This window comes from Salvelinus namaycush, chromosome 24 (assembly GCF_016432855.1).
Source record: "Salvelinus namaycush isolate Seneca chromosome 24, SaNama_1.0, whole genome shotgun sequence".
Lineage (NCBI taxonomy): Eukaryota > Metazoa > Chordata > Actinopteri > Salmoniformes > Salmonidae > Salvelinus > Salvelinus namaycush.
In genome coordinates this window covers 14,196,871-14,268,959 of record NC_052330.1, presented here as the reverse complement: position 1 = coordinate 14,268,959, position 72,089 = coordinate 14,196,871, and the positions used below count along the sequence as shown (strand labels likewise).

Sequence of the window (72,089 nt, the reverse complement as noted above, 5' to 3'; positions counted from 1 at the left end):
GGAAGGAAACTGCTCAGGGATTTCACCATGAGGCCAATGGTGATTTTAAAATAGTGAAAGGATAAAACTGAGGATGGATCAACAACATTGTATTTACTCCACAGTACTAACCTAATTGACTGAGTGAAAAGAAGGAAGCCTACACCGAATAAAAATATTCCAAAACATGCATCCTGTTTGCAACAACGCACTTAAGTAATACTGCAAAAAATGTGGCAAAGAAATTAACCTTTTGTCCTGAATACAAAGCGTTATATTTGTGGCAAATCCAACACAACACATCACTGAGTACCACTGTTCATATTTCAAACATGGACGTGGCTGCATCATGTTATGGGTATGCTTGTCATCGGCAAAGACTAGGGAGTTTTTTGGGGGGGTATTAAAAAAAATGGAATACAGCTAAGCACAGGCAAAATCCTAGAGGAAAACCTGGTTCAGTCTTCTTTCCAACAGACACTGAGGAGACACATTCACCTTTCAGCAGGACAATAACCTAAAACAGAAGGCCAAAAGTACACTAAAGTTTCTTACCAAGACGACATTGAATGTTCCTGGGTGGCCTAGTTAAAGTTTTGACTTAAATCGGTTTGAAAATCTATGGCAAGACTTGAAAATGCATTCCAGCAATGATCAACAACCAACTTGACAGAGCTTTAAGATGAAAAAAAAAGAATAATGGGCAAATATTGTACAATCCAGGTATGCAAAGCTCTTAGACTTACCCAGAAAGAATCACAGCTGTAATCACTGCCAAAGGTGTTTCTAACATGAATTCTTTCAGGGGGGTGAATACTTATCTAATCAAGATATATTAGTGTTTTATTTTTCATAAATGTTTCATGTTAAAAAATTTCTTCCACTTTGACACTAGAGTATTTTGTGTAGATCGTTGACCAAAAATTACAATTAAATCCATTTTAATCCCACTTTGTAACACAAAAAAATGTGGAAAAAGTAAAGGGGTGTGAATACGTTCTGAAGGCACTCTATAGTGTTGAAACATCTGCATACATAGACACACAGGCTTTGTTTAAGGCCAGTGGTAGATCATTAATGAGGAAACAGTAAAGGGCCAAGATAGCTCCCTTTTGGAATACCACGCTTGACATGTTTTACGTCAGAGAAGCTCCCATTAAAGAAAACCCTCTGTGTTCTAATAGATAGATAGCTCTCTATCCAAGATATGGCAGATGTTGTAAAGCCATAACACATGTGTTTTTCCAATAACAAATGACAGTCAATAATATCAAAGGCTGCACTGAAATCTACAATAAAGCTCCCACAGTCTTATTATTACCAATGTCTTTCAGCCAGTCATCAGTCATTTGTGTCAGTGCAGTACATGTTTCACCTGATGTGAACATAGACTTTATTTCTTTACTTACTACTTTTATGATCCCTTTTAATTGTTTTTAGTATATCGCGGCAACTTAACATATTCAAAATACAACAAATAGTTTACATCACACTTTACAATTTTGGGAAACAAAGGTTAACAAGGTTTTGTTTGCCATCAGTATTTTCTAGAACTCGTAATAAATGGTGATGTTTCAAAAACAAGTAAAGTACACAAAATATTGTATGTTATAGGTAATTTTTGAGCTTTAACTTTATAAATCATGAAGGGAGATACATTTGTAAAATAAAGAAATAAATAAGACCAAGAAAGTTAATCAAATGTGTTTGTCCCAAAAGCATTTGACAGAGATGTAGCCTACTTGATCCATCATACATGTTAATTGACAGGGGCAGTATTGACGCAATGGGAGTCCAGTATAGTGTTAGTCCTTACTGTTCTGTGCTGCCCTCTGCTGCTGAGCAAAGGAACTTCTAAAGAGATTACAGTATGACCCTGAAGCAAAGTGGTCCATAAAATAGTTACCTACATTTATATTATGAAACACAAATCAAAGTGACACTGAATATATTAAATCGTGATATTTTATTATAATTTTCAATGTCAATGCTACAGTACTTACATTTTCTGTTGTCATTCAGAATGTTATGTTACAAAGAGTAAATAGACAGGCCTACATTCTCACTTCAAGTACCCAAACAAACCTCAAGGTTAACTTTAAGGCCCACCCCCATTCCCTAACAGAAATATGAGAACATTTCCAATTTCCATGATTTAAGAAAAAACATTGACATTTCAAAGACAGAGACAAAGTAGATGAAGTCAATAGTGCAGTGAAGTACTGAACATTGTTGAACAGAAAGTAGACCTAGAGGTTGAATGAGGAATTGCAGCCTAGATGGCACAGCACTGGATATCTTAAAAATCCTTCTTTAACCTGTCTCAAAGGATAGGGGTGCCCTTTGATATTTTAAGTAGAAATTGTGCACAAATATTGCATTTTAAAACCTGTTATATTAAAATAAGTGCCCTTAAATATAGACCACATAGAGAATTCCATAAATCAGAATTATCTAAATAGGCGTGCCAAATTTCAGCATTGTAACATCTCCCTTTGTCTCAGGTCAGTGTGACAGCCATCTGCACTGATCTGACGTGAGATAATGATGGACATGTCAAAATGCTGATATATAGAATTATGTTATTTGTTAAAAAAATATATAATACAAATAATATAAATAAATACAATTTAATTTGACCGACACACAGACACAGGTCACTGACAGACAGGCAAAAGAATCACATATGACTTAACAATCCTTCTCCTGATGTGGTTTGAGGTGCATTGTGTGCATGTGGTTGGCACTGTCTGACTTACCCGCCTAATGTATTCTGCTTTCTTCATCGCCGTTATCATCTCACTCAACCCTTGGGAGTGAGAGAATGCATCAAATGTAAGGATGCTTTCCATCACATGGAACCAATTTAATAATAATAAACATAGCATATCTGAGAAGACTTGTTATACTACAAGCCTAGCTATTTCAGAAAGACGTGAATATCTCTTACCATCCCCAAGGAGGTGCTGGATGCTGGAGAGGTACTGTTGTTGCACATCCGGAGGGGCCAAAGGTATCTGGTGGAGCACAGACCACAGATATGGCATGCATACACCACCCCACATTGCACATTTAGGGGCGGTTTTCTGGACACAGCTTAAACTAATCCCTGAAATAAAAGCATTTTCAATAGAGATTCTCCATTGAGTTTGCTTTCTAGTCCAGGACTAGGCTTAATATGTAACTAGGAATTGAAGCTGCCCCATAGGGTACAAGACATTAAAGCTTAATGGCTTACCATTCAATTCTTGCTGACAGAATTGTCCATGTATAAGTAGCCACCAATGATATTGAGCTGAACACGGTATAAAACAATCAACATACAGGTACTGTACACAGCCACGACACTTCGGGTGAAACCTGGGGGAATGGGAAAAGAGGAGTGATTGCCATATGACAGATAGCAGTACATCAAGTGATTAAATCACTTTAGTTATTGATTCAAATGAATTCATGTTGAAGAATAATAACACTGATAATCTTCAGGTCCTCCCATATTTCAAGTTTATTTGCTGGTCTAGAAGAGAAACAGGTGATGTCATTAATAAACTAATAATTTTGCTGAGCTATCAAGTCATGACCACGTACTTGTACTTCAGCAGTGCTGTGAGGCTGAGTTCAGATGATGTAAAATGGCTTCTCTTAAGGTAGCGAGCATTGACAACACTGTAAATAAAAACATCAACAGGGTTTCAAACTGCACAAATATGAATATGAATCATCAACACAGCAGTATCGCAATCATTTGACATAACGAGTGTTGCAGGAGATTTCAGGGACTGTTACTGTTAATAGACTAAAGGTGAGATGACTATCTGTAGCCTACCTGTCATGTTGCACGTTCTCTGGTTACTCTCGAAGAGGAACTGACGTCGGGTTTGAGCGATATACTCTGTTGCCTCACGCTCCTGTATATTTACCAAGGAAGTACACACCTGGAACAGGTAGGCAGGATGTAGCTAGCTAGAATGACTGCACCAACATTTGCTAACGTTACGGTCATCAGCTAGTTAGATTTATTCGGATTATATTTCATGCAATTTATTTTATAACTATTTAGATATAACTTAGCTTCATAAATGCATAATAGTCATAGTTGACATAAAATACATCTGATCAAACCCAGACCCACAGGTAAACATTCCTGGCTAGCAGATGGCTAACAGTTAATTAAAACTAGTTAACGTTAGCTTAAATCCGACAAAAGTCCCTTCGAAAATCAATTTCATTTTGTGGCGTTTCAGGAAATTCCAATTAGACGAAAACATTCTTGAGACGATTGCAGATTTATAAAATACAATAAATAAAGCACCCAAGTGTGTTATTTTCCACAGCGCACATGACACGAAATTGATGGATAGGTGTGACTGGGAGAGGCATACTGTATGGTCTATGTGGACACGCCTGGTGCCCAAATTGGTGACGTGTTTCGCTCAGCGAGTCTAGTGGAGACGAACGGATCAGTCAGTTGTCTTGATGAGCCCTTCTCAGCTAGCTACTGTACTTACATATATATTTTTTAGCTAGTGTAATTTGTGTTTGTGGCTAGAAACTTCATCTACAATTTGAAACTTGTCTGCCAAAGTTGGAACTTGGGAGATTTTCAGAATCATTCAGTCATCTTCAGTCATCATACAAAAAATATAGACGTGAATGCCGCAGTAGTAGACCTACATTTTAAACTGAATAATAAATACATAAAAATGACTGGTCAATTGTGTGTCAGGGCGGTGCCCAAGAGGCAAAAAATAGTATAAAATAAATAATAAAAATTATCCACCCACAGGAGCCCGCTCTAAATGTTCAAAATACACCAGAGAGCATAATTTAGCCATAGAGGATCAACAGGTTATAAAAAATAAATGTGGATTACGTTATCACAAGCACATACAGGTAGGCTATCTGTCAAAATTAAGGAAACACCAACATAAAGTGTTTTAGGGTGCTGCGCCACCACGAGCAGTCAGAACAGATTCAATGCACCTTGGCATAGATTCTACAAGTGGATTTAAACCATTGCATCAAAATGCACCCTACACCATAACATATACTTTGTATCACTTGTTTACTCAAGTGTTTTCTTTATTTTGGCAGTTATCGGTATGCATACAGTCGGGGATGCCGCAGTACAGTTTGTTGCTTTGTGGCCATAGATATAATCCGATTATAAACTATATCGATTATATATATATATATATGGTTGGTTGCGCTGTCAATTTGCCTTTTGCAGATTTCAAAATACAATCGCTGGAAGAATGCACGGTTTGGAAAGAGAAGACTAATCTGTCTGTTGAACCAGTATATAAAAACATTCCTCAACAACTCCCAATTTGTTGCTAACAGTAGCACTGTTTATTTACCAAGCCACGACTAGTGCATCGGCCATCACCTTGAGTAGCCTATGGCTTCATCGTTTGGTGAGTCAGTGTGCCAATGGAAATTGTATTTAGTAGCCTACTTTGTAGCCTATAATATACTGTTTATATATTTCGTGTTTATATTGCACAATATGTGTGTCGCTTCATTGGCACGGCTTGTTTGTTTGAATTCAAGACCAGATCTACATTTGTTAGTAGCCACTCATTTCGGTCATTTGTGTGCCATTAAAAAAGTATCAGCTAATGTATTCTGTCATACAAATTACGTAGAATTGAATGAAATGCGTTTTTAAAAGGCTGGGTGCCTATGATTTCTTAATCCGGTCCCTGCCAACAATGCAAAGAGAAATAATAACACGAGGAATAAATACACAATGAGTAACGATCATTTGGCAATATACACGTGGTACCAGTACCGAGGCAAAGTGCAGGGGTACGGGGTAATTGAGGTAGATATGTACAAGTAAGTGGTGACCAATTACAAGTTTTCTCCCTCGCCCATCAAAATGAACATCACTTTATTTGTTGTTGCCGACTGACTGAACCGAATACATTCGTCTCCTCACTACTCTTTAAAAAATAATAAACAATGTTGTAATTGTATTATTATTATTAACAACAAATCAACACAAGTACATGGGGGAACACAAGTGTATATATATACACAAACGACAATTGGGCTAGGGGGTACAATATCACATTACACAAGTGTAACGGATGTGAAATGGCTAGCTAGTTAGCGGGTACGCGCTAGTAGCGTTTCAATCAGTTACGTCACTTAGCTCTGAAACCTAGATGTAGTGTTGCCCCTTGCTCTGCAAGGGCCGCGGCCTTTGTGGCGCGATGGGTAACGATGCTTCGTGGGCGACCGTTGTTGATGTGTGCAGAAGGTCCCTGGTTCGAGCCCGGGTCGGGGCGAGGGGATGGTCTAAAGTTATACTGTTACTTTGATGCTGTTGACCCGGATCACTGGTTGCTGCGGGGGAAAAAAGGAAGAGGTTGAAAGGGGGGTGAGTGTAACGGATGTGAAATGGCTAGCTAGTTAGCGGGTACGCGCTAGTAGCGTTTCAATCAGTTATGTCACTTAGCTCTGAAACCTAGATGTAGTGTTGCCCCTTGCTCTGCAAGGGCCGCGGCTTTTGTGGAGCGATGGGTAACGACGCTTCGTGGGTGTCAGTTGTTGATGTGTGCAGAGGGTCCCTGGTTCGCGCCCGGGTCGGGGCGAGGGGACGTACTAAAGTTATACTGTTACACAAGGTCCTTATGGGACATACACACATTATAATTCTAACAGCTTTTTTGTTGGTAGAGTATTTAATTGTCTTAAAATAGTTCAATTTATTTTTTGTTTTGTTTGTACATTTACATTTGTGAATATGAAATTTGACCAAAAGAATAATGAAATTAATTTCATCAAATTATTTCTTTCATAAGTAAAGAATCCAAGCAGCACATCTCTCCATAATAGTGTAAAATCTTCATAAATGTGTTCAATTATAAATCTACTGATGTCTTGCCACAAATTCCTTACATGAATACAATGCCAAAAAAAGGTGCAACACTGTTTCTGGGTGGTCATTACAAAAGCTACAATTTTGAATTTGTTTTTTTAAACTTCTTCATATAGTGGTTGGCAGTATAATATTTATGAATAATTTAAAAAGAAACTTCCTTAATTGTGTTAAGTAGGTATGTGGCAACATCCAAACATTTTTCCAACAGATATTATCAATAAAACCATTCCAGTAAGTTTCCTGTTCAAACAAGGCTCGTATAGCTCTATTGTTGTTGAATGGACTAAAACAAAAACACATTTTTCCTACTGATGAGTCAACAGGGTTAATTGTAGGTATGTTCAGAGGGTCAGGGCCCTCTTTCAGAAAGCGGGTTTTGTGAAAACTCAGAGTTAGTTGACTCAGAGTTGAAGGAAACTCTGGGTTTTCGGTTTCACAAAGCCAGTTCAGTTTAACTCTGAGTCAGTTACTATGGCAACATACTCTGTGAAGCTAACCTGCTTGCTGGCAGGTTTTCAACTAGCCCTGAGTTTCTCCTCTTTAGCTGAAGCCTGCAGATTTAAGAAGGTGTCAGACATGGCGTGTCCTTTTCTTGAAGAGCCAGTTGAAATTGAAGCACAAATACTCCACAGAAATCTCAGTTGGGAGAGGGTGATCAGACCCCACTTGGATGTTTTATCATTCCCTGATTATGTTTGTGCAGAAAAACAGAAATGTTCAATCGATCATTCATCTGAACAATATTCTCAGCCCTCATATCGTTCATATGACACATCATGGACATGCTCTGTCTGGAATAAATTAATTTGTTGCACTTCGTTTTTTTGCCAACGGGAGTTTTCTATAACATTGGTAACGATGAGCATATTTCCAAGGCAACCGTCTGTTGGGCCGTCAGAAATGTGACTTGCACTGAAACGTTTACTGTACACTTTTGTGGCGTTCCCAAGTCACAGACTCACAAGAATGCCACAGAATTACAGGTATCATACTAAGCAATAATTAATGTATTTAGTATGAAGCACTAAATCAGTTAATTTGATATATTTAGGGTTTCCAGGTGTGATTGGCTGCATAGATGGCACTCGTATTCCTATCACAGCGCCTTCAGTAAATGAAGGAGATTATGTGAATAGGAAGTCTTTCCACAGCATTAATGTGCAGGTAGGCCTAAATAGTAGCCTTTAGCATTCCAAATAAAAGATACTTCACAATACAGCCTCAGCTAATTACTGTTCTGCACTGTGAAGATCATATGTGATGCAGCCCACATCAGCAACGTCAAAGCAAAGTGGCCTGGGTCTGTGCATGACTCATTAATTTTTCATGAGTGTACACTGTGCTCTAGATTTGCCCGTGGGGAGTTTATACAGTTGAAGTCAGAAGCTTACATACACATAGGTTGGCGTCATTAAAACTCATTTTTCAACCACTCCACAAATTTCTTGTTAACAAACTATAGTTTTGGCAAGTTGTTTAGGACATCTACTTGGTGCATGACACAAGTCATTTTCCCAACAATTGTTTACAGACAGATTATTTCACAATTCCCATGGGTCAGAAGTTTACATACACTAAGTTGACTGTGCCTTTAAACAGCGTGGAAAATTGTCATGCTTTAGAAGCTTCTGATAGGCTAATTGACATAATTTGAGTCAATTGGAGGTGTACCTGTGGATGTATTTCAAGGCCTACCTTCAAACTCTGCCTCTTTGCTTGACATCATGGGAAAAATCAAAAGAAATCAGCCAAGACCTCAGATGTTTTTTTTTTGAGACCTCCACAAGTCTGGTTCATCCTTGGGAGCAATTTCCAAATGCCTGACGGTACCATGTTCATCTGTACAAACAATAGTACACAAGTATAAAAACCATGGGACCACGCATTACCGCTCAGGAAGGAGACACATTCTGTCTCCTAGAGATTAATGTACTTTGGGGCTAAAAGTGCAACTCAATCCCAGAAAAACAGCAAAGGACCTTGTGAAGATGCTGGAGGTAACAGGTACAAAGGTATCTATATCCACAGTAAAACAAGTCCTATATCGACATAACCTGAAAGGCCGCTCAGCAAGGAAGAAGCCACTGCTCCAAAACTGCCATAAAAAAGCCAGACTACGGTTTGCAACTGCACATGAGAACAAAGATCGTACTTTTTGGAGAAATGTCCTCTGGTCTGGTGAAACAAAACTAGAACTGTTTGGTCATCGTTATGTTTGGAGGAAAAAGGGGGAGGCTTGCAAGTCGAAGAACACCATCCCAACCGTGAAGCACGGAGGTGGCAGCATCATGTTGTGGGGGTGTTTTGCTGCAGGAGGGACTGGTGCACTTCACAAAATAGATGGTACCATGGGGAAGGAAAGTTGTGGGTATATTGAAGCAACATCTCAAGACATCAGTCAGGAAGTTAACGCTTAGTCGCAAATGGGTCTTCCAACTGGACAATGACCCCAAGCATACTTCCAAAGTGGTGGCAAAATAGCTTAAGGACAACAAAGTCAAGGTATTGGAGGGGCCATCACAAAGCCCGGACCCCTCTATCCTATAGAAAATTTGTGGGCAGAACTGAAAAAACGTGTGCAAGCAAGGAGGCCTACAAACCTGACTCCGTTATACCAGCTCTGTCAGGAGGAATGAGCCAAAATTCACCCAACATATTGTGGGAAGCTTGTGTGGAAGGCTACCCAAAACATCTGACCCAAGTTAAACAATACTACCAAATACTAATTGAGTGTATGTAAACATCCAACTTCAATTGTACATACATATAGCTATATCCTATTATAATCAATATTTTGTTTTCTCCTATTGCAGCTGAACATTTAAACTGTAGCCTCGTATTATAGGAGAGTTCAATGGTAACCTGCTCGGTGACAAAGGGTACCCCTCCCAGCCCCATTTGCTGACCCCTTACCCTGATCCTGGGCACGGCCCGCAGCAACGTTATAACTTGGCTCACTGCAGGACACGATCCAGGGTAGAGATGACCATTGGGATGCTCAAGGTCCAGTTCCAGTGCCTTCGTAGGCTCAGGGTCACCCCAGAAATGGCATGTGTGATTCTCCACAACATTGCCACAATTAGAGGAGAACAATGTCCTACTCAACCAGTGAACGATCATGACATCACCCCGCTGACGCACAAGATGGAAGAGGAGTCAGACACAATATGCTACCATCATTTCTGATTGACCCATCACCTCCCCAGTGTTAAATAAAGACAATATGCCTTTATTTTTATGAAGTCTTCTTTATTTCCTGCAAGTACAAATGCAGTGCAGTAGTTTAATACTTATGTTGTTCAAACAAGTAAAATCATCCACCTGTGGGCACCTCACCCACCTTTAACTGATGTTCCAGCAGTTGTATTTCTATCTTTTGCATCTGCAGCCTTGTGGTCAATTTCTAAATTACATTTTTCAATTTGGTTCTTTAAGTACACATTGTACAGCTTTTTCACAGGGAGCTATAGGAACACTAAAAATGACATTGAATTTCACTGCCAGGTCAACTTAGTTTCATTGTATGTAATGGGCCAATGTTGAACAGAATCTTACTGAGGTAAGTTGTGCTGTGTAGGTGTAATTTCCAGCATTGCTGTTAGAGAAAAAGGTGCAAGTTTTATTATGGTACAACACTATCATCAACTGTTAAATGTTATTTTTAAGGTGTGAACCTCAATAGGCCTCTCTGTATCTTCCCTCTCTGTGGCAGCTGACAAGGTGTCTTCATCATCATCCTCCTGTAATGAAAAGTAACAATTTGTGTTCTACTCTAACCCATTATGAAAAATCAGTGGAGTATTAAGAGTACTTACAACTGCATGGAGGTCTGTTATGGCAGAAGGCTCCAGACAGATTCTACCATCAGTAACTGGTAGAATATTAAGATTAGACAGTTCAATTATAACTTTACCCAGAAAAGTGCCCCACATAATTTGAATTTTGGTTTTACAACAGTGTGTAGGCCACATTACAATTTTTTCAAATATATAATTTTGAGTCACCTTAAAATAGATCTGAAGGACAACTAAGAATCTGAAAAAGTAACATAAGTCAATTACAAATAATTGTACAAAGTTGTGTCTAAGATGGATGGGTGGGCATCACTGAGGAAACACTGGCAAAAGGATGAATGTACATATCATTAATGTGAATAACTAAACTCTTATGTAGGCCCTTGTGTCCTGGGGGGTGGCTGGGTCAGATGAGCTCCTCCAAAGATACCTTCATCAATAGGTCACCCACTGTTTTGACTGAGGGTCATCTCTTCAGCCTCTGTGAGTGGTGGTGGACCCTCACCTGTTTTTCAGCCCTCAGCCTTTTTCTATTGGTTATAATTGTAAGCACAAATTCAGAGACATGTACAAAGGAATTTAGGTGTAACTTTCAAATACGGGCAGTGTTGGGATGGCTGAAAAACACTTTTTTGCTTAGAAAATGTCACTAACTACTTAAATATATTATAGGTTGAATGTAGCCACTGAATGCTGTTTAATTAGGTAGGGTAGGCTAAACAACATCACAATTGCTTGTAATGAAATTATATCTTACCTGTTTAAAGTATATTTTTATATTTCATCTTCAGTGGCTGCCAAGTAGGTTTTGTGCCTGTTGGGTTGGACATGCATTAATATTAAACACGCGCACGCATGCACACACACATTTATATTATATAAAATGTTGAATAAGTGGAACACTCGAGATAACTTCTTTAAATTAATACTCAAGCATTGACTCGGTCAGCAATTTTCTGCCACGCCAACTCACGTTCTTTTGCTGCTGCTACTGCATTGCTTTTTTTCTTAAATATATGCTCATATTCTGCATACGCATTCATTAATATGTCTAACTCCACTGGACAAGTAGGAGGTTCGAGCCCTTTTCTCCCGTTGCCATGATGAATCATGTTATCTGCGTTCCATTGATGAGGGCTTTTTATCTCCTCATGCACGTGTTTAACTCAGGGTTAACTTAACCAAGAGTTGATTGAACTAATTGTTATCACCTGCTCTGAAACCGAAAACTCTTGAGTTTGACAGCTCAGAGTTAGTCAACCCAGAGTTCAGGTTTAAACTCAGTTTGTTAAACCTGCTTTCTGAAACAGGGCCCGGGTCTTGACACGTTCCTCAATAATCAAGCAACACCTGAGGGAATGGCATCTAAAACAATTGCAAAATTCCACACTTGACACTCAGCTGCGCGATATACTTACACACGTAATCAATTTGGGCACCAGGTGTGTCCGTATAGCCAAAGACAGAAGGTCTTAACACCGCGAAACTTCCCGGGATCTTACTTATTCATTTTCTCGAAATCTAAAGGAACAACCTAGATTTGAGCCAATGTCGTATGTAGTTGAACTTGTTATGACTCCAACCCTGTGAGAGTCACAAACTGACACGTTTTCATTTTCGTCAAAAACAAGTTTATATAGAAGGAGTGCCTCTGAGTTGACGACCGGCATATGCGCAGTACGGCGCGAGACGACCCGATAACGTGTTTCTACGTATGAGTTTTGCTAGCCAACGTCGCTTACAAGTAATTTATTTATTTAAATTTTTGGGGATGTTGTTATTTGTCTTTTTTAAATTTATTTTTATTAACAACAAATCAATACAGCAAGTACATAAGGGAACACAAGTATATATAGATTATATATAATGGGCAATCGAGCTAGGGGGTACAATATCACATTACAATTACACAAGGACCTTAAGGGACATACATACACTTACAATTCTAACAGCTTTTTTGTTAGTAGAGTATTTAATAGTCTTAAAATACAGTTCAATTTATTTTTGTAGGGTAAGAAAATGTTTTTTTGTTAGTAAATTTACATTTGTGTATATGAAATTTGGCCAAAAGAATAATGAAATTAATTACATAAAAATGTTTCAGCTTATTTTTATCTTATGTAAAGAATCCAAGCAGTACATCTCTCCACAATAGTGTAAAATCTTCATAAATGTGTTCAATTATAAATCTACTGATGTCTTGCCACAGTTTTCTTACATGTATACAATGCCAAAAAAAGATGCAACACTGTTTCTGGGTGGTCATTACAAAAGGAGCAATTTGAGTTCATGTTTTCCTTAAACTTCTTCATATAGTGGTTGGCAGGATAATATTTATGAATAATTTTAACGGAAACCTCCTTAATTTTGTTAACAAGTAGGTATGTGTGTGGCAACATCCAAACTTTTCCCCAACAGATATTATCAATAAATCCATTAAAATAAGGCATGACATAAGGTATAGATACAACATCTTGCTGAAACAAGGTTCGTATCGCTCTGTTGTTGAATGGGCCAAAAGAGAAACAAATCTTTCCTACTGATGAGTCAACAGGGTCAATAGAAGGTAGGCTCTGAGGGTCAGGTCTTCAAATCAAATCAAGTTTATTTTATATAGCCCTTCGTACATCAGCTAATATCTCGAAGTGCTATACAGAAACCCAGCCTAAAACCCCAAACAGCAAGCAATGCAGGTGTAGAAGCACGGTGGCTAGGAAAAACTTGACACGTTCCTGAATAACAGAGCAACACCTGAGGGAATGGCGTCTAAAACAATTGCAAAATCTTTAGGTGTTACAGGGACCTTGTAAAGAGATAAGAATTCCTTATAACTGAGTAAAAGACCCTCTGCATTTACCAGTTGGCTCACCAATAGGATATTATTTCGGAACCAATATTCTAAAAACAAAGAAGTATTTTTATACAATATATCCCGATTATTCCATATATAATATCTGTGTGGAGAAAAATTGTGTTTATAAATTAAGGACCATGACAAGAAAACCTGACGATGAAAAGCAGAAAGTTTCACTGGAATTTTGTCAATATTATAATTGCACAACAACATGAAGTTAAGGCCACCAAAAGTAGAGAAGACATGATGAGGAATAAAATTCCAGATAGATAGATAGACGTCGCTTACAAGTGTGCCCGGGGATCTTCATAATGTACTGTCTTTGGTATAGCCTCTTCCTGGCTAGGTGGCTGGCTAGCTGCTAGCTGTCAAACACGCAGGTGCGAAGCAGAACACTAAGCAAAGCGACAACGATTCATCGGTGTTTCTGCGATCATCTGTAAATGACTGAGTGGTCCGTTCAATATTATCTTCCCCCTCAATGCACCCAAGCGCCATAAATGAGTTCCAGGCAGCGATGGTGTTAAGGCTGTCGCTTGAGCATTCTGGTAGTTCGTGTGTGTTTGTGGCATCTTCTAATTGATGTAGTTTCTCAGACTGTACATCTAACATGGGGATAGAGAATGTGGAAAAGTATGTCGTTTCTAGAAAATACTTTCAGCCATGTGCCTTTGACTTACAGAGATTGATGGCCAGTGTCTTTGACATGCTAAGTTTGACATAGGCATAGGGGCAGGACATTGCGCCGTTTGTGGTAGCTGTTTCGTTCCTCATATTTAGCGTTAACTTTTAGAGAAACAAAACAAACAAAAAATCTTTTGCGTTTTCACTACGAAGAAGTAAAACAAACGGAACGAAACAGTGACGACTAAAGGCGCATTGTGGCTAGGCAGGACAGGACAGTCCCACCAGTAAATTACTACAACAACAAACTACTCGTAATGGTCTGCTAATAATAATCTCCACCTCTTTACAGGTAAAAAAAAAAGCTTTGGATAATGGTTTGTTTAACTTTGCAATCATTGTTTTTTGTTTGACATAGATGCGAGTTTGGGAAACCCTGCTCTATGTGACTGGAGCCATGCGCCAGGTGTGCAGGAGCTCTTCGCCTGATCAGTATCCTTGACCTCATCAACCAGTAAACTTGAGTTTACCCATTGCGGTTTACCGTAGCATTTGTGTATGTTCATTGTGAGAGTTATTACATTTACATTACATTTACATTTAAGTCATTTAGCAGACGCTCTTATCCAGAGCGACTTACAAATTATTACCTTGAGAATTCCTCTATAGTACATGTCTGAGTATAGGTCATTATCTGTTTTGCCTTAACAGTGAGACAGACATTCCTCTGATGGTGTATGGGTGTTATAATGGCAGGTTTGGTGACTGGATCTGTTCTAGACATAACTCTGCTAATCTACCCCACACTGGGTCATCATTAAAAGTACAGTCTAGTGTTTACAGCATTTTGTAGAAATGCATCCCGTGTTCAAATACATCCTCATCAATGCAGCAGCCTTGATTTGAATAGTTGAATAGGATCATTCATATACTTTATTCATATATATACTCCTTCATTTTCAGTGTTTCTCATGTTTTCAGAGCAGAAGAAGCAGTGGAAATGCTGAAGACCTTTTTATAAACAGGAGAACCCAAATGGTAAGATCTGCAACTGTTATCTTGTAACATGGGTATCTTAAATATTTCCACCTACAGTATGCCTGCAACTTGGATTTTCCCCCTTCTCTTTCAGCCCCCAAGCCCAAGACAAGGAAGGAGTGAGATACTGTTGATGTCCAGCAGGGGGCAATATTCGTTAAGTAATGAGGTGAGGAGCAGAGAACGATCATGAGACAAAGGGAGTAGCTAACAAAGGGTTCTCCTGAAACAGACTTGGAACACAACCATGGTTCCTATGGATTTGTTTGTCTGTCAAAGAAATCAAATGTACTTTTTCATCTTTTCACTTATTCGCTCAGCCTTTTTCATCAGCACTAATTTTTATTTTCATATTATTGATAGTGTTTTATACCCTTACAGCATAGTTTGGATGGACAGTGGACACTATCCATGGCCTGTAAAGTGCCTTGCTGCTATAACAGCCTCTACTCTTCTGGGAAGGCTAGATGTTGGAACATTTCTGTGGGGACTTCCATTCAGCCACAAGAGCATTAGTGAGTTCGCCCACTGTAGTTGGGCGATTAGGCCTGGCTCGCAGTCGGCGTTCCAATTCATCCCAAAGGTGTTCGATGGGGTTGAGGTCAGGGCTCTGTGCAGGCCAGTCAAGTTCCTCCACACCGATTTCGACAAACCATTTGTGTATGGACCTCGCTTTGTGCACAGGGTAATTGTCATGCTGAAACAGGAAAGGGCCTTCCCCAAACTGTTACCATAAAGTTGGAAGCACAGAATCGTCTAGAATGTCATTGTATGCTGTAGCGTTAAGATTTCCCTTCACTGGAACTAGGGCCTAGCCCCAACCATGAAAAACAGCCCCAGACCATTATTCCTCCTCCACCAAACGTTTTATAGTTGGCACTGCATTGGGGCACGTAGTGTTCTGGCATTCGCCAAACCCAGATTCATCCCTATATGCTGTCTTGTCATTGTTGGTGATCAGGCCTGTCACTGTTGTGTCATTGGCAAAGGTAATGATGGTGTTGTGCCTGGCAGTGCCTCCACACTGCCTGGTGAAAGGGCAGTGTGGAGTGCAATAGAGATTGCATCATCTGTGGATCTGTTGGGGCGGTATGCACATTGGAGTGGGTCTAGGGTTTCTGGGATAATGGTGTTGATGTGAGCCATGACCAGCCTTTTCGAAGCACTTCATGGCTACAGACGTGAGTGCTACGGGTCGGTAGTCATTTAGGCAGGTTACCTTAGTGTTCTTGGGCACAGGGACTATGGTGGTCTGTTTGAAACATGTAGGTATTACACTCAGACAGGGAGAGGTTGAAAATGTGAATGACGACAATTGCCAGTTGGTCAGCGCATGCTTGGAGTACACGTCCTGGTAATCCGTCTGGCCCTGCGGTCTTGTGAATGTTGACCTGTTTAAAGGTCTTACTCACATCGGCTGCGGACAGCGTGATCACACAGTCGTCTGGAACAGCTGATGCTCTCGTGCATGTTTCAGTGTTACTTGCATAGAAGTAATTTAGCTCGTCTGGTAGGCTCGTGTCACTGGGCAGTTCTCGGCTGTGCTTCCCTTTGTAGTCTACTAGTTTGCAAGCCCTGCCACATCCGATGAGCTTCAGGGCCAGTGAAGTACGATTCGATCTTAGTCCTGTATTGACGCTTTGCCTGTTTGATGGTTCGTCGGAGGGCATAGTGGGATTTCTTATAAGCTTCCGGGTTAGAGTCCCGCTCCTGGAAAGCGGCAGCTCTACCCTTTAGCTCAGTGCGGATGTTGCCTGTAATCCATGGCTTCTGGTTGGGGTATGTACGTACAGTCACTGTGGGGACGATGTCATCAATGCACTTATTGATGAAGCCAGTGACTGATGTGGTGTACTCCTCAATGCTATTGGATGAATCCCGGAACATATTCCAGTCTGTGCTAGCAAAACAGTCCTGTAGCTTAGCATCTGCTTCATATGACCACTTTTTTTTTATTGACCGAGTCACTGTGTATGAATTTGAGAGTGCTTTCATTTCTCCAGCTCCATCCCTCAGGTTTTTAGATAATTTGTCTTTGAGTTTATTCTACAAACAGTGATTAGGCCCTTACATGCTGTCATGTTATTGATCTTAATCACGTAATAATAACCTCTCTCCAGTTCCCTCTGGTTTTGTGTGTTATGGTTCATTCCTTCATAAAGGTTTTAAATGTTTGATGCTTGCAGTAGTGGCGGGTTAGATGAGAGATGTCATGCCCGTGGCTACATTCTGACCATACAACCCCCCCTGAAGGTCACTCATGTAGAGCTCTGCTGCTACGGCCAAAGAACCACTCAGGATCCCTGCCTAAGACTGGCACAGTACACATGCTCAGCCGCCTGCACCCACACATCCGGTAGAGAAACACACACACACACACCTTGCCAAAGGATCTGTACTTCGTATTTTCTGTGCTTGGAGGGTGCAGGGGTTGAGTGCCATCACAGTGAGTACTTGGAGCCACTATGCAGGGCTATATTTGGGCCTCCATCTTGTGCCCGCTGAATGAGCTGCTTGGTGTCACTCTATGATTTTCCACCCACTGGAGCCTGGAGAACAGAAAGGCTGCATTTAAACTGCTTTTACTTCCACTAATGTCAGTACGCGTTGAGCGGTAATGTTATTTGTGCTCAGACTCTCTGGCATTTCCGCCTGCAAGTTTGTAGTTATCATACTTTTGATTGGCTGTGACTAAGCCTTGCATGTTGCTCAAGCTTCTCCTGCTTACCAAACACCGTTTACTTCCCAATTACTATGCTAATGTATGCCAGCAAAAAATCCTTCAAAATGCATTCAATTTGTCACCTCCACATGGGGGACCGGCAGTGTTAATGAGAAGACTATGAAGTGTCGTTCTCTCGTTATCAAGCTGACAGAGAGCCTGCGACGGTGCACACACTCCACCATGACAAAAATGTATACAAACAACTTACCCGGCAAAGATGTCATTATCTATCAGGATGAAAAACCACAGTTGTCAAGAGCACCTATTTCTGTTTCACTACAAACGACTGTTTGCAGAGGAATGGATGAGAAGAGTTGAATTTTTCCATCTAATTGAGCTGACGGCTACTATTACGGGAGCTGACTGGTGGCAAACTTTTAGAGGTTTTGTTTTCTAAGAAGTGGGGATAGCTAGAGAGGAGATGCAGTATAGTACACGGTTGTGTTTTGGCTCTACGTTTAAACATGTTATAGGGTTGTAATACAATGACAGCCTGTTTAAAAATGATAAACAGCAGCTGAGATCATATCACTGTCAAAACAAACTTACAGCCACTCATAAAGAATTTATCCCATTTATCTATTATGCTACTGTGGTATACTGTCATTTATAGGCTAACATATTATTTCTTGAGACCTTCTGAGGTCTGTCTCCCAGAGTTACTAGCGCCTTGGAGTAGCTGTGATGTGAATAAAAAGGCATATTATGGGTACATTTCTTTTGTATTGAGCTTCTGGTTATTTAGTCTGTCGAGCTAACCCATTTTCTTATGGACTGGAATGTGTGTTTCTCGTTAAGAGCTTGTCCAGCACTGCACAAAGGAATTGTTATGTTAGGACAGAGTCTGCGTCTAAAAAAGCCAGACAGAAATGCCAGAGAAAATATAGGCCAAACATTAAATCACAAGTGTGGTGATTTTTCTTTTTAATTTAAGAGAAGAGCTGTAGTGAGACTCTGACTGACACACACACACACTCACGACACATCTGACTCGCTCTAAATAACTTAACACCTTTTTATTGAAAGACCATACACACTTCAAGAGTCAAATGCTGTCATCCCTTTTTTACAAAAACATAAAAACAAGAAAGGGTAATTTTGAACAGTGGAGCTCACAAGTCTGGCTGTCCTAGAAAATAACATTCTATGTTACAGCTGTTAGACACTACACAACCAGGAAAAGGCTGTCATTCATGCCACTCTGTAGGAGAGATGCCCTCGCTAGAAAGCTCTCCAGTGAAAAGGGGGAAAAAAGAAGAGAAAGCTCATCCTGATACATGGCTTTTGCTAACTCTGCCGGAGTGCCTAAGCATCTTAAGATTAATATCACACCCATAGCAATAAGTTAATTCCATTAATGCAGTATACTCGGTGTTCAGATAATACTTGAGTCGTAGAGATGGATAAACAGGATGATTAAATAGTAAATACTAATACGTGAGTAAATGTAATGTCATCGTAATACCTCCAGTCCATAGCAAGGGGGTGAACTCATATCCCACCATGTCATTGATGGAAAACAGGCGTCTCAGGTCTTAGCTACAGTCCAACAACTTCAAGAGGAGGACTCAGCACTTTAAAAGCCCAAAAGGTTATTTTCAAAAGAGAAAAAAATCTGATCATATTCCCACGTATTTTTAAATAATTTATTTACATAGAGGCTGTTATTATGCTGTCCGGGTTGGGATTGGGCCTGTCTTTGCAGCGACCCACAACGTAGTGTTCCTACTCCGCAATGGCCTTCAGTCAGCTTTAGCCTTGTCTGTGTCTAAAACACCTGGAAGACAGAGATTAATATCAATGCAAGGTTTTCTCTTGTTTAATCATGCATAACTTGAATCAGTGGTGTTGAGGGGGGAATATGAAGTTGTATAAGACAAAGAACAGGAATACTAAAGAGTTTGTACATTTTCAGAGACCATCATTTCTAATACGACTCTGTATTCACTCCATCCAAAATGAAATGCCAATTGAACATTCATAGCAGACCAATTGGCCTCATATACTGTAGCTATCATTAAATGTCCCATTTGGGTATATTGAGGTTATGTTGGAGCGGTGAGATGGGAATATGAGCTCTGAGGGAAGGAGCTGTGGGAGAGAGAAATGAATTAAATCACAGCAGGACTAGACCAGGGAGAGGAGGGAGGGGATTGGAAAGAAAGGAGGGAGAAAGAGGAGAGGAAGAAGGGACCGAAAACAAAAGGGAGAGAGGAGAGAACGGGTGAAGGAAAGAAATGAGAAGAGGAAACGGGAGAGGTGAAGATGAATTAGAAAGGATAGAGAGATGTGAGCAGATTGTAGGACGTGGAAGGGTGTGAGAGGAAACAGAATGGTAGTGTTGATTTGTGGGTCAGTGTTAAACAGGTGGGAGGAGGAGGGATGGAGGGATTTGGTGTCTGCTAGCTGCACTCAGTCTGCTTTTCGGCTCTTCTCTCCTATCCCATCTGTAGCGCTGCAGATAGCTCTCCTCCCACGGACCTCCCAGCCTGCACTTTAAATGCAAATAGGTACAGGAATGTGTATGTGTGTGTGTGTAAGCTCAACGGTGTACTTGTGTGTGTTTGAGTGAATGTGTTAGTGTGTGTACACATTTTGAACTCGTTTGCACTTGTGGGTGAGTGCTGGTGTGATTGAGAGCACCACTAGAGGCTCTGAAACCACAAGGATTCATGCTAGTAGAGGCCCTTAGCGTGCTATCCCGCTCCACACTGTGGAACACACACCCACACATAGCGAGCAGCTGCCAGACGTGCTGAGGGCTTACATTTGGAGCAGTCCCAGATGTAGCTGTTGAGGATCTCTCCCAGGATGTAGTAGATGTTAATCAGGACAGTGAGGCAGGAGAAGAAGGCCACCTTCGCCAGGGGACTGATCTGCTCCAACAGGGGGTAGACCCACACGCCGGTCACATGATGCACCCAGCACATCCTGATGGAGGGAGGGGGTGAGATAGAGGACAGAGATATATAAGGAAAGAGAGTAGAGTTTGTTTATATTATAAACCGGGTGGTTTGAGCCTTGAATGCTGGTTGTGTTGAAAGCCGTGGTATATCAGTATACCAAGGGTATGACCAAAAATTGCTTGTTTAGTGTTCTAATTATGTCGGTAACCAGTTTATAATAGCAATAAGGCACCTCGGGGGTTTGTGGTATATGGCCAATATTTCACAGCTAACGGCTGTATCCAGGCACTCCGTGTTGCGTTATGCATAAAAACAGCCCTTAGCCACACCTTATTCCTCAATTATACCCACTTGTCTGTTTTTGTATTTACTATGGATCCCCATTAGCTGCTATTCTTCCTGGGGTCCAGCAAAATGAAAAAAAAAAAAACATTACAATACATTCACAATTTTCACAACACACTGTGTGCCCTCAGGCCCCTACTCCACCACTACTGCATATCTACAATACAAAATCCATGTGTATAGTGTGTGCGTTATCGTGTGTATGCAATAGAGGCTCAAAGATGGCCAAAGTGGAGATCCTTTGTAGCTGCAGTACACCCACTCTCTGTGTCACTTTGTCTGTCTGCCTACTATAGTATCCAGCCACTTCCTTTTCATAAAGTTGGGAGTCTGGTCATTTGAGTGTGAGACAGACAGCTGTCTTACTGTAGGAATCCAGAGACTCAATCTTTTTTTATAGTGAGATGATGATTTTAAAAACATACCGGCCCTAAATTATGCTGAACCACTGAGATGAATGTAACATACACTGAGTATACAAAACATTAAGGACATCTGCTCTTTCCATGACAGACTGACCAGGTGAATCCAGGTGGTTGTGGTGCAACTCAATATTAGGAAGGTGTTACGAATGTTTGGTATACTCATTGTACACTTTTGAACATAAAGTACTACTGATACATAACAGTAGCAGAGGACATTGGAAGTACCATCAGTGGAGAGAGAGACTGCCAGCCAGGGGATGTCTCAGGTAGAGAGTGTAATTTATTTATTTACTGTATATTTTTTATTGTTTATTATCTATTTCACTTTGAATAAAGCCACTTAAATTGACATTTAATTGAGCTAGACACTGCCAGGGGAGGTCTCAGGGAGAGGGAGAAACACTGCCAGGGGAGGTCTCAGGTCTCTGGGAGAGAGAGAAACATTGCCAGGGGAGGTCTCAGGTCTCTGGGAGAGAGAGAAACACTGCCAGGGGAGGTCTCAGGGAGAGAGAGAAACACTGCCAGTGGAGGTCTCAGGTCTCTGGGAGAGAGACACTGCCAGGGGAGGTCTTAGGGAGAGAGAGAAACACTGCCAGGGGAGGTCTCAGGTCTCTGGGAGAGAGACACTGCCAGGGGAGGTCTCAGGGAGAGAGGGAGACACTGCCAGGGGAGGTCTCAGGGAGAGAGAGAGACACTGTCAGGGGAGGTCTCAGGTCTCTGGGAGAGAGACACTGCCAGGGGAGGTCTCAGGGAGAGAGAGAGACACTGCCAGGGGAGGTCTCAGGTCTCTGGGAGAGAGACACTGCCAGGGGAGGTCTCAGGGAGAGAGAGAAACACTGCCAGGGGAGGTCTCAGGTCTCTGGGAGAGAGACACTGCCAGGGGAGGTCTCAGGGAGAGAGGGAGACTCCCATGGTAGGTCTCAGAGAGAGAGCGAGAGAGACACTGCCAGGGTAGGTCTCAGGGAGAGAGGGAGACACTGCCAGGGGAGGTCTTAGGGAGAGAGGGAGATTCCCATGGTAGGTCTCAGAGAGAGAGCGAGAGAGACACTGCCAGGGGAGGTCTCAGGGAGAGAGAGAGACACTGCCAGGGGAGGTCTTAGGGAGAGAGGGAGACTCCCATGGTAGGTCTCAGAGAGAGAGTGAGAGAGACACTGCCAGGGGAGGTCTCAGGGAGAGAGAGAGACACTGCCAGGGGAGGTCTCAGGGAGAGAGAGAAACACTGCCAGGGGAGGTCTTAGGGAGAGAGAGAAACACTGCCAGGGGAGGTCTCAGGTCTCAGGGAGAGAGACACTGCCAGGGGAGGTCTCAGGGAGAGAGAGAGACTCCCATAGGAGGTCTCAGAGAGAGAGCGAGAGAGACACTGCCAGGGGAGGTCTCAGGGAGAGAGGGAGACACTGCCAGGGGAGGTCTCAGGGAGAGAGGGAGACACTGCCAGGGGAGGTCTCAGGGAGAGAGGGAGACACTGCCAGGGGAGGTCTCAGGGAGAGAGGGAGACACTGCCAGGGGAGGTCTCAGGGAGAGAGAGAGACACTGCCAGTGGAGGTCTCAGTGAGAGAGAGAGACACTGCCAGGGGAGGTCTCAGGGAGAGAGGGAGACACTGCCAGGGGAGGTCTCAGGGAGAGAGAGAGACACTGCCAGTGGAGGTCTCAGGGAGAGAGAGAGACACTGCCAGGGGAGGTCTCAGGGAGAGAGAGAGACACCTGCCTTGTGACAAAACATTCTACTGAACCAGGGGAAGTCTCAGGGAGAGAGAGAGACTGCCAGGGGAAGTCTCAGGGAGAGAGAGAGAGAGACTGCCAGGGGAAGTCTCAGGGAGAGAGAGAGAGACTGCCAGGGGAAGTCTCAGGGAGAGAGAGAGAGACTGCCAGGGGAGATCTCAGGGAGAGCGAAAGAGTGTAATGTTTACTGCACATTTTTTTTCATTTCACTTTTGTTTATTATCTATTTCACTTGCAATAAAGCTACTTAAATTTACATTTAATTGAGAGAGAGAAACTGCCAGGGGAGGTCTCAGAGAGAGAGAGCATACAGTACTGGACAAGGGCACATTAGTGACAGAGTAGTGTCAGCTGGTCCACTCACAGCCTCTCCTTAGCTCACTGATTCCAAAGCTATCACTCAGGGTGAGACTGGACTGGCCCTTACCCTGGCCCTAGGCTGCTCCACAATACAGGTGATCTCACTAATATCAAGTGATTAGACTACTTTAGACCACACGGACAAGCTGTGAGTAATATGGTAAATTATGTAAATGCTTCAATTAGCTGAATTCAACAATTGTGCAATTAATTGAATGGGAATATTAGGTCTTCCGTTTGCACATGTGGGGGGCAAACAAGGTTGTTCATCTAACAGTTACATCCGTTGACCTCTCCCCTCATTTATGATGTACTGTATGCTTCTTTCGTAAGCCACAAAATATTATTTTTTTTAGACTGACTCCATGGATTCAGGGGAAAATCCCTACATTCAATGTTCATTTGAGTAACATAGCATTTCCTCAGTTTCCCGATTTTAGAAAATCCTAATTATTGAGCCTACCTGTGTCTGTATTATTTATGGTCTCTGACAGATCAGATTGTCTGCCACTGAAGCATAACTCGTCTTACTTTAGGCTTGACATCTTTCTCTATCCCTCTTTCACTCCCTCCTCCTCTCTCTCTCTGTAACTCCATGGCTGGGTAATCCCCATGTAAGGCAGACTATGGATTTACCCAGCTCCAGCACTTTCCCTCTCCTGCTGAGGGAAGCGAGACAGATTCTCTGACCCTGTGAGAAGTGTGGGGATATAATCCTCTTCATTTTAGCCAGGGATTAATACAGAGAGGTGTGGGCCTTGACACTTCTAGTGAGGCTCCTACATTTCAGGTGATTCTGGAAACCCTTTCTCCATGCTGTCGGCCCTGGTTAGCTGCAGTAGAGGGCTCCTCCAGCTCCCAGCCTCTCCTGTTCTTCCCTCTTCCGTGAGCATTAAATCTGCCGTGCGTGTCAGGATTAGGGTCTGGTTCTCTGGTTCAGTAGAATGTTTTGTCACAAGGCAGGCCTCTCCCAGACCAGAGACAGATCTCTCTCTCTTTCTCTCTTTCCTGACTGATAGAGGAAGGTTAGAGGCTGTTTTATCTGCAGGAGATTTGCGAGAGACTGTGTGTCATTATGCTGGGAGAGGGCCATCCATCATGAGGGTGTGGAGGGACAGAGCCATGAGAAACAGGTGTTGAAGTGGAGCTAGCTGCCAGAGCCATGGGCCTGGAGAGGAGAGGTAGCCAGCTAGCCTGATAACATGCTCACTGGGGAGGGGCGGGCCTGCTGGTCTTCAATATGCAGTGTTTATAAAGTGATGTTTCTCTGTTCTGTACAGTATGTTCTTGTATTTAATGGCCAAAACCAAAGTTAAGTGGAAACGGACAATAACATCTTATGGTCTCTTATCAATTAGCAACAACAACAAAAAAGAGTCCAGCCTACCATTGTGGGAAGAAAAGGGGGCTCTTACCACAGAACATATCCCACAGCGAAGCTGCACACAGCTATCAGTCCACAAGGCCTGCTGGGATACTGGTGGTGCGTGGTCCTCATCTCAATGATGATGAAGGGGAGGACGGTGGTGTGCTGGAGCAGAGAACTCTCGTTAGCCACGTACAGACAGCTAGCTACTATAAGTGACACACTGCCTGTCTCACCTCAGGCTCAGTGACAACAATAGAGACATGACACATTAGTAACACACAAAATGGCTTTGAGAGAGAGAGAGACAGAGAGAGGTGTTATGATGAGGTACTCAGGCAGACATACTGTAGATGGGCTCATGTAAACAGTGGGAGTCTAGAAGCTCTGTCAGTCTGGGACACAGAGTGCAGGGTCATAAGAGGGTAATGACGTTTTTTTATAGAGCCATGTGTGGGAGACATTAAACAGATGACGTGCTCTGCTCTCCAGAGTGAGTGTCTTGTGATTAAAATCCCCGCTGCTCTCCTCTTGTGTTCTCTCGCTGACACACCTCACTTTTTCAAGAGTTCAGTAATCTGCTTGCTTTGGCTCGCGATGTGGCACCTGTTTTCCGATGTGCTGAAAGGATCAGATCTTTTTTAGAGTCTGCCTGCCTCTCCAGCGTGGTACAGATGTGTTTGCAGAGGAGTGGGGGCCTACAGCAGACAACATTAACTATTAACAGCCTTTAATATTTACTGGGAGGGTCGTGGCGTGCTGCTATTTCTCACCATGTTATTTCACCTAGCTGACCCAGCAGACCACTTGGGCCCGGTAGAACCCACCCTGTCCCGCCTACCACACACAGAGCAGCGGAACGTGACAGCTCCCTGACGATCGGCTCTAATTAATCAACGTGCTCATGACTCAACTGCTGTTCTTATAGACCACCTGCGCTCTGTCAGGAACAGAACCGTTACCTTACACCACTGTGTGTGTCCGCGTCTGTGTCTAGGTGTCTGCGCACAGCTGATTAGAAATAGGAGTGCTGGGTTTGAAAGCACATCGTAACAGGATCAGGCTTGGTAACAGGCTAATATCTACAGTGCAGTATACTCAAGTTAACCTTGTTTCTAGTCTGTTTCTGCTTCAGCCAATTATTCTATCATTGTTGTACCAAATAAGTTGGTATCAAGCAGAAACGGACTGAAAACCACACTGGCATTGACAAAGACACAGGTTGGGTGGCCGTGAAGGAAATGTTCTATGTGACTAATTGCAAATGGCAGCTAATGACCGTCTCTCTAGAGCTGCCGTGACCATCTGGGGGAGATGTGGAGGGTCACAGTGCAGAGACCTCCCTCTTGCGCTAATTGAAATCTGAATCAGCTCCCTGAACATACGCTTCCACTGAGTGGGCTAGAAGCGGCCTGGGTTCATAATACAGTATTAACATGTGTTTCATCCAAAAATGAAATTGTTTTATGTTAATGTGAATGGTAATGGCTCGGCCCATATAACCATGTTGTGAGAATGTCATTCACTGGTCAGTGGCATGTAGGCAGCCTTTATGCTAGGACGTTAAAACAAAGCTTACAGTGCTCCAATGGTACTTATCTCATAAAAAGATAATTGGAGGACCCTGTCTGGCCTCTCCATGTATGTATTACTTACACCAGTCACCAGATGGCAGCCTTCTTACATTCAGACCAACAGAAAAGTCTCCTCCCATACCTGTCTAGCCTCAGTTGACCCAATGTACACTACATCACATCAATGACTATATATGAGCCATGTTCCAATCTAACCTGTTATTTAAATACCTGACATGTTGGCATGACGCATCTCTGCCCAGAAACAGTGGTTTTTACTCTCAACTCCTCATTAATGTGCTAGTAAGTGTTATTCAGTGGTATTTATTCCACCTCTTACTGGCCTCACCACACTACAGCAGAACAGAACCTATTCTACCATGTCATGGTCACACAAATGAAGCTTCCTAATCACTCTATTGAATTGCACTCACGACACACAGCGACAGTGAGTATCCCCATGCCATAATGGTTGTAATGCTGTAACCGAGTATTTCCTCACAGCTGGCCTTTCTCTGTCTGTCTCTCTGTCTCACTCCGCTTCACTCTTTGACCATAATGACATCATCTATCTAACTATATACCCATATCAAACCATCAGAGACATGCTGTATTTGTCACATTTCAAAGTTAATCTATGTTACACTTACCTGTCTAGATTACCTCCATTTTCTTAGTGAGACAACTGGGGACATCTGTATTCATTTACATAAACTACAATCTGTTTGTAATTTGTTGTTGGTACGATAACAAGATTAAGACAAACTGACTGTTGATCTTGGAGATGAACAATAGAATTTCATACGCCTTAAATCTTTCAACCAGCCACATTTCTGGGAAGAGTGTTAGGCAAGCAACGTTCGTGACCTAAACCGCCAACCATTGACTGTTAGGAAGAAACTAGAGATTGAGAGTTGAAGGCACCTCGTTAGCCCACCTAAAGCCTGGGAGTGAGCCATGACACTCGGCAGATCTATGCAGCTGCTGCAGGTGCAAATAATGATGGTAAGAAGTCCCTCATCTCCTCAGAGACATTACGTCCTCCCTGTCAGGAGACAGAGAAGAGCTCTTCCTCTGCTCTACTCTCCTGGATCTGAAAGTGCTCTCGCTCGCTGTTTTATCTATCTGTCTTTCCCTCACTTGTTTTCAATCTCTCAATCTCCTCTTTCTCTAATAGAAAAAACCGCAGACATTGACACTCTTTTTCAGACAAAAAAAAAGTTGAGGCAAGAATAACCTCTAGATTTACAGTATGGGTTTACTTGAGCACTAATGGCTATCACCCACGGGCCAATCAGGATTAGGTGGAGTGATCCAGGGGAAAGAGTTTGGTTAGCACTGCTGAGAAGCGTTCTCCCACAACAGACTCAGGCCAGTGAAGGAACCGGGTTTTAACACAAGATCCAAGAACAACCCTCCCCACCAATGCTCACACGTAATCTCTTTTTACTTGCCAAATGAAAACCTTGTCCATGATGAGCTTTGCTCTCATGCTCCCTGACAATGATTATTCATTCATGCAATGGAGAGGTCTATGATTTCCATTGAACATGTTGCTTGGCAGATGCCCTGGTCCACAGTGAAGATACCCTGGAAGCTACTCAGGCTCTCCGTTTCCCCACAGAGCAATTAGGGTAAAATTCACAGCTGTAGCCTGGTTGGGATTTGAACCCGACACCCTGCGGTCAGGAGTGCGAGACCTCAGCTACTGGTGCTTCTATTTTCATTGTTGTCTACTACTGCTATCCAAGCGCTGGGGGAGTATTTTGAAGACCTCTGAGTGTATGTTATGCAAAGCATCGTAATTACCATAACCACACACAATGGACAGCCAGAGAACAAATAAATAGACAATAAGAGAGAGCATTTCTAAACCCACAACGTCTCTGGCCTTTCCATTTGTGTCACGACTGATTCAGTTACATAACAGACTGTCCATGCACAAATGAACTGGTTCCAGTGGTCTTTGTGGCAATGACTTTAAGTGACAAAGGGGACATATGTAGGCGTACATACTTATGCACAAACACTGGGGACTCAGTGGCTTTTCTTAACCCCCCCCCCATGGTGAGATACCCTGCAGTAGGTTACTAACACTGTGAGGTGAGAACGACCCTCTCCTCCACCTCCCCTGTCACATATACTGTAGATGGAGCATGAATTATTGGCTGGGCTCTCAGTTCCCTTTCTAATCAGGGCCAATAAAGACGCCGGACATGCTTAAGTCATTTCTCCCTGTGCACATAGTGTCATGAGCTATCCCCCTAGTCCCCTCCCTCCCAGGCCGCATGTGTGTTCGTGTGTGTGCTGCCATCAGGGCATTATGGGATTGTTGACGGCAGAGTTATTTTGCTGTGGCAGGATGGGATGCCTGCTGGACTGGTGGAGGGCTCCCAGAGGGTATAGGGTGACAGAAAGAGCACTCCCTCCCAAGGTCGGGTCTCGAGTTTTCCGCCCATCACCCCCCACACTGCTCCCTCCCTCCTGCGCTACACCCCCATCCCATCCCTCCCCTGCTCTCCTGGCCTGGCCTCCTGCTTCACGCCACACTCTCAGCAGCTCCCAATCAACAGGGGGCTCACATGTCCCCATAGCCCCTATTTCCCTGGCAGCAAGCAACCCCCCCATCATGTTTTATTTTAGACTTGTTTTTTCGCCCCCCACATGAATCTAACGTGGCAGTCTCTCTCTCTCTGACCACCAGATTGAGGAGCTCTCAGATGCTTGTGGTTAAGACTGGATGCCAGCACTGTCTGTGGAAAATCCCCTCTTACAAAACAAGCGCAATTCACTCAAGCGGTCCAGGGCTAAAACAGGATAGGCCATGTCAAACACAAACAAATAGAAAGAGCAGAGAGGAGCGGGTTCACGTTGCTCCGAAAATGGCAAGTAGTAGATGAGAAATGAATGTTTCAGTGAGTAGTGTCAAGACTTTATCTCATTATGCGTTGAGGAGCCAGCGTTCGGTATCACACCTCACCTGCTGCCACATGATCACAGATGTTTGGAAATGTACTGCAAAAGCAGAGACACACTCAAGGAGTTTGTAATTTTAACAAAATAACAAATTGTGTTTTTCTAACCAACTTACTCACGCAGTCAGCTTTACACCGGCTTTGGGAACAATGGGCAAAAAAAGCAAGCTGTGAAACGGCCATCGTTCACTGGGTCGAGATGAGTAAATATTTCCCAGTTGTCAAGGATGAGCTAGTGAGCCAGCTATGCACCCATTTTAATGACAGGGTTTGGACGGGGGAACTTAACCTAGTAACTTTTCCAGGCTCAATGTGGCCGGCGACTCAATCATGATATTGTACACCCCTGCGCCTCGACTGCCCTGAAATATTAGCGTCCAGAAAAATGGACCTGCAATTATCGATATTTTTTAAGTAATCCCCCAGCAGTCTGCAAACCAGAAGGAAATAGCAGAACAGAGAACACTTCAAACGGGAAAGGATTGTTTTCCTGGCAGAGAATCAATACCATTGAACACTCGTTTTTTTCCCTTCTCTCTCTCTCTCCCTATTTCTTTCTGTTTTTCTTTCTTTCTCTCTCTCACTCACTCACTCACTCACTCACTCACTCACTCACTCACTCACTCACTCACTCACTCACTCACTCACTCACTCACTCACTCACTCACTCACTCACTCTCTCTGGCTTGTTGGAGAAGCTGGGTTTGTTCTCTCCAGCTAACTGAATCTGTCTCTCTCAGACACCGTGCACATCTGTTCTCCCACTTCACACACAACTGGCCCAGGCAGCAAGGTAGAATCAGATTCTTTTCAGCTAAATCTTACGTCAAAATGTTCCCCCACGGTAAGCATCTGCACGGCAGGGAGGGCTCTGAGAGCACTACATTAAAGTGTTTAACAATGAGTTGCCTCTCTGTTTTCACTTAAATAAGGTCAGTCAGGAGCGAGTCAGAGCTGCGGCTTTAAGAAAGGCCTCCATTTCTGCTGAGTCTGCAGATGTCCATAGCCCTCATCTTGCTAGAAAGTAAAAAAATAATAAATGTAAACATCAAACCAGACTCATATCAATTATCTTTTCTGCAGTGCTGTTCTTTAACCCTCTGACACTGGAAGAAGTGTCTCTGATGACAGGGAGCAGCTTCATGCCCCTACAGGCCCCTTCAGCTCACCACCACTGTGTGTATGTGTCTGTGGCTCCAGAGGCAGTAGCCAGGCCAGCGGGTGATGAGAGCTGGGTTAGAGCGGGCCCACGGCCCTCCCGGAGAGGAGCTGTCAGCTGGACACCTGTCGACCATGGATACCTGCCACCTCCCTGCCTCAGCCCTCTAACATGCAGCCTGGGATAGTGCTGGCATTCACAGGGCCTCTTCCAAAAATACCCAGCACGGCTAAACACAAACCTCATGTTATCTTATCTTGTGTATATACACACCTCTGTGATATCAAATACGCAGAATACAACTGGTGTGAAATAAATGCTACTTTACCGTGAAATGCTTGCTTACGAGCCCTTCCCAACAATGCAGAAGATAAAGATAAAAAATATAATAGTAACACAAGAATGGACCTATATACAGGTAGTACTATTACCAGATAAATGTGCAGGGGTACGAGGTATGAGGTAGATATGTACATGAAGGCAAGGCAAATTGACTAAATAGAGTAAAATAAAGAACAGGGTAGCAGCAGCATATGATGAGTGTAAAAGTGTGTGAGTGTGCATGTGTGTTTCTGTTGTGTAGGTCTGCGTGTGTGTGCATACAGTTGAAGCCGGAAGTTTACATACACTTTGGTTGGAGTCATTAAAACAAATTTTTCAACCACTCCACAAATGTCTTGTTAACAAACTATAATCATTTGTGCGTGACACAAGTAATTTTTCCAACAATTGTTTACAGATCAATTATTCCACTTATAATTCACTGTATCACAATTCCAGTGGGTCAGAAGTTTACATACACTAAGTTGACTGTGCCTTTAAACAGCTTGGGAAATTCCAGAAAATGATGTCATGGTTTTAGAAGCTTCTGATAGACTAATTGACATCATTTGAGTCAATTGGAGGTGTACCTGTGGATGTATTTCAAGGTCTACCTTCAAACTGCCTCTTTGCAAAGTGCCTCTTTGCTTGACAGCATGGGAAAATCTAAAGAAATCAGCCAAGACCTCAGAAAAAAAATTGTAGACCTCCACACGTCTGGTTCATCCTTGGGAGCAATTTCCAAACGCCTGAAGGTACCACGTTCATCTGTACAAACAATAGTACGCAAGTATAAACACCATGGGACCACGCAGCCGTCATACCGCTCAGGAAGGAGACGTGTTCTGTCTCCTAGAGATGAACGTGATTTGGTGCGAAAAGTGCAAATCAATCCCAGAACAGCAGCAAAGGACCTTGTGAAGATGCTGGAGGTAACAGGTACAAAAGTATCTATATCCACAGTAAAACGAGTCCTATATCGACATAACCTAAAAGGCTGCTCAGCAAGGAAGAAGCCACTGCTCCAAAACCACCATAAAAAAAGACAGACAATGGTTTGCAACTGCACATGGGGACAAAGATCATATTTTTTGGAGAAATGTCCTCTGGTCTGATGAAACAAAAATAGAACTGTTTAGCAATAATGACCATCATTATGTTTGGAGGAAAAAGGAGGGGGATGCTTGCAAGCCGAAGAACACCATCCCAACCGTGAAGCATGGAGGTGGCAGCATAATGTTGTGGGGGTGCTTTGCTGCAGGAGGGACTGGTGCACTTCACAAAATAGATGGTACCACGAGGAAGGAAAATTATGTGGATATATTGAAGCAACATCTCAAGACATCAGTCAGGAAGTTAAAGCTTGGTCGCAAATGGGTCTTCCAAATGGACAATGACCCCAAGCATACTTCCAAAGTGGTGGCAAAATAGCTTAAGGACAACAAAGTCAAGGTATTGGAGTGGCCATCACAAATCCCTGACCTCAATCCTATAGAAAATGTGTGGGCAGAACTGAAAAAGTGTGTGCGAGCATGGAGGCCTACAAACCTGACTCAGTTACACCAGCTCTGTCAGGAGGAATGGGCCAAAATTCACCCAATTTATTGTGGGAAGCTTGTGGAAGGCAACCTGAAATGTTTGACCCAAATTAAACAATTTATAAGCAATGCTACCAAATACTAATTGAGTGTATGTAAACTTCTGACACACTGGGAATGTGATGAAAGAAATAAAAGCTGAAATAAATCATTCTCTCTACTATTATTCTGACATTTCACATTCTTAAAATAAAGTGGTGATAAACTGACCTAAAACAGGGAATTTTTACTAGGATTAAATGTCAAGAATTGTGAAAAACTGAGTTTAAATGTATTTGGCTAAGGTGTATGTAAACTTCTGACTTCAACTGTATGTAGTGAATGTGTGTGGGTTTTGTGTGGGAGTGTCAATGTAGTGTGTGTGAGTGTGTATATGGTTTGTATATATAGACTAGTAAGTGTGCATAGGGAAATGTTAGAAAATGTCAGTGCAGGTAGTTCGGGTAACATTAATTTACTTTTTAGCAGTTTGGCTATTTAGCAGTCTTAAGGCTTGGGGGTAGCAGTCTCGGTGGGTCCGAGAGCCGATGCTCCGGTACCATTTGCCGGATGATAGCAGAGTGAACAGTCTATGGCTTGGGTGGCTGGAGTCTTTGGCAATTTTTCGGGCCATCCTCTGCATCGCCTGATATAGACGTCCTGGATGGCAGGGAGTCGGCCCCAGTGATGTACTGGGATGTCTGCACCACCCTCTGTAGCACTTTGTGGTCAAGGGTGGTGCATTTGCCATACCAAGCAGTGACGCAGCCAGTCAAGATGCTCTCGATGGTGCAGCTGTAGAACTTTCTGAGGATCCGAGGGCCCATGCAATAAAAATATTCCACCTCCTGAAGGGGAAGAGGCGCTGCCGTGCCCTCTTCACGACTGTGCGGGTGTGTGTGGATCATGTAATTTTCTTGATGTGGACGCCAAGGAATTAGAAGCTCTCGACCTGCTCCACAACAGCCCCGTCGATGTGGATGGGGGCGTGCTCTCCCCTCTTTCTCCTGTAGTCAACGATCAGCTCCTTTGTCTTACTGACGATGAGGGAGAGGTTGTTGTCCTATCACATTACATATGGAATGACTCTCATACTTTCAAATCAGCTTATTAGCTACATTTGAATGATTGTAGTATCAGATGGACCTCTAATAGTGACATCACATTGTTGTCTGATGGGCTATATTAAAAATCTGCTCCATGCATCGAACAACAACACATGCTCGTCTGTGTGACTGACTACCATCCTGACACATGTGCTGTGCGGATTTGCGGTTCACCTGCTATTTTTACAAGTCTGTTGTGATGCGCAACTCTTTTAGCGTAACTATAGCAGACAGAGAACGCTCTCAAAACCGCCTGACGCCCGGTGAATTTGGCCGCTCCCTGGTTCGATCATCTGCGCTCAGAAACCCGTTTCTGGAATCCTGAACCGAACAAATTTCAGCAGATGTGAAAAGCTTTGAGCGACGGCCAACATCTTCTAAACCAAATAAGCAAGTCTAAGTTGACGGGGAGAGGCTCACTGCTGAGTAGCTAATGATGCCAGGTTATTTTTTTCTTCTGCACTCCTCCACTACACTCCCCCCATCCCCTCCCTCTGTTTTCCCTCCAAAGTCTGTGTGTGATATAAAGAACAGTTCATGGCAGGCCCACAAGGTTTCCGTGAAAAATGTTACACCATGTTTTAATACGCTCCTCTTGGTTTTACGGTTCTTCCCAGGACGAAGATCTAAACAGGAAGATTTTCTCGAGAGGCATTGTTTTCCTCCAGCTTGAAGTCGGGCTTAACCTAATGTACATTTCAGGCGGGGTGTGTGTCTGTGTGAAGGGGTGGGAGTTTAGGGGCGGAGGGAGGAGATAGGCAGGAAGCATTAGCTGGCGTTTTTATGACACAGAGGGACAAAAATGCACCTCTTGGGAGAATCTTGACGGATATTGTCCGAGGATTGAGAAACAGTACGCAGAGACTTTTGTTATGATGACTTACCACAGAGCAGAGGTTAAGATGTCCTGTGTCATACAAATGAAACAAGCAACAATATCTCCCTCCTTATCCACTGAAAATTATGGCATTTGACTTCCCCTCAACATCTAATTACATTGAAGCATAATCAGAGTGGAGAAATGAAAGCTAGGGCCGTTTGGTTCTCCCACTGGGGATTGAGTTGCTGTGTAATGTCTTCCATTAGGAAGGAGAGAAGAGGATGATTGCATTGTACGACAGATAGAAGGAGCCAGATGTCTCACAGGATGTATAAATCTGAAGCATCCGTTTAGAACATCTTCTCACCACCAAATATGGTGATGAGAGGAAGTCCAGTGGCGGGAAGTGGGAGTAGATGGAGCTAGATGAAACTTGGCTGACTCTGCTTATTCTCTCATCGATTAAATATTAAATCTCAATACAGTTTTCTGTTCCCAAAACCTGAAATATGTTACGAACAGAGTGCAGTTTTTTAGACTTCACTTGACCCTTTGTACAAGTTTTAAAAATGTTATTGTTTAGGAGTGCAAGGGCGTTTTGAGTTATTGCACACGTGCCATTTAGAGTAGGCATTCCCTAACGGAAATATGCAAATACATGCTAGAATGCCCCAATAGAATCCCGCTAGCTGGTGCTTGGCTCTGCCCACCTGCTTGCTTGTCATGCCCAATATGCTTCATTTGTTCCCATTGGAAACAATGCCAATGATATATCTTGAGTTAGTTACCAGTATCTTTGATTGTACTATATGGGAGCAGAACACTGGGCTCTGCTGGCAGTCTTGATGTGATTATCTCATGTTATGACAGGCTGTCCTGGATGAAAATGCCTGGCACCAGTGTTAGGGCTTCTCAGGGCTAGAGTGGGCACGCTGTGTAGTGATGATGTGCCTAACTCTTGATGCCAGCTGGGGCCATGACCTTTGACCTAACCCTGAGAACAGGACAGGCCAGTTGGGAGAGGCCTGCATTGGGATGGAGGTATTAAATAGGAAGGGAAAAGGGGTGAAGGATGGCCACCCTCTAGAATTGTAGAGTTATAGATCACAGGCTAGATAGCACCTCTGGCCTTGTGTTGTCAACAATGCCTCTTATCATTCTCAATGATTTGTTGTGACCGACTGTCTTTACTGGGCGTTAATCAAAATGAAACTGGCCCATTCTGTTTTCTGGAAGAACATGGGGGAGCTGAGTCATAAAATAACGTATGCCTGCCTTTCTCTTATTCTTCACTCGTCTTCTCCTCCCTCTGCCATCCCAGCCACAACTGAGCATGTCTTACATAAGACTGGGTTACACTATGTCCTTAGTGAGATATTGAACACCTGCCAGTAATAACATACAGATCCCATCTGTCACTTTCCAGATTTTCTAAAAGGCTGCAGGTAGTAAGCGTGTAAAAGCGAACACTTACATGACTGTATAATGGCAGAGAAAACATGAACAAGCAGTGGAAAATGAAGCAAGGTATAGCGAGTGTGGTTTTGGGGTTGGTTGTTACATACATGCTCAGTCAGGTTATGGGACAGTGTTATGCACTCTCAAGTACCCTGGTATGTCTAATGAAGCACAATGATTATACCCAGCTACCTTTAATAGCTCTATGGTTCCTACTACTAGACTGCTATCCAGAGACATACACCGCTGTGCTGCTATCTCGTCACACCTAACATCTTATATAACAATGCCCCACAGAAGAGTTATCTACATTATGACACTACATGGAGAATTCTGTGGGACTGCCCTGAGTGATGGGTCTAGTCATCAGATAATGCAAGGAACACTAGGCCCCATAACAGGTCGAAATGATATATGTCAAGGTACAAATGTAGGAGGACCCACAATTGCCTTTATACCTGCAATAAAAACGTGTCATGTCAGCCAATAAACTTTGATTCATGTGCCCATGTGCCAGGCAGCTATGGACAATGCCCACCAGGGGGCAATCTTATTTCAGCCGCCTCTGTCTTACCTGTTTTATCAGTCCAAGACAGAGGAAGCACCACAGAGTTTAGAACATGACTGAATGATTTAGGTGGGAGCTGCAGTGCTGTAACAACGGGGGAAGTCTGGTTAACAATGGGCTACGCCTAGCTACGTCTTTCTCATTATGAATGTGGTTTTCGTCTCATCTGTGTTTGCGTTCTTGAGGTTGCACCTAAAACGGCTTGGGATCCAAGTGTGCATACAGTACGTAATGTGAAGTCTACAAGAGTTCTGAAAAACAGTCGACTTAAACAAACACTTCTGTTTCTCGTAGTAAAAGTGTCTTCTCTTTGGTCTGGGTAATAGCATTGGTTGAAGTTACACTACATAAACTACTGCAGTTTAAGATCATTCATAGGACTTTCTACACTCCTGCCCGAATCCATGTAACACACCCAGAAATGTCACATCTCTGTTAGAGATGCAAAAAGCACAAAGGATGTTGTGGTCCTGTGATAAACTGACACCGTTCTGGGATTATGTGCTGTATGTGCTGTCATTTCATTATGTCTAGGAATTTATATCCATCCATCTCCACAATTATGTCTGTTGGGAAATGTAAATATTGGTGAACAATAAGTTCAGAGTAAGTTTTGTGATCTAAGTCTAATTGCTGCAAAAATAACAAAGTGGAGGACTGAACTATCTAGTGATGCCGCAGGGTTTTGTGAATTATGAAGTTAAACAAAAACCAGAAGTGTTTGACAAAATGTGGAAACCATATGTTGATCATCTTGGGGAATGTGTTGTATAGTGGCCATTTTGTTTGTGTGTTGTGTTGTTTGTGGGGTGCCGTGGAAAAACAATAAAAAACACATTGTCAAAAAAAATAAAAAATACAACTAAAAAGAAAAGAACTTGAAAGCTGTCTGGGACTGTATGTAGCTCCTTAGGTGTTGGTAAACCAAACATGTCATTATCAACCATTTGGACACCATTAGAGTGCATTGGAAGCCTGAATCATCTCAGCAGTATATTGGAAGGGATGTTGATCGGTCATAGCCATACTAAGAGAGACCTCTACTTTCACAAGAGTTACAGTAGGGACTGTAAAGTCTTACTTTAAATGGATATCTCCTCCGTCCCAGTCTTAAACTCCAAAGTCACAGCAGGGGCTGACAGTTAGAGACAATCTTCTCCTCTGCGAAAGGCCTATTCCACATTTGTCTGTGGGCACTGCTATTTTCCACTCTTAACGACTGCCTGCAAATCCAGCACAAGGAATTGGACTGAAACGCCACAAATAGTTCAGAGACAGTTTAAGAGGCAGTCTACAGAGTTTACAGCGTCTTCAGTCCAATCACTGTACTAACTTCAAAACTAATGAGAGACATTCTGGGAGAAAATCGCATTAGATAGATAAACAGATGGGAATGAGGAGGTGATATTGAAAATGTTGGTACAACCATGTGTGATGAACTCTTTCAAATAATCCAAATGCATTTCCACTTGCACATGACAAAGGAACATAGAGAGGGAACACACACAGAGTTAAAGAGGAGGGACATGAATAGTTGATGTTGGGCGAATCAGAGAGCTGCTCTTATGAAAAGGGTGCTGTGGTGTATCACATTGTCTCTCCGGCTTTACACTTGGCAGCGCAACTAAAGGCCTGGCCAACATAGGGGGTGTTTACCAGGGATAATCATTCATAAAGGCCCCAGTGCACAATGAGGTCCATCTCAAGGCACAGTGTCATTTAAATGTCCCCTGAAGCGACCTGCTGAATTAAATATAAGGTGGCCCAGACAGAGCGAGAGATGGATAAAGGCTTCCTTCTAACTCCACAGGGGCCGAACAAGAATACCTTCAAACTTGCAACTTGTCGGTTTCTCTCTCAATCCTTTCTATTGTTTAGTCAGTTTCTGTCTCTCTCATTGTTGTTTTTGAGAACCAGGACATTGGTATCGAGTTCCATCCCTACACGTATCCCTCTGGGGAAATGTAAGATGTTTACTTCCGTGTTGACGCGCGTTGAGCTGCTTTGAACCTGGGCTGTGGGAGATGGCTGGCATTAACATTACAGTAGAAACAGAGAGAGGCCCTCTGTGACAGCCCTCTTTCGGCAGCCCACTAATTACATAGTGGAGATGTGGATTATTGTCAAAGTGAGTTTGACGCAGGTAAACTGCCTCCTGATGGTTCGGTGGAACTCTCACGGTGAACGCACGACACCGAACTCTTTAAGTGGCGATGAAGTGACTCTGCCCTAATTGTCACAGCCACATTAAGGGAGTCCTGTTAAGCTTGTCAAACATGCAGCACCGGGTTTGACAACATCAAAACGTGTGCTGAGGAAAACTGTCCCATCTATTCCCACTTTGGTTGCAAATGCTCCGGAATTCACACTGGTTTATTTTCTCTGCCTTTGTGTAAATTCTTGAAGGCAAATCTCTTGACGGCAGATCTGCACTTTCCGTGGCACACTTTTCAAGTCACGTCTCGCTTTACTTTGTGAACTTGAAATTAATATTCAGGGAGGGATATTCTGCATAAATGAACAGAACGTTACTAGGTTATTCTGTGGGATATAATTTTGACAGTACTACACGCTGTACCAACAGCATAGTAATTAGACCACTCCTTACAGAGTCTATAAAACATTTCTGTCTTCTCTTTGTGCATTCCCTGAATAACGTTATCTCTAGGGCTGTGTGCAGCAGTGCACTGTGTCAGGGACTGTGTCAGGATGGTCTGTCGTATCTCCCACCCAGAGGGAAAGGTGAGACCGGGTTTCTATCAACACCTCGCTCCCTGTGTGCACCAAGGCTTCATTGTGTGGTAGACAGGGTGCAAAATACCTCCCGACGGCCTTCCTTTGCTATGTTAGATCCCACCGCCTGTCTGTGTATTTGAATCTTCAAAACAGCAGCCATGTGATAAGCAGTGTGAAGAGGAGATATATATATACATATGCCGTTCTAAAGTTTGGGGTCACTTAGAAATGTCCTTGTTTTTCAAAGAAAAGCACATTTTTTTGTCCATTTAAAATAACATCAAATTGATCAGAAATACAGTGTAGACATTGTTAATGTTGAAAACAACTATTGTAGCTGGAAACGGCAGATTTTTTATGGAGTATCTACATAGGCGTACAGAGGCCCATTATCAGCAACCATCCCTCCTGTGTTCCAATGGCACGTTGTGTTAGCTAATCCAAGTTTATAATTTTAAAAGGCTAATTGATCATTAGAAAACCCTTTTGGAATTATGTTAGCACAGCTGAAAACTGTTGCTCTAATTAAAGAAGCAATAAAACTGGCCTTCTTTAGACTAGTTGAGTATCTGGAGCATCAGCATTTGTGGGTTCGATTACAGGCTCAAAATGTCCGGAAACAAAATACTTTCTTCTGAAACTCGTCAGTCTATTCTTGTTCTGAGAAATGAAGGCTATTCCATGCGAGAAATTGCCAAGAAACTGAAGATCTCGTACAATGCTGTGTACTACTCCCTTCACAAAACAGCGTAAACTGGCTCTAACCAGAATAGAAAGAGGAGTGGGAGGCCCCGGTGCACAACTGAGCAAGAGGACAAGTACACTAGTTTGAGAAACAGACGCCTCACAAGTCCTCAACTGTCAGCTTCATTAAATAGTACCCGCAAAACACCTGTCTCAACGTCAACAGTGAAGAGGCGACTCCGGGATGCTGGCCTTCTAGGCAGAGTTGCAAAGAAAAAGCCATATCTCAGACTGACCAATAAAAATAAAAGATTAAGATGGGCAAAAGAACACAACACTGGACAGAGGAACTCTGCCTAGAAGGCCAGCATCCTGGAGTCTTCTCTTCACTATTGACATTGAGACTGGTGTGAAGATGGTGTGGTGTGAATATATATATATATATATATATATACACACACACACACACAGTGTATATACAGGGCTGAACCAGGCCACACTCTCTTGCTCTGTAGTGAACTGCAATAGCATTCACAGGCCAGGCTGCCAAACAGTAACAGGGTTCGGTCACTCTCTCCTCATACCGAGGGGAGCTGGAGACAGTTGCCGTGGCAGCGGGGGTAAACAAACAAATGCGGTACCATGAAATGCAGGAAAATAGTTACTGTGGAGTAATAACTCTGCTGCTGCAGTCGTCACCCGTCCCATGCTCAGCACTCACATACTGTATCTGGAGGCTTTGCATATCATGAATTGTTTTCAGCTGTTGGACCCGTTGTGGGTTTTCCCTGGGGTCAGCCCTTAGTAAAATAGTTAGCAGGACTGGAGGCCATACCACTCTCTGTGAGTGTCTGTTCTGGGTTAAACTGGGTCATGTTGGTTCACATGACTGTTGAGGCGCTGGGTAACATCTCGTCCTGACTTAAAGACTCTTGGTCTGTATTTAATCGGAGCATTTGGGACTTGAATTGACCGTAGCAACACAGACTCCAACACACACAACAAACAACACTCCCGGCACGCGCTGAAGTGGATATGGGTCGGGGTAATACGCTTGAGGAAATTAGACCGGCATTTTTGCATAGCGCCGCTGGAAAACGATCGGATTTATCTCTCACGTGAATGGAAAGATCGCATATCCATAGTTACAATCAAAACAAGGCTTTATTCCACGGTTTGACTGCCAAATCTATGCTGATATTCTGTAGTATGGCCCATTAAACACCAATTAATATCATCATACATAATGCCTTGGACATTTACATACACTTCAACCCAAATTGCTTACACAGAATTTCCCATAGAGTCTTTGTGAACAGTTATTGTTATGTAGCAACCAGTCTGTGTACTATTATTGGTTGCTAGCAGTGACAGACTACTACAGTATGTCGCATCCGTCAAGATATCCATTGAGGCTTCTTTATACACTGTCTATGGACACAGCTGGAGGCTCGACTCTTGATGCAGGATTGGGATGTGATTGTGGAGCCAAAAGACATGCAGCACGGGCGCATGGGCGCACGCACACACACACACACACACACACACACACACACACACACACACACACACACACACACATATAATACACACACACACACACCGAACGAACACATCCATCAATCACCAGTCTCACCAGCTAGAATAACAAGCCTTTCATCTAATTGTGGCAGCCGGAGGGCTTCGGTTCCACCTGATAGATATCACTAGTTACACAACCTCTTCCCATTGTTTTGACTGCTGACGTCAACATGACCATAGAGAAGATTATTGGGGGGAACAAGATGTGCCTCACTACTGTGTCTGCTATTATGGGAAGCGTTTAGGCACCATTAGCTGCCCATTGTCCACTGTGACTGATGTGTTTGGGGCTCCAGATATGCTTTTAAATGTCTATTTATTTACTGAGTGGGCTCTTAAATAGAGTGGGGAAAATGGAAAAATGCTCTATGGTCTATAATACATACCTCTACTTGATAACATGTTTGTAAATTATAATGATAAATAACAAATATGACCACAGAGAAGTGTGATGGGTGAAATAACATTTGTCTTTTGGACAAAAATGTTGAGCAAAAATGAAGGATTTTTTTTTATCGGATTCTAGCTACCTAAACACCCTGTACTAACCACGCTAAATAATCAACACTGTAACGCTATGACAGGTCTGGGAACAGTATAGTAAACAGACAGTACTCACCATGCCATGGTTGAGCCACTGGGGTATGAAGTTGTCCAGAAGTCTGGGGTACACCAGGTCTCTGTCATACAAGTACAGGGCCCAGAACATGGTCACCACAAACTGCAGAGAGACAAGGACACAGAGACATAGTGAGGACATAGGAGACATAGCAAGGACATAGGAGACATAGCGAGGACATAGGAGACATAGCGAGGACATAGGAGACATATCGAGGACATAGGAGACATAGTGAGGACATAGGAGACATAGTGAGGATATAGGAGACAGAGGATATAGGCTATATAGTGAGGACATAGGAGACATAGTGAGGACTTAGAAGACAATGAGGACATAGAGAGACATAGTAAGGACATAGAGAGACGTAGTAAGGACATAGAGAGACGTAGTAAGGACATAGTGACATAGTGAGGACAAAGAGAGTAGAGACAGTGATGACATCAGTTACATGAAAAGAAGATTAACTATCAAACAATCATGAATCACACAGATAAACAATCAAACAGATAATCCTAATCGAGAAGATAAAATGTTTATGTAAGACAGCAATGATACAGCTTACATTTCTCAGAAAACCCATTCATCAAAAAGTCATGTTTAGGATGAATTCAAAGTAAAATTTCACTGCACTTCACATAAGCATATTGGTTGACGTGGAAATACTATGATTGAATATTGAAACAATGCGTGGTGAGTCTATAAATATGTGACACACATACCATTACACATCCAAACGTACAGCACCCTGAGCCATGTCATGGCTCACACCATCCAGCTAGGCACTGTCATACAGTATATCACCCTATATCCCAGTGGGCAAAACCTGGTTGAAAAGATGTCAGTACAATGTTATTTTATGAAAACTTATTCTGGTCGCAAACTGGTTAAAAAAAAAAAAAAAAGTTATGTATTTTTACTGACCAGAATATGATGTCTTTTTCTGACCACCATACGACAAGTGGATTATAATTGTGACCACTATATGATGTGCTATATTACAGTGCCTTCAGGAAGTATTCACACCACTGGAATTTTTCCACATTTTTGTTGTGTTACAGCCTGAATTATGTTGTGTCAATGACTTACACACAATACCCCATAATGTCAAAGTGGAATTATGGTAAATACAATTTAAAAAAAGGAAAGCTGAAATGTATTGAGTCAATAAGTATTCAACCCCTTTGTTATGGCAAGCCTAAATAAGTTCAGCAGTACACATTTTCTTAACAAGTCACATAATACCTCATCTCTGTAGCCCACACATACAATTATCTGTAAATTCAGCCGAGCAGTGAATTTCAAACACAGATTCAACCACAAAGACCAGGGAGGTTTTCCAATGCTTCGCAAAGAAGGGCACCTATTGGTAGATGGGTAAAAAAAAGCATGGTGGTTATTAATTACACTTTGGATGGTGTATCAATACACCCAGTCACTACAAAGATACGGCGTCCTTCCTAAGTCAGAGGAAGGAGAGGAAGGAAACCGCTCAGGGATTTCACCATGAAGACAATGGTGACATTAAAACAGTTAGTTTTCTCTTATCACAGCCATTAAACTCTGAGTATGAATCAACAACATTGTAGTTACTCCACAATACTAACCTAAATGACAGAGTGAAAAGAAGGAAGCCTGTACAGAATGAACATATTATGTTTGTAATATTCAATGTTTGTAATAAGGCACTGAAGTAAAACGGCAAAAAATGTGGCAAAGAAATTAATTTTATGTCCTGAATACAAAGTGTTACATTTGTGGCAAATCACATCACTGAGTACCACTCTTCATATTTTCAAGCATGGTGGTGGCTGCATCATGTTATGGGTATGCTTGTCATCGGCAAAGACTAGACGGAATAGTACAGGCAAAATCCTAGAGGAAAACCTGGTTCAGTCTCCTTTCCAACAGACACGGAGACAAATTCACCTTTCAGCAGGACAATAACCTAAAACACGAAGCCAAATATACACTGGAGTTGCTTACCAAGATGATATTGAATGTTCCTGAGTGGCCTAGTTGCAGTTTTGAAAATCTATGACAACTTGACAGAGCTTGAAAATAATGTGCAAATATTGTACAATCCAGATGTGCAAAGCTCTTAGAGACTTACCCAGGGGTGTGAATACTTATGTAAATTAGATATTTTTGTATTCAATTTTCAATCAATTTGCAAACATTTCTATAAGCATGTTTTCACTTTGTCATTATGGGGTACTGTGTGTAGATAGGTGAGGATTTTAACAACAAAATGGAAAGTCAAGAGTTATGAATACTTTCTGAAGGCACTGTATATACTGGTCATAGATAACACAACCTGAATGACCACCTGATTACAGCTTATTACCTACAGTAAAAAGTATTGCAGAGGATGAAGTTTGATATTGAATACATGGTTCATTACATTTCTATAGGCACCAATTAAATGTTTCAATATACAACATACATCAAGCAATGGCAAAAACTAATATACATCAAAACATTTTGCACATCTGCATACAGTAATTGTTTCATAATTCACCCACAAACATTACATGCATAGAAAAACTGGGACACAGTATATAAAGGCTCATTGTTTTTATTTGATTAATAAGAGTGGTGTGATGGGGTAGATCCTCATGAAGGACCTCTGAGGACAGAAGGCGATCTGGAGCGTAGTGGTCCTCTTGAAGAGTCGTGTGATGGATCAGATCTGCAGTGAACAGAATCAGTACATCATTACTTTATCTATTTGAGATTTTAAAGAAAACTAGAAAATAACATTCCTGAAGAAACTTTGGACACTGACTAAATGTATTTCCATGGTAGGAGTTGAAAAAGTTTGTGGCAGTTATAGATTAGAGGTGTCTTCAAAAAAGAGCAACTTGTACAAAACATTAGGAACATCTGCTCTTTCCATGACATAGCCTGACCAGGTGAATCCATCTGAAAGCAATGATCCCTTATTGGTACACTTCAATCAGTGTAGATGAAGGGGAGGAGACAGATTAAAGGAGGATGTTTAAGCCTTGAGACAATTGAGAAATGGATTGTGCATGTGTGTTATTCCGAGGGTGAATGGGCAAGACAAAAGATTTAAGTGCCTCTGAACGTGATGTAAAGTTGTGATGCACTGACTACAAAGGGAACCACCGCCGAGAGCTGCCCAGTGACACAAGCCTACCAGACGAGCTAAACTACTTCTATGCTCTCTTCGAGTCAAATAACACTAAAACATGCATGATAGCACCAGCTGTTCCAGAAGACTGTGATCACGCTCTCCACAGCCGACGTGAATAATATCTTTAAACAGGTCAACATTCACAAGGCCGCAGGGCCAGACGGATTACCAGGACGTGTACTCCGAACATGCGCTGACCAACTGGCAAGTGTCTTCACTGACATTTTCAACCACTCCCTGTCCGAGTCTGTAATACCAACATGTTTTAAGCAGACCACCATAGTGCCTGTGCCCAAGAACACTAAGGTAACCTGCCTAAATGACTACCGACTCGTAGCTCTCACGTCTGTAGCCATGAAGTGCTTTGAAAGGCTGGTCATGGCTCACATCAACACCATTATCCCAGAAACCCTAGACCCACTCCAATTTGCATACCGCGCCAACAGATCCACAGATGACGCCATCTCTATTGCACTCCACAGTGCCCTTTCCCACCTGGACAAAAATAACACCTATGTGAGAATGCTATTCATTGACTACAGCTCAGCGTTCAATACCATAGTCCCATCAAAGCTCATCAATAAGCTAAGGACCCTGGGACTAAACACCTCCCTCTGCAACTGGATCCTGGATTTCCTGATGATTTGGCATGGGTCCTCAGATCCTCAAAAGGTTCTACAGCTGCACCATCGAGAGCATCCTGACTAGTTGCATCACTGCCTGGTATGGCAACTGCTTGGCCTCTGACCGCAAGGCACTACAGAGGGTAGTGCGAACGGCCCAGTACATCGCTCGGGCCAAGCTTCCTGCCATCCAGGACCTCTATACCAGGCGGTGTCAGAGGAAGGCCCTAAAAATTACCAAAGACTCCAGCCACCCTATTCATAGACTCTTCTCTCTGCTACCGCACGGCAAGCGGTACCGGAGCGCCAAGTCTAGGTTCCAAGAGGCTTCTAAACAGCTTCTACTCCCAAGCCATAAGACTCCTGAACACCTAATCAAATGGCTACCCAGACTATTTGCATTGCCCCCTCTTTTACACCACTGCTACTCTGTTATCATCTATGCATAGTCACTTTAATAACGCTACCTACATGTACATATTACCTCAACTAACCGGGGCCCCGCACATTGACTCTGTACCAGTACCCCCCTGTAAATAGTCTTGCTATTGTTATTTTACTGCTGCTCTTTAATTACTTGTTACTTTTATTTCTTATCCGTATTTTTTTAAACTGCATTTTCGGTTAGGGGCTCATAAGTAAGCATTTCACTGTAAGGTCTACTACACCTGTTGTATTCAGTGCATGTGACTAATAAAATTTGATTTGGAATGGGGTATGGTAGTAGGTGCCAGGTTCACTGGTTTGAATGTGTCAAGAGCTGCAACCCTGCTGGGGTTTTCACACTCAACAGTTTCCTGTATGTATCAAGAATGGTCCACCACCCAAAGGACATCCAGCCAACTTGACACAACTGTGGGAAGCATTGGAGTCAACATGGGCCAGCATCCCTGTGGAATGCTTTCGACACCTTGTAGAGTCCATGCCCCGACGAATTGAGGCTGTTCGGAGGGCAAAAGGGGGTTCAACTCAATATATGGGAAGGTGTTCCTAATATTTTGTATACTCATGGTACATACTTTGTGTCCTCCTCCACCACGACAGTCAGGGGCACATTTTAGGACTTTCCAGAGGGCCCGTAACACATCAACACTTTCCAGAGTAACACATCAACCTCCTGAGTGTTCTGACTTTTCATGACACTTACTGTAAGCATAAAAAGAGAAGAAAATAAATGAACGATTTGGCATAATGTGGGCATGCAGGATATGACAGAACAGTAATACACAGTAAAACTATCTTTAACAGTCAGAATCTACAAAAAAATGTTTCATTAACATTGGTTTCCATCCAACCTTTTTATACAAGTAAAGTACAATTTGGAAAAAAATACTGTATCTCATTTACATACTGTAAGTATTCACACCCCTGAGTCAATACTCTGTAGAAGCACCTTTTGTAGTGATTACAGATGTGAGTCTTTCTGGGTAAGTCTGTAAGAAATTTCCACACTTGGATTGTGCAACATTTGCCCATTATTCTTTTCAAAATTCTTCAAGCTCTGTCAAATTGGTTGTTGATCATTGCTATACAACCATTTTAAGGTCTTGCCATAGATTTTCAAGTAGATTTAACTGAAAATTGTAACTCAGACACTCAGTAACATTCCCTGTCTTCTTGGTAAGCAACTCCATTGTAGATTAGGCCTTGTGTTTTAGGTTATTGTTCTGCTGAAAGGCGAATTCATTCATCTCCCAGTGTCTGGTGGAAAGCAGACAACCAGGTTTTCCTCTAGGATTTTGCCTTTGCTTAGCTCCATTCCATTAATTTGTTTATCCTGAAAAACTCCCCAGTCCTTAACAATTACAAGCATACCCAAAACATGAAGCAGTCACCACTATGCTTGAAAATATGGAGAATGGTAATCAGTGTTGTGTTGTATTTGCCCCAAACATAACACTTGTATTCAGGACAAAAAGTGAATTGCTTTGCCACATTTTTTGCAGTATTATTTTAGTGCCTTATTGCAATCACGATGCATGTTTTGGAATATTTTTATTCTGTACAGGCTTCCTTCTTTTCACTCTGTCATTTAGGTTAGTATTGTGGAGTAACTACAATGTTGATCCATCCTCAGTTTTTTCCTATCACAGCCATTAAACTCTGTAACTGTCATGGTGAAATCCCTGAGTGGTTTCCTTCCTCTCTGACAACTTGAGTTAGGAAGGACGCCTGTATCTTTGTAGTGACTGGGTGTATTTATACACCATCCAAAGTGTAATTAATAACTTCGCCATGCTCAAAGGGGTATTCATTTTTTTTTACCCATCTACCAATAGGTGCAATTCTTTGCAAGGCATTGGAGAACTTCCCTGGTCTCTGGTTAAATCTGTATTTGAAATTCACTGCTCGATTGTGGGACCTTACAGATAATTCTATGTGTGAGGTACAGAGGTGAGGTAGTCATTAAAAAATAATTTTAAACACTATTATTGCACACAGTGAATCCATGCAACGTATTATTCAACTTGTTAAGCACATTTTTACTCCTGAACTCATTTAGGCTTGCTATATCAAAGGGGTTGAATACGTATTGACTTAAGACATTTCAGCTTTTCATTTGTAAAACTTTTGAAAAACAAATTTCTGCTTTGACATTATGGGGTGTAGTGTTTGTAGGCCAGTGCAAAACATCTACATTTAATCCATTTTAAATTCAGGCTATAACACAACAAAATGTGGAAAAAGTCAAGGGGTGTGAATACTTTCTGAAGGCACTGTAGGTAGCCTGCCCACATTGTATCTCCCAGCTGTTGGCTAGAGTGCACATGCCAAGACTAAAGTGGGCACATTCACTATATAAGGCAACATTTGTTGTGACAAAACCATCAGTAGAGTTGAAAATGCAACAGAAACCCATTTAACTTGTATTTCTTATTCGGTACAAGGGAATTTAACCGCAAAAGTTATGTTTACTACGTCATCACGCACAGCCATTCATCACCAAAAAGTAAATTTGATGGAAACTCATCTCTGTTTGGAAAATGTGCATATTGTTTTTATGTGTATTTGCGAATATTCACATGAAAATCTGATGGCATAAACAGCTAGGTTTACGCCAAATGTCTCAACTGCTCATATTTACTTACCAACTACAATGAAGAGCACACACTAGTGGTAGCAAAGGCATGCTTGCTCCTCTGGCCCTTATATTGAAGTGGAATATTAATTCATTGGTCATCAATCTGAAACATTTTAAGAAAAAGGATAGAAAAATGTAACAGTAGTTGGATAATATCTCTAAATGTTTTAAGAATGAGCAAGAGAGAAATGGGAGAAACTTGACATGACTCACCAAGAGAGGTAGGTATCTCTTGAATCAGAACGGTTTTGCACCTGAAAAAAAAAAAAGTTAGTTAAAATAGGATTTTATATGCTTTACAAACTTCTATTATTAGAAGTGGTGCTATTCCAATTTGATCTACTTACAGCAATTTGGATCTACTTACTCAGGCAATCATGGGCAGCTGAATAGCATGTCTCTTGGGGAATCCAGTCTGTGATTTAATGATTTTTTTTTAACGATCATCAGCATAGCTAGTACAAACCTAGCTCTTACAAAGCTGATTAGTAGGAATCAATACACATTGAATATCAGAGTATCAAATAGAGAAAAAAAAAACATTTTCCACCCAAAACTGTCAATGACTATGGGTTTAAGGAGGGGTTGGCCTGCTCTCTCCTATCCCTGGGATGTAGTAGAATAGGTCACTGGTAACAGTGTGTGGCCAAGCACTGCTGTAGAAGCCGTGCATCAGGTCATTGACGTGTTTCAGGAACTTTAAAGACCGAGACAAATCATGATTAACCATTACCTAAGGTCTTCACTAAGTTAGTCAATGTACTTGCTAGGCTAAGTCTATGTTGCCCCTCAGCAATCTGGCAGTCAGGCCGACAGATGGAGAGAGATAGACAGCAAAACATAGGCTATTTAAATGTCTTAGTCAGCAGGCTGGATAACTTCTGTACTCTTTTCCTTTGTTACCGCCTCTATCCTTCTATCCAAGCTGGACTCCACTGGGCACAGACGTTAATACAACGTCTATTCCACGCTGGTTCAACATAATTTCATTTCAATGATGTGGAAACAACGTTGATTCAACCAGTGTGTGCCTTGTGGGAAGATTCCTGCAAAAAAAGAGAATCAAGAATTGAAAAAGGCAGTTGAGAGGTGCAACATGTGAATGAGTGTTGAGGGGGAGAAGGTATGATACATTTTGCTATATTGTCAAATACAAAATACACAAAAATACAAGGATCTCTGATGAATCAAGAAAAACTTTAAATCCATATTGGGGGGGGGGGGGGGGTACACATTTCAAGAATTAGGCTAGCTTGCAATGTCTCACACACACAATCAATGTTTCTTATATGTGTCATCAACTCTCACACACACACACACACTCTCACACACATACATTTACTGTCATTAACTAAACATTTATCAAAATGAAAACTTACCATGTCAATGGAGGATTAGCCAGAGAGATAATGTTAGATAGCTAAAGTTAGCTAGGTAGCGAACCTTTCCTTGACGTTCTTTTCCCCAACAAACCACCGCTTTACGTACAGCAGTAAAACAAGAATGCAGGAGAACAGAGACTACCACTTAGCAGTCAAATATATATATTTTTGTGTACATTGAGAAACTGTCATTCTTTTCCAGCTGCGCTGTTGTGTTGCCCGGTGCTCTGTCCCAACGGCCTTATGGAATGTTGATGCGGAAGCAAGCAGGCTGCCTGCTGCGCGTAGATATCTATTGCTGCACGTGAAGCACAGATTCCAATCCAAGTTTCAGCTGGAACTGATATGCCTACCTCCTTATTTAGCCACCGAAATTAAAATACAATTACTGCCCGCATTATGTTAATTGCTTAAAAGCGTTAAGGGGAATTATTATAGTCATATTTTCAGGATCAAATTCAGGTGCAATCATGTTTGACTAATTAGTGATTCAAATAAATGCGATAAAAATAGGATTTTGTAAATCCTGGTAAATTGTAGTAGGATATTGAAAAAATATGCCTGTGTGTTATTTGTTAAATTCAGATCTTTTTTTGTTAGTCATAATAGAACATCAAAATGGCATACAGTGGACCAGAAGAACATGTGCAGCACAATAAACAGTGCAATTAGCTAACACAGACAAAAGATGACCATAGAAGCCAACACATACAGCAAGTTAGCAGATATCATTAATTAAACATCCAGTATTTCATTGTACTGCAGTCTTACTGAATTTTAACGGCATTGAATTTTTGTAAAGTTATTATTGTGCATGTATATCATGTATATCTATATGCTGGTAACCTAGAAACAATGTTATGGAAATGAATGAGCACTTTTTAATTGGGTGGACTGTAAAACAAAAGCTGCCATGGCCTTTAGTAAAAGCAAAAGCATTTATAGGATTGGATATTCTCTAAATTAGGGACCATCTCTGATAGCTATAGGACCGCAGAGACTGACACAAATTTTAACTTTCAATGACCTAGAAAATTCGATGACCTGGAGGTGAAATATATATATTTATTTATTTTCTATATTGGTATTTCATCCCTTGCTGAATAAAAACCATAAATGGCCCTACTCCTGAAAAAGTTAAATCGGGCCGGATAAACTGAAATGGGCCTGGCTCGAGTACCATTAGCCGGAGCCCAGAGTAATATGATTCTGCCGGACTCGGGAATAGCTCATCCGCACGAAGCCCCCCAAGACTCCATGCCGAGTCCTTCAAGTCTCAAACGGAATAGGCACGAGCCCAGCGTGTTGACTGGGTCCAGTATGCCATGAGACCTTAACCTGCTTTGGTGCGCTCTGCCAGCTGTCGTTTGCCAAATGTTTTGAGCTGAATCATGCAAACCCTGCTGAAAAAGAACATTTACTCCAATTTTAATAATTTTAATGGTTCTAGTGTCTTATATCCAATGGGTGAATGATCCCAAACACTATGTACAGTGCATTAAGAAAGTATTCAGACCCCTTGACTTTTCACATTTTGTTACATTAAAGCCTTATTCTAAAATGGATTAAATTAAACACCCCATAAATGACAAAACAGTTTGAGACATTTTTGGAGAGATTTGGAGAGGCACAAACCTGTCTATATAAGGTCCCACAGTTGACAGTGCATGTCAGAGAAAAAACCAAGCCATGAGGTCGAAAGAATTGTCCGTAGAGCTCCGAGACATGATTGTGTCGAGGCACAGATCTGGGGAAGGGTACCAAAAAATGTTTGCTGCATTGAAGGTCCCCAAGAACACAGTGGCCTCCATCATTCTTAAATAGAATAAGTTTGGAACCACCAAGACTCTTCCTAGAGCTGGCCGCCCGGCCAAACTGAGTAATCGGGGAGAAGGGCCTTGGTCAGGGAGGTGACCAAGAGCCCGATGGTGAATCTGACAGAGTTCCAGAGTTCCTCTGTGGAGATGAACCTTCCAGAAGGACAACCATCTCTGCAGCACTCCACCAATCAGGCCAGATGGAAGCCACTCCTCGGTAAAAGGCACATGACAGCCCACTTGGAGTTTGCCAAAAGGCACCTAAAGACTCTCAGACCATGAGAAACAAGATTCTCCGGTCTGATGAAACCAAGGTTGAACTCTTTGGCCTGAATGCCAAGTGTCACGTCTGGAAGAAACCTGGCACCATCCCTACGGTGAAGCATTGTGGTGGTAGCGTCATGCTGTGGGGATGTTTTCCGGCGGCAGGGACTGGGAGACTAGTCAGGATTGAGGGAAAGATGAACGGAGCAAAGTACAGAGAGATCCTTGATGAAAACCTGCTCCAGAGCACTCAGGTCCTCAGACTGAGGCTAAGGTTCACCTTCCAACATTACAGCAACCCCTTGCACACAGCCATGGCAACGCAGGAGTTGCTTTGGGACAAGTCTCTTAATGTTCTTGAGTGGCCCAGCCAGAGCACGGACTTGAACCCGGTCGAACATCTCTGGAGAGACCTGAAAATGGCTGTGCAGCAATGCTACCCATCCAACCTGACAGAGCTTGAGAGGATCTGCAGAGAAGAATGGGAGAAACTCCCCAAATACAGGTGTGCCAAGCATCATTACATTTTACATTTTAGTCATTTAGCAGACGCTCTTATCCAGAGCGACTTACAGTAGAGTGCATACACATTTTATTACATTTTTACATACTGAGACAAGGATATCCCTACCGGCCAAACCCTCCCTAACCCGGACGACGCTATGCCAATTGTGCGTCGCCCCACGGACCTCCCGGTTGCGGCCGGCTGCGACAGAGCCTGGGCGCGAACCCAGAGACTCTGGTGGCGCAGCTAGCACTGCGATGCAGTGCCCTAGACCACTGCGCCACCCGGGAGGCATCATACCGTAGAAGACTCGAGGTTGTAATCGCTGCCAAAGGTGTTTCAACAAAGTACTGAGTAAAGGGTCTGAATACTTATGTAAATGTGATATTTCTGAAGGGGGGGGGTTATACATTTTGCTAAAATTTAAAAAACCAGTTTTAGCTTTTCCATTGTGTGTAGATTGGTGAGGGAAAACATCAATTTAATCCATTTTAGAATAAGGCTGTAATGTAACAAAATGCAGAAAAAGTCAAGGGGTCTGAATACTTTCCGAATGCACTGTGCATGTTTATGTAGATTGGTGTCTATTAATTGAGTAGCATTAAGATAACTGGACAGTTGTTCAATCAGATTTCAACGAAAAACCATATTTCAACCAAAATAAGATTTATTTTTCATGATGTCAAAAAGACATCATGAAAAAGGTGTCTTCATCTGGTTATAGATGTCCCGACCAGATTTCAACGAGAAAAATACATCTTTATCAGGTCGTATGCCCACTGGGATGTATATCACAGAGAGCTGGAGAAGCTATGGGCCCAGGGGGTCAAATTACCATGAATGTTTACATGCTGCCCATGTTATCCCAAGATAATATAGGTCAAGCTATCCACAAAAGAGATATGCATAATAGCTATGGGTATAATAAAAATACAAATCTAAGTACATTATATTTTCAGTCAAATACAGTATGTTCATAATTTGACAGGCAATGTAATGGTCTATTGGGGTTTTCCAGACCATTTTCCGCCCTCGTTTTATGCCCTCTGGACACGCCATTCACCTCAGGTCATCATATACCCAGGAAATCCACTGGTTCTGTGGCCTGGCTCTTCTCTTGTCTCTCCCTGAGGTTTCCTGCTTGGCCTGGCCTGGGTTGAGCTTGACCCTGCTGCCCCCACAGTCTGCCCCTCTAAGGACCAGTCCTGGAGCACAAAGATGTCAGCCTCTGACCTGAGCACTAGCTATCTCCTTCATCCAGGTTGCCTGGCACTCCGACTAACACCGAGGCGAGCTAGCAATAAAGCCTGCCATGCCGGGTGAGGCGAAGCGAAGCGACAGTTCTGGGGCTAATGTTTTAATATCAGCATACCATAATTAATCCCTAAGAGGTGACTTCTTCGCCGCTCCTTGTCTCTTATCCCGACGCTTCTCCACCAGCCCTGTATGCCTCCTGTAAGAAGGACAGCAGTAAGCTTGTGAGGAGATCAAATGCACAGCAAAAACAAGCATGTTACTGTCGAGTGTACAGGCTTTGAAAAGGGGTGTTTGAAGTTCCAGCTCTGTGGAGTGGAGCAGCTTCCTCGATGAAAGAATTCCAGTTCTGCCTGTAATCCTTCTGATCCAGACAGTTGTAACTGCTCCCGACCCTACCAAACTACCCAACCTATTTATATTAATCGACCTCGATTAGGGATTTGACAGAATCCTGTTTTGCTTCGTACTCACATTATTTAGCTGGATCTACGATTTCCCGTAAGTCTCTTGCCACTGTGGCCAAATAAACAGGCTGCACTACAAGGCCACAGCAAGAAGGCAGGCCTGCTGAATGAAGAGCATTGACTCTGAGGGAGCAGCTTATTACAGACCCTCGAAAGTGAGAAACAGCATTTCTTATTTCCTCTCCGAGGTGCAGAGTGTGAGTAAATGGATTCAGTCTGAGACAGGTAGTTTATTTAGACATTTCACATTTCCACACCCTCAGCCTTTTTAGCTGCATAGGCTCCATGTCGTCAGGCCCGCAGGGAAACCACACCTGGTCCCGCAAGGGGCCTCCAGGCCTGTCCAGGAGCCAAACCATCCACAGCCCAGCCGAGGGGGATGGAATTACCTGGTCTGCCATCTGCGCCTCAGATGGATGCATGTGAAATGTCCCCGCTATTGTGCCCTGATGGCACACTCTCCTCTTTCATCATCATGTGGAGAGGTGGGAAGAATGGAAGGGTGCGCTCGACCCTGCCAGGGATACATTCACACCTGACCAATGCAGGGAGAATACACACATATACACACACACACAAACCAGAGCAGCACGCAGACTACAGATACACACATATTACCATTATCCAGCATCAACGCTAATGGGGGCTCATTTCCCGGCATTAGCTGCGGTGCACATGACATCCATTGTGTGGTGTGTAAACTGAACTGTGTGGCCAACTCTCAGACAGGGGTTGGTGCCAAGTGGCTCATCATATAGCAGCCTCCACTGCTCTGTGACGGTGACGATAAAAGGGTTCTTCAGCTGTCCCCATAGATGAACCCTATGAAGAACCCTTTTTGGTTCTAGGTATAACCCTTTTGGTTCCAGGTAGAAACCTTTACACAGAGGGTATGTGTTTTTTCTAAGAGAGTAGCAACTGGTCCCTAGTTTCTAGGAGGATATCTAAGGAGCAGCGCGTCGTCTCGCTCTCTCCGCTCTGCTGACTCATGTCTTGCAGCCTACCTACGCAGAAGAACACAGGTCACAGCACACATCACATGATCTCTGGTAAGCAGGGCCTGTGATGTATATAACACGCATGTCCCTATTTCAGTATACAATGCCTTTGGAAAGTATTCAGACCCCTTGACTTTTCCCACATTTTGTCACGTTACGTTATTCTAAAATGGATTCAATTAAAAATGTTCCTCATCAATCTACACACAATATCCCATATTAAAGTGAAAACAGGTTTAGACATTTTTGCAAATGTATTAAAATAAAAACAGAAATACCTTATTGACATTAGTATTCAGACCCTTTGCTATGAGACTCGAAATTGAGCTCAGGTGCAACCTGTTTCCATTCATCATCCTTGAGATGTTTCAACAACTTGCATGGAGTCCACCTGTGGTAAATTCAATTGATTGGACATGATTTGGAGAGGCACAAATCTGTCTATAAAAGGTCCCACAGTTGACAGTGCATGTCAGAGCAAACACCAAGCCATGAGGTCGAAGGAATTGTCTGTAGAGCTTCAAGACAGCATTGTGTCGAGGCACAGATCTGGGGAAGGGTACCAAAAAATGTTTGCTGCATTGTAGGTCCCCAAAAACACAGTGGGCTCCATCATTCTTAAATGGAAGAAGTTTGGAACCACCAAGACTCTTCCTAGAGCTGGCCGCCTGGCCAAACTGAGCAATCGGGGGAGAAGAGCCTTTGTCAGGGAGGTGACCAAGAGCCCGTTGGTAAATCTGACAGAGCTCTAGAGTTCTTCTGTGGAGATGGGTGAACCTTCCAGAAGGACAACCATCTCTACAGCACTCCACCAATCAGGCCTTTATTGTAGTGTGGCCAGACAGAAGCCACTCCTCAGTTAAAGGCACATGACTACCCGCTTGGAGTTTACCAAAAGGCACCTAAAGACTCTCAGACCATGAGAAACAAGATTCTCTGGTCTGATAAAATCAAAGATGAACGGCAAAGATGAATGGAGCAAAGTACAGAGAGATCCTTGATGAAAATCTGCTCCAGAGCACTCAGGTCCTCAGACTGAGGTGAAGGCTCACCTTCCAACAGGACAACAACCCTAAGCACACAGCCAAGGCAACGCAGGAGTGGCTTTGGAACAAGTCTCTTAATGTCCTTGAGTGGCCCAGCCAGAGCCCGGACTTGAACCCTATCGAACATCTCTGGAGAGATCTGAAAATAGCTGTGCAGCAACGCTCCCCATCCAACCTGACCTGTAGAGAAGAATGGAAGAAATTCCTCAAGTACAGGTGTGCCAAGCTTGTAGTGTCATACCCAAGAGGACTCAAGGCTTCAACAAAGTACTGAGTAAAGGGTCTGAATACTTATGTACATTTTATGTTTAATTTTTATTTTATTTATATTTCAGCAAAAATGTCTAAAAACCTGTTGTTTGCTTTGTCGTTATGGGGTAGTGTGTGTAGATTGATGAGGGGGGAAAACGATTTAATCCATTTTAGAATAAGGCTGTAACGTAACAAAATGTGGAAACAGTCAAGAGGTCTGAATACTTTCCGAAGGCACTGTAGGTCATGATAAAAATAGATATCATGATGATGACACGACATGCAATGTTCTTCCTTATTACACAGTTACTAAGCCAAAGTTAGTACAAATTAAATTATTTCCCTCTCTTTTGGCTTGAGGCCTGGAAGAAAAACGGTATACTAGCAACCAGTACCTTTCCACTATAATTCAAATATTTACCCAGTACTTTATAAATGCACATCCCTGTATGAACCCCTCAGCACCTGCTGCCTGGGCACCCTGGCACCTCACCAACACCACCTCACTATATAAAACTAAAACATCACCTCTCCCTGCTAACAGGAAAAGAGGCAGCAGCAAAGACCCAATTTAAATATTTTCCGAGTAATTATCAGATGGCCATCACGGACACAAGGGCATATAAAAGTAAGACAAACATGCAGTGTTTCCTTTTTCTCCCAGGGCTCAGCCCTCTGGTCCTGCTACTCGCTGCCCGTTACCTCCAAGGCCACGGCATGACACCCGGCCAGATAGATGACTTGGCATTTGCAAAGCAAATGGGCCGTGCTGCATCCAAGACAATGTGTGTCGGTGTCCCTACTAGGCTTATGCAAAGGCCCTCCCAGAGGATAGTGCAGTCCAGGATAGGCCACAGGCAGCAGTATGCAGCAGGGAAAGAATGCAGTGTCCACTAACTCAGACGGAAGGCTAGCTAGGGGACTTTTCCTTTCCATCAGCCTTGCTGTTTCACCTGCGAGGTGTGAGACAACCCTAGATTTGGCTGACCTACATATAGACTAAAGACTAGCATTTGTCTGGCGAGGTAGGAGGAAAACAGACACTTGTTTATTAGGTCTGGAGTTGTTGAGTTTGTTCTATTTCTCATATACAGGTAACTGCCAAAATAATGGAAACATTTGAGTAAATGAGGGATACAAAGTATATTGAAATCAGGTGCTTCAACACAGGTGTGGTTCCTGAGTTAATTAAGCAATTAACATCCCATCATGCTTAGGATCATGTATAAAAATGCTGGGCAAGCCATTATTTTGGCTACCATACTATTCACCCATAGGATGACAATTCCCCCATCCACAGGGCACGAATGGTCAATGAATGGTTTGATGAGCATGAAAACGATGTAAACCATGTGCCATGGCCGTCTCAGTCACCAGATCTTAACCCAATTGAACACTTATGTGAGATTTTGGAGCGGTGCTCCAAATGATGGAATTTCTCGTGGAAGAATGGGGGTGCCGCACTAGGCTGCGGTGCGTTCTGTGTACTGCATGCGTTCAATATTTTCAACTCGTGCATTGTTTTACCGTGCAGTAGTACAAACAGAAGTACTGTACAGTCACAGACTCGAACTAGCTAGCTTTTAGCTAGTTGAAAAGCGAAGCATATGTGTCAATTACGGAAAATGCGAGATATGGAATAGCCCAGCGGCAACCGCCCAACTATATGTACACCCGACCCTAATCCGCAGATATAGAAAATGCGCTGTAGGCTACAGTCAGACGGCAGAATTATTTTTTGACAGGGGGTGCAGGATGTTTTTGATTTACAGTGCATTTGGAAAGTATTCAGATCACTTGACTTTTTCTACATTTTGTTACGTTACAGCCTTATTCTTTTTTCCTCCTTTTTTTCACTGCACAGCTATTTTCAGGTCTCTCCAGAGATGTTCAAGTCTGGGCTCTGGCTGGGCCACTCAAGGACATTCAGAGACTTGTCCCAAAGCCCCTCCTGCGTTGTCTTGGCTGTGTGCTTAGGGTTGTTGTCCTGTTGGAAGGTGAACCTTTGCCCCATTATGAGGTCCTGAGCCCATGGAGCAGCTTTTCATCAAAGATCTCGCTGTACTTTGATCCGTTCATCTTTCCCTCGATCCGGACTAGTTTCCCAGTCCCTGACGCTTGGTATTCAGGACAAATAGTTCAATCTTGGTTTCATCACACCAGAGAATCTTGTTTCTCATGGTCTGAGAGTCTTTTAAGTGCCTTTTGGCAAACTCAAAGCGGGCTGTCATGTGCCTTTCACTGAGTGGCCACTCTACCATAAAGACCTGATTGGTGGAATGCTGCAGAGATGGTTGTCCTTCTTTAAGGTTCTCCCACCTCCACTGAGGAACTCTGGAGCTCTGTCAGAGTGACCATCGGGTTCTTGGTCACCTCCCTGACCAAGGCCCTTCTCCCCGATTGCTCAGTTTGGCTGGGCGGCCAGCTCTACGAAGAGTCTTCAAACTTCTTCCATTTAAGAAGGATGGAGACCACTGTATTCTTGGGGACCTTCAATGCTGCAGACATTTTTTGGTAACCTGGCCCAGATCTGTGCCTCAACACAATCCTGTCTCGGAGCTCTACGGATAATTCCTTCGACCTCATGGCTTGGTTTTTCCTGTGACATGCACTGTCAACAGTGGGACCTTTATATAGACAGGTTTGTGCCTTTCCAAATTATGTCCAATCAATTGAAATTACCACAAGTGGACTCCAATCAAGTTGTAGAAACATCTCAAGGATGATCAATGTAAACAGGATGCACCTGTGCTCAATTTCGAGTCTCATAGCAAAGGGTCTGAATACTTATGTAAATATGGTTTCTGTTTTTTTATTTTTAATACATTTGCAAACATTTCTAAAAATCTATTTTTGCTTAGTCATTGTGAGGTATTGTGTGTAGATTGATGAGGGAAAATAATAATATAATCTATTTTTTACAAGGCTGTAACATAACAAGATTTGGAAAAAGGGAAGGGGTCTGAATACTTTCCGAATGCACTGTAGATAGCATATGTTTCTGCTTATAATTTCCGACATTTTAGTATGGCTATTTGTTAGTCAACTTATCTATACTGTAATTAGATACATGCAGCTTCTCTTCTGTCATACGTTGTCCTAGAAACGATATAAACCTTTGCTCATCAATCGATAGAATGAATGCTTCAATCAAGTTCTCTGTCAACTCTTCTTCTTTCGCCCAGAAAATGCAACAACTCTAAAAAAAAAACTGGAAAGATTTTCTGTGCAAAATTTCCAAATGACATGTTTGACCAGTTGTCTATGGTGCATGTACTTTGTAGGTACCTGAGCTGAGCCATACAGGAGAATAGGAATCTACTGTACCACCCAACTACCAGATTAGAGGGGGCAATGTCGCCTGTTTTTTGTCTCCCCACGTTGGTTTTGAAATCACCATCACCCACTAATTAACTATTCATTTTTACAGATTAAGTGTTTGAGCTAGTAATGTACAGGGGAGTAGTGCTGCCCTCACTTTTTTCAATTTGAGAATACACGGAGCTGATAAAACTATTTCTGGAAAATGAATTATAAATGATATTTAATTACCACTAAAACTCCATGAAAAACGATAGAATGACAAACCAAATAAATATGTATAGCAGCCTAGAGGTGAATGGTGGTTTGTCCCCTGTCTTCTCTCTGGCGGTGGTGAGAATGAGGAAAAATTATAGGCTGTGTGTGCACTGTGGAAGCCCGTCGGCTTGACCACTATGGCCAATCAGAACGTTGACAAAAAATACAAATTCACTGTGTGTCTGCCTTGATGTTCACAAAAACGGACCCCTCTTGCGCAGTGGAACCCAGAACAATATGCGACCTTCTGCCGAGGACACCCAAACCTGTCTGGAAGTTGCTGTAGCCCTGCTGTGGATCTTTAACCTATATTGACTATTGGTTGAGATGCAGGGCCTGTTCTAGCTTAGTATGACAGTGGGAATGTGAATTGTAAATTGGGCCAAGTTGGAGGTAACAATGCATTAAGCTTCTAGTTTATTGAGATGCATGAATACGCCACACCAAAATATTGATTTTATGGCTGTCATAATGAATTTCCTGTAATTCTATGTAGTAATGGTTCATGTTCACTACTTGGTCAATTGATTTGATAGCATGTTTAATCTATGCAAATAAATTCTATGAAGTGATAGTTCACCTCTGTTTTATTCTGTAATAGGGTATATTGTAACCATGGGTTTAAGCTAATCAAATCAAAGTTTATTTATGATGCAGTGTGTAAGCTACACAATACAATGAAAATGCCTACATGCAATAAAGCTCTCCTCGCAAACAGTGTAATGATATTAAGCTATATGTATTTTTATTTACATTAGGCTATAGCCTACAAATAGCTATACCACATAGTCACAGGTCTATTAGGCAATAGGCCTACTGCAAATTATTGTTTCTCCTGAACTGGCCAAATGGCAGCGCTATCCTTCAGCACCACAAGTTGGTTCAACTTCTTTAACATCATTACGCAATCCTGGCGCTGTCCTTTCAGCACCACGAAGGGCGCTCCAATCGTTTAAAATAACACTCATCAAGATCTGTTGCCTACGCCTAATAGTCCTCATCACTTATTATTATTATCATCATTACAGAAGATCATCACTTCTCACAATGGTGCTCGTTTAGTAAAGTTAGATCAAAGCTGAATCAATGTCTCGCAAGATCACATAACGATGAATTAGAATTTAATATAACAGAACCAGATATAATACCATAGCATAGGCCTTTAACGTTTACTGTTCCACCAAGAACACCTCTTCATTTCTGAGATTTCAGGATGGTTAGCTGAAGCTGAATAGTCTGACAAAAAAATATAATGTGCCAAAACTGTGCCACTAGACAGGACATATGGTTTGATTGAAACAACATACAAGAAAGGCTAATAGTTTGTTAACACCGTCTGCTCTAATTCGCTCATGAAACAGTCATTCAAGAAGATCTAAATGCATATTCCCATGAAACGAATTGAGATCAATCAAATTATTAACATGGAGATGCAGTTTGGAAGTTTCACTTGTAAAACGTGAAGAATTCTATTTTACGATGGACAGTGATGATGGCCTATTTAGAAATTAGGTAGCCTATGCCTAACTTGGTGTTTGAGGGTATTACAAATAGAACATTTTCTTGAGACAATATGTGTGGGCACATGCAGACGTTGCTATCGAAGGAGCATATGCATTTTCTATAATGATAGGCTATTAAATTGGCTACATCTGTCTGTACAAACTTTTAGGAAATTATGACAAATTTTAAAAAGCTCTTCCTCACCTAAAAAAATAGCACTACACCACTGGTAATATATCAATAATTATCGTTTCCAAATTAGCTATGACATAGTCAGGCACAACTTTGGATTTCACCCCCATCTCAATGGTTTTGACCATTTAGAAGTATTTACGGAGATGCTCTCTTCTTTCATTATGGCCATACAGTGCACCTCGCAAAAGTGATTGCTCGTTATGAAATGATTCACTTTACCGTATATATCTAAAAATGAACATATACAACAATTGTTTAAAGCAAAACTACCAAAACTATTGCTGAACCTGAACAATCAAAATAACAGCTATTGTAAGCCCTGTTCAGCAGGTAGGCTATAGCCAGATGAGAGTTGTCTCTGGTAGTTTACTTTAATTCTGGTAAAACACCATTTTCAATGGCTCATAGATAACAATAACCTAGCAAATGACTTAGGTTGTCACAACTAATAAAGTGTAATACCACACAAGCCATTTTAGCATTTGAATGCTGAAGGTGCAGATGGGCAAGATCAGGAACAGGCCGCCTACCTCGCATTGGTCAGCGTGTGACGCTGGGCACAGTGCGCAATTTGACTAGGCTCCTGATATTGTCTGGTGTTAGGCACGCAGAATGACTTGTAGATCAATGAATGTCAACACAGTTACATGCATTTCACCACTGAAACAGAAGAAGCATCATTTGTCACAAAAGATGAGGTATTGTTTAGAAAGAATGTAATATGAAGCAAAAAAAAACTGAACTGGTGATTAGTAAGGTTTGAATTGGTGACGTGCATCTTAAACAATTGAATCGGGTGAATCGTTACGTCGCTAATTCGGGTGCATCTGTTTGTTCAAATATCTTAATTTTACCCATGAATAATGCTTGAAAAGGCAATGAGAATGGAAGCATCTGTTTTGTTGTGGATCTGTGGTTTCAAGTATCTAGACAGTCAGAGTAAGAAACGCAGTTATTTACAATGTAGAACATTCAGTGTCTTTTGCTCATTTCTCCTTGAATTAACTTTCAGATTTTGTGCTATATCCTAGTCCCAGATCTGTTTGTGCTATACACCAATGGTCGTTGAGTTGGCGATATACCACAAACAGATCTGAGAGCAGACTCCAATGCCCTAGGCCTCGCGTTGTGTTGTGACTACTACTTACCACTCCAACAGGGAAGGCCAGCACGGCCATCATCCAGTCCCTCAGGCCAATGAGCTTCCTAAGCTGCCTCTCCTGCTCCTGGCTCTCACTGCCCTTGGTCAGCAGGCTGGAGAGGTCTGTCAGCACACACACGCCAAAGAACACTGCCTGGATAACCTAGAACAGGGGAGGAGAAGACACATGTAGATCACATCATGTGTACTTCAAGACAGATCAGCCACACAGAGTACATAATAGTTAGTGCATTTTTTAAAGTATAGCTGCTCCAGGAGTTGTCACAAAAAAGCATTCACCGGTACTTTAGTATACTTTTTAGCCAGTAATTCTGAAAGTAGCGCCCACGAGCCAAAAGTAGTTCTCAAATTATAGATATGTGCACCACACCATTGCTCTCCCTTTCGCTCTACTGTGTGTGCATCTTGCTAGCTGTACCTCAAATGGCAAGGGGCTGAAGCTCATTGGCTAGAAATAATTGCTAAAGGCTGGCCTACGTGGGGAGAAACAGCTGATTTCGAGTCGGGAGACAGATGCAGGAATGCGTAATATTTTTTTTTATTAAACCCAAATTACGGCGTGCAGTGTAAAGGCACCGGGACGAAGAGCAAACAAAATAACAAAACACAGGGTAGAAACCGAAAACAAAAGAGCGAGGAGTACCTCGAATAAATAACACTAGCGCACAATGATTAACACACAGGACGAGACCGTAATCTGCGCAATCCACAAAGGCACGAAAGCCAAAACACACAGCATAGGTACTCACACGCACCAACGGACATTGTAACAATAATGGACAGCCCAATGGAAACCAAAGGCCACACTTATACAGGTACTAATCAGTGGGAATAGGGGGCAGGTGTGCATAATGAAAGTTCCGGAGGGATCTGCACCAGCAGCGCAACGACACCGGCCTCGAGGACGGTCGGACGGACCGGTTGTGGCAGCGTCAGACGGGCCAGTTGTGGCGAAGTCGGAAAACCCAGTTGCAGCTGCCGAAGGCCCGGCAGCGCCGGACGGACCAGTCGCAGCGTCGTTTGGGGCCATTCCTGCTGTCTCCCTTTAAGGTCCATTATTCTGTCACGTTGGCATGAAGGATCGGGAGACAGAAGCAGGAATGCGTAATAAGGTTTTTTATTACACCCAAAATTACGGCGTGCCGTGTAAAGGCACGGGGACGAAGACCAAACAAACACGTACACAAAACACAGGGTTGAAACCCAAACAAAAGAGCGAGGAGTACCTCGAATAAATAACACAAACGCACAATGATTAACACACGGGACGAGACCCGTAATCATCTGCGCAATCCACAATGGCACGAAAGCCAAAACACACAGCACAGGTACTCACACGACCAACGGACATAATAACAATAATCAACAGCACCATGGTGAACAAAAGGCCTATATATACAAATACAATCAGTGGGAATAGGGGCCAGGTGTGCGCAATTAAAGTTCCGGAGGGATCCGTGACACTAATTGAGGTAAAACGGTAATTCTGCTCATAAATTATGCATGTATGAAATACACATTGACACATCCCGTCCAAAGCGGAAGGTTTAAAAAATACTTACAAGTCGCCAAAGTACCAAAGCATGTCTTTGAAGCTGCAATATGTAACTTTTTGGGCGACCTGACCAAATTCACATAGAAATGTGAGTTATAGATTTGTCATTCTCATTGAAAACAAGTCTAAGAAGTGGTAGATCTGTTCACTGTGCTCTATTTCTATGCTTCCCGTTCTTAGGTTTTGTTTTTGAGTCTTTTACTTTCGGTTTTGTACACCAGCTTCAAACAGCTGAAAGAAAATACTATATTTTTGGTGTAATGAAAATAAATTTCACAGCGGTTTAGATGGTACAATGATTCTCTACCCGATCCATTGCTTGTTTTGTCACATAAACTGAAGTTAGGCAAACTATTTGAATTTTAGCAACCAGGAAATGGTTGATAATTTTGGGTCACAAAATCAGTAGTTCCTCATCTCTCAAGAGCACAGTAGCTTCAAATATTTATATCACATTATATTCATGAAAAACATAGTAATCCTTAAAAAAATATCTACAATACATTAATACAGTGAGCTCCAAAAGAGTTGGGAAAGTGATCATTTGTTTTGCCTCTGTACTCCAGCACTTCAAATATGAAATGATACAATGACTATGAGGTTAAAGTGTAGACTGTCAGCTTTAATTTGAGGGTATTTTCATCCATATCGGGTGAACTGTATATAAATTACAGCACTTTTTGCACATAGTCCCCACATTTTAGAGGAACAAAAGTATTGGGACAAATGGACTTATATGTGTATTAAAGTAGTAGAAATTTAAGTATTTGGTCACATATTCATAGCATGCAATGACTACATAAAGCTTGTGACGCTACAAACTTGTTGGATGCATTTGCTGTTTGTTTTAGTTGTGTTTCAGATTATGTTGTGCCCGATAGAATTTAATGGTAAATAATGTATTGTATAATTTTGGAGTTACTTTTATTGTAAATAAGAAGAGAATATGTTTCTAAACACTTCTACATTCATGTGGATGCGCCAATGATTATAGATAATCGTGAATGAACCGTGAATAATGATGAGCGAGAAAGTTACAGACGCACAAATATCATACCCCAAGACATGTTAACCCCTCACCATTACAATAACAGGGCAGGTTAGCAGTTTTTGGAGGGGGTATGATATTTGTGCATCTGTAGTCATTGCGTGCTATGAATATGGGACCAAATACTTAACTTTTTACTACTTTAATACACATATAAGTTAATTTCCCCCAATTATTTTGGTCCCCTAAAATGGGGGACTATACACAAAAGGTGAATTTCCTAACAGTTCATCCGATATGGATGAAAATACCGTCAAAGGAAAGCTGACAGTCTGCACTTTAACCTCATAGTCATTGTATCATTTCATATCCAAAGTGCTGAAGTATAGAGCCAAAACAACAACAAATGTGTCACTGTCCCAATACTTTTGGAGCTCAATGTACAGAATGTATATCACAAAGGAGTTCAATTGAGGTGTTCTCTAAAATACGATGAATATTCATGTAAAGTATAGAGATAAATACAAAAATGGAGATAGATACATTCATAGTGGGTATTTTATATTTAAATAAGCATTATATAACAACTGAACAATTGCATAAACCCCATCCTGTCAATGTCTATCCCCTTAAGCTAGCATATGTGATTTTGTGTGAGTCTAAGAGCAGTCTGTGGCAGTGGTGGAGATTATTAATGCATTAAATTAAGAGCAAGAGAACATAACAGGGTGTCTTTATCTCCACAGCAAAAATCCAACAGACTGGAAAGTGTGACTTTAATTCTCATTAATTCACTGTTTAATTCAGGATTCCAGGAACCCACATCTTTTTGGTCAGAAAATTGCCTCGCAAAACTTGGTTTGAGGACAGGGTAGTGCCCAGCAACGGCATTAGTATGACACCTAGCTAACACGCAAGACAGGTATTTAATTTCTCAGTTCTTAGTTGTCTTTATATCTTCTACTTCGTTTTTTGCCTCCGTAACAGCATGTTAGCCTGAGGCTATGCTAAAAACGAATGCCTTCCAGGTCTCTTTCACTAAGATCAAATGCAACGGGTTTGGAAAACAGAGCTCTCACAGGGAATGAATGCCAATTGCTAAGCATAAAACCCTTTACTAGCTCTACAGGCTCTTTTCCCTGCCCTGTATCGCAGGCACTTAGGAGCAACCACAGTAATTCCTGGACTGGAGCTCAAGTCATAAAGTGTTGCTCCACACAACTCAAATGTATACAGCTGGGCCAGAGGGAATCTGGGAAGGAGAAATGGAAGCTGCATGAACAAGAGTGAGCCAGTTTATCTTTACAACAGCTATAGGAGTTATGACGCACGTACAATACAATAATTACAAGCCTGAACATATCCTGTGTATTAACTATATTACATTAGAGAAGAGCATTAAGGAAACATCAGTTAGCCATTTATAGAATAATGGGAAGTAATGTAATGTATATAGGAACCTAATTACCTCCACAGTTAGCAGAGGCTGACAGGAGAGTACAGTAGTGCATCGTTCCTTAGTTAACGTAGACATTAGGTACTGTCCTACACTCCCCCTATCCCTCTTTACACGTGCTGTGTAGCGTGCTGGCCAGAGACAGAGAGGGAGAGCTGGACTGGATGCTCCAGAGACGGTGACAGACTTCATATGTACTAAAGAGCCAGACAGAATATCTCTCTGTCCACACCTGCCCCACTCTAAGCATCACCTGACACTCTGACTCTGTGGGGCAAGGCAAGGGGGTTCTGCACTGTCACCGCAGTTATCGGATGCTACTTATGTGCGTGATACTACTTATGTGTGTGCATGTGACACATAACATAGAGTAGATGATACTTGCTCTATAAGGTTACTTACTTGGCTTAAAACTGATAAGTTTAACTAACAACTTGGAAGTGAGAGAACAATTTAAACCAAAGGTATGACCCAAACAGACGTTCAGTTTCACAATCTGTCTGCTAGGCGCCTCACTTTTTATCCGAAGAAGGCACTATGTTAAACCACAGCGAGACTTTTCAGATCATTTGATTCCTCCAAACACAGGGGTTAGAGGTTTCGTTCTGTCTATTGATTGATGTGGACAAAGGCCAGCTGTCACTGGTGGTATAACCCCACGTGACAGCCCTGTGTTCTCCTCCTAATGTATCCCCCTGATGGAAACCCAAATCTGAACCAAACACTCAATAATGGATGACTGAGTCCCAATGAAAACCTATCTACAGGTTAAAATCACAGCAAGGTAAGTGAAGTGTTACAGAATGAGTGTTGACAGATCCATGGATGACAGGCCTACAGCTTGTCTCTAGAGTTTCCCATTCCCCCTTGGAAAGGTCTGGTTCGTTGCACAACAGCCTGCGAGTGAGTGGCATGTCTTATTGTGGATAGAGATTGTGCTGTGATAACATGTTTTTGTTGTCTGTTCCAATAACTTCTCCATATAGCAACCACTCTAACTGGTAAGATGACTCAATCATGATGAACATTTAGAATAAGAAATGCTTAAAGCAATTGTAATCCTTACCAATAATCAAACCAGTTATTCAAAAGGCCTGTACATACTGTAGCTGTTTCATGTCAAACTGAATATATTTCCACCTCTGAGTCACTTCATGTTAGCTTATTTTCATCATGGCAATTTTGTATGAGCTAAAACAGAGCATATACCTTTGTCTAAGTATTCCTGAGAAGAAGAAAAAAACATATTGATGCCAGAATGAGATGATCCATTATAATGGGAAGAGACATTGTACAATTGAATTACAGTAAATAGGAAGCAAAATAGAGGAGCCAATTGAAGGACTATTCCTGGAATTTGCATATTGACTTCATATTGTCATTTTTCTTATTACTGCAGGATCATGATTAAAGATGGAATATTGAACGCACGACAGTCTCTCTCTCACACACACACACACTCTCACACACACACACACACACACTCTCTCTTTTGCTCTCACACACACACACACTCTCTCTCTCACAAACACATACTCTCTCACACACTTTGTTGTGTCAGGATTTATGATAGGCAAAATAAATAGCTATTGTAATGCACAATAACAAAACATTTTATTGCTGTTATTGCATTTAACGCTATTGCCATAACACTAGTAGTAAAATAGTTCAGCAGTGGGCTTCTAATGTGGAAAACATGAGTCATTGGTAAAAAAATTGGCTGGCCCAATAAAAGTGTGTGCTTTGTGTGCTTTGTGTGTGTGTGTGTCTGCAGTAGTAGTAAAGCTGAAAATGACAATTAATTTCAGAAAACAAAAGTACAACTGCTCCTAGAAAAAAAGACAAGCAAAACAGAAAGAGCGATAAAGAAAACATCCTGGGTGTTTCCATACAATATGCTTTACTACCCAAACCACATTCTGTTAAAATGACGGCTGTGTGATAATATAACAGGGGAATCATTTGAGCTCGGGACCTTGTTATCTTAATAACATCATCTCGGTTACCCACGGGGCACCGCTGGCTGCTTAATTGTGATTCATGATATGATTACAATGTTGCAACAGAAGGCAAACCGCTTGCGCGCATCAGCAGCAGCCGAGAAGAGAGGGGCACTTTTTAGTGGGTGTGAGCTTTTTCGGTCTAACACGTGCCCAAAAATGTGAGGAATCCGTATTAACGCTGGAAAAAACAAAACATATTGTAGCGGACATCATAATAAGACATGTTAGGCCCGTTTCGCAACCGAGGGTGGGCGGTATCAACAACTGGAGGTAGGTCACTGACCGTCTGTAGCATACCATACTATGACGTGCTACCATTTCTGACCAGGCGCCGTTCTAGAGAACAATATTACACTTACCAGGTCTATGAATGTTAAAAACTTCCAGCTACCGCCGTATGTTTGATGCGCGGGCATGTCAATTGCTTTATAATTGCAGAGGATGGAGAAATAGGACAGGAGGATGGCTACCCTTAGCACCTGAGATGGGATGAGCGCCATGTTTTTTTCCCCTGTTTCCTTGTCTCGTCTCCTGCTTTATCCTCCTGACAGAGCGACGCTGCTATGGGTCTCGCACAGAGCATGGGGGTCGTTGCCTCGGAGAAGGGATGCAGACAGAGAGGAGGGTGCGTACGAGTTGTGCGCGCAGAGCGTGAGGGAAGGGAGGAGGGAGGAGGGGTGTTGCCATAGAAACAGAGAACTCAGCCTCTCATAGATGTGGAGAGGCCAGACCACCGCGTGATGCTCTGCATGCATAAAGAGGCCCCTTCAATGATGTCTTCATAGTCTAGTGAATGGTGTAGGCTAGCTAAGATGTGTACAATAATATTATAACCAGAAATTTATTTTTTATTTTGGGGGCTAGTTTTAAGCAATAGAAGGCCTACCAGAATTTGGCAACACAAAATCACCATTTGTGACCTGACACCAGACTTCTTGAATAAGAAACAATATATTTCTTCTGACATAAATTCTGTTTCAGAACAGAGACAGTTACAGGTGTATGTTTGTAGTTCCAGCGGAGACATTCTAATATATTTTACTTGTCTTTGGCAGAGAGTTTACTATCACTAGAAGCATTTTACAACTTTACTGTGGTCTCTAGGACGCAACACAACTGATAGTGTTCATATTATATCTGTTTACTACTTTACTATGGTCTCTAGGACACAACACAACTGATAGTGTTCATATTATATCTGTTTACTACTTTACTATGGTCTCTAGGACACAACACAACTGATAGTGTTCATATTATATCTGTTTACTACTTTACTATGGTCTCTAGGACACAACACAACTGATAGTGTTCATATTATATCTGTTTACTACTTTACTATGGTCTCTAGGACGCAACACAACTGATGGTGTTCAGATTATATCTGTTTACTACTTTACTGTGGTCTCTAGGACACAACACAACTGATGGTGTTCAGATTATATCTGTTTACTACTTTACTGTGGTCTCTAGGACACAACACAACTGATAGTGTTCATATTATATCTGTTTACTACTTTACTGTGGTCTCTAGGACACAACACAACTGATGGTGTTCATATTATATCTGTTTACTACTTTACTGTGGTCTCTAGGACACAACACAACTGATAGTGTTCATATTATATCTGTTTACTACTTTACTGTGGTCTCTAGGACACAACACAACTGATAGTGTTCATATTATATCTGTTTACTACTTTACTATGGTCTCTAGGACGCAACACAACTGATGGTGTTCAGATTATATCTGTTTACTACTTTACTGTGGTCTCCAGGACACAACACAACTGATGGTGTTCATATTATATCTGTTTACTACTTTACTGTGGTCTCTAGGACACAACACAACTGATAGTGTTCATATTATATCTGTTTACTACTTTACTATGGTCTCTAGGACGCAACACAACTGATGGTGTTCATATTATATCTGTTTACTACTTTACTGTGGTCTCTAGGACACAACACAACTGATAGTGTTCATATTATATCTGTTTACTACTTTACTATGGTCTCTAGGACACAACGCAACTGATAGTGTTCATATTATATCTGTTTACTACTTTACTGTGGTCTCTAGGACACAACACAACTGATGGTGTTCAGATTATATCTGTTTACTACTTTACTGTGGTCTCTAGGACACAACACAACTGATGGTGTTCAGATTATATCTGTTTACTACTTTACTGTGGTCTCTAGGACACAACACAACTGATAGTGTTCATATTATATCTGTTTACTACTTTACTATGGTCTCTAGGACACAACACAACTGATAGTGTTCATATTATATCTGTTTACTACTTTACTATGGTCTCTAGGACACAACGCAACTGATAGTGTTCATATTATATCTGTTTACTACTTTACTGTGGTCTCTAGGACACAACACAACTGATAGTGTTCATATTATATCTGTTTACTACTTTACTATGGTCTCTAGGACACAACACAACTGATGGTGTTCAGATTATATCTGTTTACTACTTTACTATGGTCTCTAGGACACAACACAACTGATGGTGTTCAGATTATATCTGTTTACTACTTTACTATGGTCTCTAGGACACAACACAACTGATAGTGTTCATAT

General features: G+C 42.2%; 1 protein-coding gene and 3 long non-coding RNA genes across 4 annotated transcripts; 1 reads left to right on the top strand and 3 right to left on the bottom strand.

The window, feature by feature from the left end:
* Positions 1-10,125: 10,125 nt before the first annotated feature.
* LOC120019547 lies at positions 10,126-12,329 on the bottom strand. The gene is made up of 3 exons (XR_005472340.1): positions 12,084-12,329; positions 11,423-11,479; positions 10,126-11,195 (listed from the first exon to the last, which is right to left on the bottom strand). It is a non-coding gene; the product is annotated as an uncharacterized LOC120019547 (long non-coding RNA).
* Positions 12,330-15,106: 2,777 nt separating this feature from the next.
* On the top strand, positions 15,107-15,695 carry LOC120019340. Its single transcript, XR_005472325.1, has 3 exons — positions 15,107-15,181; positions 15,276-15,350; positions 15,563-15,695. It is a non-coding gene; the product is annotated as an uncharacterized LOC120019340 (long non-coding RNA).
* A 3,249-nt stretch (positions 15,696-18,944) lies between these two features.
* On the bottom strand, positions 18,945-69,993 carry LOC120019468 (androgen-induced gene 1 protein-like). Its single transcript, XM_038962771.1, has 6 exons — positions 69,853-69,993; positions 63,478-63,633; positions 42,206-42,307; positions 25,077-25,192; positions 20,674-20,837; positions 18,945-19,683 (listed from the first exon to the last, which is right to left on the bottom strand). Exons 1-6 carry the CDS (start codon positions 69,991-69,993, stop codon positions 19,649-19,651), a joined length of 714 nt encoding a protein of 237 aa, XP_038818699.1. The 3' UTR covers positions 18,945-19,648.
* Positions 44,420-50,690, bottom strand: LOC120019469. The gene is made up of 6 exons (XR_005472330.1): positions 50,447-50,690; positions 49,435-50,113; positions 49,281-49,321; positions 49,075-49,170; positions 47,005-47,131; positions 44,420-44,894 (listed from the first exon to the last, which is right to left on the bottom strand). It is a non-coding gene; the product is annotated as an uncharacterized LOC120019469 (long non-coding RNA).
* Positions 69,994-72,089: the final 2,096 nt, after the last annotated feature.

What these genes read in the sequence shown, in the direction of transcription:
- LOC120019468 (XM_038962771.1), bottom strand. Translation starts at nt 69,993, where the DNA reads ATGGCGCTCATCCCATCTCAGGTGCTAAGGGTAGCCATCCTCCTGTCC. An exon ending in TGGCCTTCCCTGTTGGAGTG is followed by an intron (nt 42,308 to 63,477) that starts GTAAGTAGTAGT and finishes GTCTCTCTGCAG; the next exon opens with TTTGTGGTGACCATGTTCTG. An exon ending in GCTGTGGGATATGTTCTGTG is followed by an intron (nt 20,838 to 25,076) that starts GTAAGAGCCCCC and finishes TCCCTCCATCAG; the next exon opens with GATGTGCTGGGTGCATCATG.